The 57,994-nt window shown below is 39.2% G+C and overlaps 3 protein-coding genes and 1 long non-coding RNA gene across 4 annotated transcripts; 2 read left to right on the forward strand and 2 right to left on the reverse strand.

The window, feature by feature from the left end:
* Positions 1–2,565: 2,565 nt before the first annotated feature.
* On the reverse strand, positions 2,566–27,219 carry LOC140241899 (aqualysin-1-like; the record flags this gene model as incomplete). Its single annotated transcript, XM_072321647.1, has 8 exons — positions 27,103–27,219; positions 25,321–25,464; positions 22,158–22,284; positions 21,693–21,802; positions 20,755–20,902; positions 17,777–17,964; positions 16,923–17,094; positions 2,566–2,689 (listed from the first exon to the last, which is right to left on the reverse strand). Coding segments are annotated over exons 1-8 (1,130 nt in total), but the record flags the coding sequence as incomplete, so codon positions are not given.
* LOC140241492 (uncharacterized) lies at positions 5,411–10,739 on the forward strand. The gene is made up of 4 exons (XR_011902084.1): positions 5,411–5,497; positions 8,036–8,159; positions 8,616–8,736; positions 9,060–10,739. It is a non-coding gene; the product is annotated as an uncharacterized lncRNA (long non-coding RNA).
* Positions 27,220–27,654: 435 nt separating the features above from the next.
* On the reverse strand, positions 27,655–30,350 carry LOC140241900 (uncharacterized). Its single transcript, XM_072321649.1, has 2 exons — positions 29,733–30,350; positions 27,655–27,663 (listed from the first exon to the last, which is right to left on the reverse strand). Exons 1-2 carry the CDS (start codon positions 30,348–30,350, stop codon positions 27,655–27,657), a joined length of 627 nt encoding a protein of 208 aa, XP_072177750.1.
* An 11,810-nt stretch (positions 30,351–42,160) lies between these two features.
* Positions 42,161–51,729, forward strand: LOC140241903 (uncharacterized). The gene is made up of 8 exons (XM_072321651.1): positions 42,161–42,165; positions 42,525–42,633; positions 44,140–44,226; positions 46,395–46,676; positions 48,667–48,741; positions 49,450–49,523; positions 49,938–50,003; positions 50,822–51,729. Exons 1-8 carry the CDS (start codon positions 42,161–42,163, stop codon positions 51,705–51,707), a joined length of 1,584 nt encoding a protein of 527 aa, XP_072177752.1. The 3' UTR covers positions 51,708–51,729.
* Positions 51,730–57,994: the final 6,265 nt, after the last annotated feature.

The following is a 57,994-nucleotide window of genomic DNA, read 5'->3' on the forward strand; positions in this document are numbered from 1 at the left end:
ATTGAGCCCTAACTCTAACCCTAACCCTAAACCATAACCCTAACCCTATCCCTAACTTAACCCTAAGCCTACCGGTCAATCCGGGGTAGTGGCACACACAGCTGACAGTTCATCATTGATCCTCCAGGACTTAACAGTTCAATCAGGACCATTATCATGTATCGGTTAGGCTAATTAATCACTTGGACACATCAGAACCAGGTAATACCTCATGTTCATTGTAATTACCTGAACTCTTCATTCAGGTATGCTTTATTGAGACTGTTGAAATTTTTCTGGCATTTGACATTTCCTTATGTTTAGTGCTACAGTCAGGTCTTGTGGATTGTTCGTTTATCTGAATATTTGTTGCACTATTTTGAAGGTCCGTTCGCCGAAAATAAATTACAGGATTCGTTTTTCCGAAGGTTTTTTTTTATATTTTTTATTAAATAAGGTTCATTAGTCCGAAAGTGAAATGAGGTTCTTCTTCACTAAACTAAGCTTTGGATTGACATTGATTGAACCGTGTCCATACTAGACACTCTAGACATCATGATAGCAATGTTCATTGCTTTTTATGATTCTTGTTAACAGGAAAGTGAGTGGAATTCACGATTTCTAGCTCATTACAAATCAGAATTTAAAGACTTAAGAACGTATAGATTTATTGAATACCATAACTCTGCACCAGACCATTCTCTTTCATTACATATCATGTGACGTCATTGCCACGCTCTTCGTACCGTTCAGTTTCACACATTCGACTTTATGCGATGTGACTTCGACTTCTTGCCAGTTGACTGCATATTTTGAATGTCATTGAATAAAACATTGAGAATGTAACAGATAAACATAATATTTTACTGGTTACTCATTTGTCTTGATGAGAACAATTTATTGAAGAAGCCTTTATTTCTACAATTTTACAATAGGATTTTCAAACAAACTACGTGTGTTGTACATGAAATAAGCATCTATCGAAAAAAAAGTGCCATCGTCTTTGTGTACCAAGCAACGTAAAATCCAAAGAAACAAAAAGAATCTTGAACTTTGTCTAACCTGTAACAATTGAAAAACAATAAGGGAAAGGATACATGGGAGTATTTTATACACCATATCATAAAAGTGTGACTGCATTAAGTTTGATCATAATTATGCTACACCCATGTAAAGTGTCGTTCGCAGAATGATGGAATTGACTATTGATATTTTTTGTAAATCTTAAACCTTTAAAATTCTACTTTTCAAAAAACAATTCTTCAGTTTATTCATAAAGTTGTTAGTGATAAATAATTCTCACAACCTTTTTTTTTAAATAAACACAATTTATTAATGAAATATTGGTGGGTATTACCCCAAGCAATTATACCGTAACTAGTTCAAATATGGAAATATGAGACTATGACGTAAAATGTGAGTGGGAGAGAAATACTTCAACTTATTAAGACAATGTAATACCAATATTCCGAGATATAATCTTACAGCAATCGTTGATATGAAATTTTCGTGACATCCTATCATCTGTATAAATACCAAGAAAATCAATTGATGAAACGCTTTCAATAGGAGTGTCATCAAGTATGACGTTGCCAGGCAGCTTTTCAAGTGAATTCCTAAAAACAAAAACTTAGTCTTTTGCAAATTAACTCTTTATGTGCCACGTTGGCACGCCTAACGGCATGCCAAGTTCGCATATTCTGCTCAAACGCAAAGTCCCGCCCAAACCGATCGATAAATCGCCAACAATATTCCATGAAAGCGTTTCTCGCAGTTCCATCTCTTTCACATGTAATTTGCATTTTATGTGGTGATTGACATCGAGCAGAGTTTATTACTGGATTTGCTAGTAAATTGGCATTTTCTCTACAATTTTTGCTCATTACTTGCTCAGGGTAACAAAAATCTATTAAAGTTACACAAAATTAAATAAGAGGTTTTTCCAAAGAATGCCTACGTTGTTGTCTCAATAATGTGGCACACATGAGTTTTACACCATGGCACATAAAGAGTTAAGTGATAATTTGTTTGCCCGTATCCATTGTGTAACGTGTTTCAGGTCTTTACTGATAGTAACGGTTAAGTTGGATTATAATTATTGTAAGATGAAGTGAAAGATGAAATGGGAGGCTACGTCATATTTTGTCATGAAGTATATGACAGAAACTCTTTGATACCTACAAGAACACAATTATATTTTCCCGTCGAGATTCCCCGAGTGACTTTGAAGGAGTTTCCAAGTGAGCCTATTTGTTTGCTTTGTTTACTTTTGTGCTGTTTGGAATTAAATGCTTTTCTTTGAAAAGAATGAATGTAATCACAGACGCAGACATTAGTTGACTTCGGAAGCGTCAGCAAATCGAGACATCTGTTGTACATTGAACACAAAACTAAGGTAGTGAGTGCATGGAACAATGACTCTTTTTGCTTCTTTATTTTTGTAATTTAATTTCACTTTATGTCGGTAATTTCGGCTAACAGGTCACCTTATACTAGTGAGTTGGAGTCTTGACAAAAATACTCCTCCTAAGTGATATGCAGTACTCGTGCCTTTCACTTTCGCACTTGGAAGTAAATTACACGTACAGCAACAAGTTAGGGGTGCCCATTGTATCTTTGACCCTGTCCCTCGTAGCTGTATTGGCTAAGATGGTCCTTACTTCGAGCGGGGTTAAATCCGGGTTTTTAGCCAGGAACAAAGCCGCAGCTCCTGTGAAACCAGAAAAAGTAAGAATTTAAGTTTCTGTCTGCCCGAAATGTGTTCACATGACAGATAGTGCAGGATGCGGATAGTAAGACGACTCGGTAGGGACCGCGAAACGTGCTTTTCAAAATCATACCGGGTTGGGATTGATGTCATACTGCGCCTCGTAAGTGGCACCAGGTTTTTAGCTACAGAAAAATAAGGGTTAATTTGGTATATTAACGGTTAACAGGCACAATGTGGGATTGACATGCCCTAATCCTAATACTATCCTAACCTTGTTCCTAATGTCGTAAGACCTATAATTCCTATCAATTACTGCATCCTATTCCTAGCTGATTGTCATGAATGTGCATTTGTGTAACTATACACAGCCCAGTCGCAGTATAAAATAGCGTGCTTCGCGCGGCGTCTGGTCGGGCTGGCATTTGTGTGAAGTGGGTGTGGCCTGTTCGGCCCACGTATGATCAGAGGATGGATCGAGACTGGGGACGATGGCGCTCGAGGCGAGGGGAGGAATAAAGTTTTGTTTTTACTTAAGTCTTTTATGGTAACAGCGATTTGTTCGTTGTCAGATAAAATACGTGTGACAAGTTGTTGTGCCGCCAATATTTTCCTCCCTTCCGTGATAATGTATCATTCTTTTGTATAATGACAAAAGTTTTGTAATGCGTGAAGACGTGGTTGATAGAATTTGGTCAAATATACCTTCATTAAGCTTATCTAAATACGACGATAATTCTTGAGATAATTGTGAATAACTCAATAACGTAAGTAAAAAAAATTAGCAGAGTTAAAACGTTTGAACCCAGCCTAAATACTTTAGATTGTTAATTTTAGATTTTCTCATTTGAATATTCATAAATATGCATGCGATTTCTTGATATATGCCCTTATTTGTCTTAAGTCGGGACCAATATGTCCCAACATGATTTAACTGGTATCAAATTTTCCAGTTTGATTAATGATGGAAGTCTACGGGTTTAAGTACAATCATGTACCAACCAACTGTTTACACACACACACACACTCACACACACGCTCACACGCATACATTTTAAGAAAATTGCAGGACTATACGAAAACCCATCATGCTCCCTGCTTGCCCATCTGTGCCCATGCGAAACCCTAGTGGCAAGCCCATAGGAAGCCCATATCAGTTTTCCCATGTCTGCCTTTGGTTAGCACCCAAGGGCCCCTTGAACACTGAAGGATGACCCACAAATAACCCTTGCCCATCTCCAACCCGGCTTACCCACATTTAACCATGTTTACCCATGTGGACCCCACATGGGTAGGCTTGTGCCGAAAGGGTGGGTTGGGTGGTGGCGCGTCGCGTTAATGGGAACACCACCCTTCGTCCAAAGCCCCCCCCCCCCCCCCGGTTTTGCCGAAAGGGTGCGTTGGGAGCGTTGGGTCGCGTCGCGTTGACTGGAACCCCACCCTTCGTCCAAAGCCCCCCCCCCCCCCGGTTTTGCCGAAAGGGTGCGTTGGTACTTTTTTCTCATGTAATATTAAAAGACGAGTTTTGAATTTATATTTAACCTTCAAACAACCATTTCAAAGAGGCTATCGTCCGGATCTGTTTATACACTCTATTACCACCTGGTCTACAGCCAGTTGGTCTAATAGACTGTTTAATATCAGTTGGTCTAATAACCAGTTGGTCTAGTCATCATTTCGTCCAATTACTGTTTGGTCTAATTGTTATTTGGTTTAATTACTATTTTGTCTACAGTCAATTCGTCTATTATGAGTTGGTCTAATTCCATTTCGTCTAATCATCAAATTGTCTAAAATAAAACCAAATTTGTCCAATATAAATTTGGTGTACACATCAATAAAAAGCCCCCCCCCCCCCCACCAAAAAAAAAAAAAAAAAAAAACAGCCCAGTTGGTCATATAGACGAAACGATGATTGGACCAAATGGTACCTGATTAGACCAGGAGGCTGGCTATTAGACCAAATGACAATAAGATCAATGGTTATTAGACTAAATGGGTGTACACTAAATGATGATAGACAGAGGCTAGACCAACTGGGCAATGGACCAAAATTAATGATGTGTACACCAAATTTATAATGGACAAAATAATTTGGTTTTATTTTAGACCATTTGATGATTAGACGAAATGGAATTAGACCAACTCATAATAGACCAAATCGGTATCTGATGATATAAATTGGTGTTAGACCAAAAAGAGACCAAATGGCTATTGTTAGACGAATTGACTGTAGACCAAATAGTAATTAAACTAAATAACAATTAGACCAAACAGTAATTGGACGAAATGATGACTAGACCAACTGGTTATTAGACCAACTCGACGGGTTTACCACGAACTGTCCTATCTCAATTTTTGGGGAATTTGAGTTTTTTGCATAATTGTTACATATAGACTCTCCTCTTTGTCGTGTTAAAGTTTCTAAGCAAAAAACGCATTTTTTACAAATATAGGGTGGTCTATCTCAAACCCTCTGATGAGAAATGTAACAAACCCTTTACCACGAATCGTCCTATGTCAGATAGGTCACTTTGTGGTAAAACTTGACTCGGTTGCGAATTGCACCCGCCGCGGACGCCCCCGGCCGCCGGCCCGTACGCAAGAACTTACGTGCAGGTACGTGCGCATGTACAAATTCGGGCTTTCGTGCGTGTGCGTGCAGAAATCTGCAGGCCTGCGCCTACGTGCTGTGTACTTTGTAAGTTAGTTGGGGATAAATACGCGCTCCTTGGTGTAGTTGTATACTGTCATCAAAGATCAGTCATGGACGGCTTTCCTCTCACCGGAAATCAATTCCAAGGATTACAGGTGAATTTCTGTTTTTTATAAGACTACTCTGGGTATAAGGACAAGAATCGTTAGATATTTGTGAAGACAATTCATGAATTCATGAAAAGCTTATAAAATAACAAACAGTAAAATGTTTTGAGTTAGTTCGTCAAGACTAACGTTACATTGTCACTGTAGTGTAGTGTATTAAACCTTTACTTCTAAGCCAAACCGTTACTAGTCGCTGTAATGTTAACGTTGTCGATGATGGTTTGGGGTGATTGATATCATCTAACTTGGTTAGGCCTAACGTCAGAAAAAAAAAAAATCCGAGTTGTTCTTAACATGTCAGAATTGTAAAAAGAGCCCATACCATTATCTGATAACTTCTAACAGTAACATTGTTACTCAAGGTTACTTCGAACGTTACGACGTTAACTACAACAATAGGGTAATACTATCCAACAGCATGGTAAGTTAGTATTTAAGTTAACACTAATAGACAGTCTAACTAGTTCTAGTTTCTAGACCCTACAGTACTAACGAGCAGTAAACCGTAATAATAGAGGTAGGCTACTGACACTAACATTAAATTAACTGGTCAGTTCTAACGTTACGGGAGTAACAATGTTACTACCGTTAGGCCTAAAAATGTTAACGTTAGAACTTGAAGATCTCAGTTGGACCCTTACTCAGTTGTTAAACGATCTCTTTGGTCTTAAACGCTAGACAACTTGTGTCTAGAATCTAGCTAACGTCCAGTTAGATAGGCCAAGCCTTTTAGATCTAGACTAGGCCTAACCATTACTAACGTTAGTGTAGAGTTTCTAGTAGAACTCAACCTATATCCAGGGCTGCAAACATTGGAAACTAGTTGAGAGTGAGACTCCAGGCCAATGCTATAATTTAGGAGTCAAAATGAGTGAGATCAATAACAAATGCATGCAAATGAAATAAAAAGTTTTAGAAGTGAGAAAGGACCCAAATGAGTCAGAGTGAATCTCACTCTCAATGAGTGAGAGGTGGCAGCCCTGTATATCACTAACCTTGCTTACGCTAGTGCTGTAACGTTAAATAGGGACACAGGATCTGACCTGTTTATAGAGTCTAGAAGTAGAACAAGTAATATAGACCAATTATCTTAGCGTTATTCTAAAAACTAACAGTTAGGGCGTAGATAGACATTCTACTACAAACGTTAGGCCTAATGTTCTACCGCCGTACCGGTACTTCCCTATGGTATTAGAAAAAAAAATCCAGATTGTAGTATGTCTATGTATATTTAACGTTACACATCAAAATTGAATACAACTGTACAGTCTAACGTTAGGGCCTAGCTGCTAAGTGGGATCTACATGAACTAACGTTAATGTTAGACTCGAGCCTATAAAAGTCAACTTGACCAAACTGTGGTCTAGATCTCTCTTCATCTAGACTCAGTGTCTATCAAGACTAGGCCCTACTGGCGCTGCAAAAGGAGGTGCTTCAAATTAAAGTTTAATCTCATTTGTTTTTTCTAGACCCTTATCTGGATTTGAGCTAGCCCTTGGCCTAGATCGATTATGCCTAACATAGATATTAATCTGTTTCTGTTTCGGTTTCCCCGTACTCGAAGGACGACTGGACTGCTCCAGACAACGTCACTTAACCGAGTTAGACATAGAAGTTGGAACTCAAGTCTAACAGTTACTGCTGATATAATGATTCTAGAATAGACCCTATCTAGACGTAGTGTCAAACGTCAGAGTCTATTGAATTATCTGACTGATGTCTAACAAGGCTTTGTTATGTAGCTCTACCTCTACTAGATCTCTATCACTAGTCTGGCAGATCATATGTACATGTACAACTAAATAGATGGGTCTATTTTCTACTTAAAAATTAAATGGGGTTTTCTGCAAAATGGAGTTAAAATGTTATCCCATGGTACTGTAAAACCTGAAGTAGCATGTAGATGGTTTAATCATATTGAGGGTTATCAGTGCGAAAATCCGATCTTTTTTTTTTTTCGGGGGGGGGGATACTGTATAATGCACCGTATATATGGTATTTTCAAGTTCAGCAAAATGAAATGAGTAATTTGCATGAATCAGCCTCTACTATGTAAAACAAAATTGTGGTAATTATAGTAAGATGAATAATAATTGTGGTAAGTGGAATATTAAGGAATCTATTAATAGCAATGCTTACAAAATTTGGCATACCTTTCCTTCAATTTTTTCACGTTCCTTTATTTCTGATTTTCTTGTCTTTTGTGTACGTGTTTGGTGGATTGGCATTCAATACATACATAGAAGTCGAAAAACTGCTGGTGAAACGTCGGCTTTAATACAGAATCTGCGAACTTTTATTTCTTGAGAATTTATCCCTTGGGATTTGCTTATATACATGACAAAATTATAAAATTAAAAATGCAAGTATTTGAGTTGATATGAATTTTCAATCATATGAATATAAGTATTAGAAAAAAAATGAATTGAAGGACAGATCATTGAATGAATGGGTCAATGATGTTGATGTTCAAAATCGTCACAATATGAGTATTGGCATTAACCTTGAAAAGCTGTTTGTTTTCAGATGAAGACCAAAAATCAAGTTCACCACTGGAGATGGCAGAAATGTTGGACCCAGAGGATGACATCCCTTTAGTTGCACTTCAAAGAACTACGAAATCGGGGGCAGATGACAAAAAAAAAAGCAGGTATTGTGTATTTTCACCTATTTATAACTTGACACAACACAATTTACACGTTATTTGTTTTTAAAGTAGAGTTCGTAATGAATATTGCGTATGAGAAAACTATGTAAGGGAAACAAGAGAAAAAAATAGGAGAAATAGGGGCAGTATAGATAATAGACTTACTTGAATAATGTAAATTCAATTATAACAGACAGTTAGGTTGAAGGAAATAACATTATATAAATGTTTCAATGGCGGTGATGTTCAAAATCTGTCACTACATTAATTGTGAGTATTGATATTGACTCTGGAAGGTTCTTCAATTTTAGATAAAGAGCAACAAATCAAGTTCATTGCGTATGAGAAAAAAATTGAATTGAAGGACAGATCATTGAATGAATGGGTCAATGATGTTGATGTTCAAAATCGTCACAATGTGAGTATTGGCATTAACCTTGAAAAACTGTTCGTTTTCAGATGAAGACCAAAAATCAAGTTCACCACTGGAGATGGCAAAAATGTTGGATCCAGAGAATGACATCCCTTTAGCTGCACTTCAAAGAACTACGGAATCGGTGCAGAGAACAAAAAACAGCAGGTATTTCATATTTTTCACCTATGTATAACTTGACACAACACAATTGTACATTTTATTTCTTTTTAAAGTAGAGAATAAATAACGTGTACATGTATAAGAAAACTATAGTTGTGGAACAAGAGAAAGGAAAAAGTAGGAGAAATAGGGGCGCTATAGAAAATAGCTTACATGAATAAAGTAAATTCCCCTTTATGACAAAGAGTTAGGTTGAAGGAAAGAACCTGAAATGAATGGATCAGTGATGATGATGTTAAAAATCTGTTGATGCATTGATTTGGAGTATTCATATTAGCACTGGGATTGTTCTTCGTTTTCAAATACAGATCAAAAATCAAGTTCAACAAACAACAATGGAGATGGCAGAAATGTTGGATCTAGAGGATGACATCACTTTAGCTGCACTTCAAAGAACTACGGAATCGGGGCGGAGGCGACACAGTGACACTCTCGACGACTAGCTAGTCTAGCCACGGACTGCAGGGTGCTGGAGTGGGGACTGGAAAGGAGGGCCGAAACAGGAGGGGGAGACGAATTCATGGATTTTCTTTCCAAATATTTGAAGATTATTGTCCTCAGACCTAGTCTAGTCTTATTATAAACTGAAAACCACCTGCATTCCTTGGAATTGATCTGCGGTGAAGTGTAAAGCCGTCCGTGACTGATCTTTGATAACAGTAGGAGCAGCTACGTAGCGTAGACCGTAGGCCTACCAGATTTCTGCACGAAGTTCGATTCATCCCGAAGATTTTGATGTAGAAGGTATCCAGAGGATGGAAGGGGTAGCCGCTTGTATGTAAAGAGAATACGCCCAAGAACTCGGTATAAAGTTGTCAAGAGAAAAGAAATGTTGCACTAAAGCACCACATTGAAAAGACAAACATGCTAATCCGTACGAGAAAGTTCATTCCGATAAATCTGTTTATCCACTTCATGTCGCCGTGTCAATCATGGTTGTCATAAATTCAGCACAGCAAACTGAAGAAATCCGGAAAACGTACCTCGACCTCGAGGACTTGGGAAGGAAAGGCAATGGATCGCTAATCACACGGAAACAAAAGTAAATGACGTGGCGCTAAGGAAGAAACGCGCTATTCATTATCTTCTACCTCTAGCGGGCAGTAAGCTAAAAGCGTGCAAAAGCTTATTTCTCAATACCTTAGGAAAAGCAACGTATTTGGGACATGAAGAATTTAGGAGCTTGTTATTGTTCAGCAATTTTGCAGCTACTGTGTAAACCATATGCTTCAGGTTGTACATAAATTTTTAAGGCCAATGGTAATATGGCCTTGTTTATCATGCATTCACACTTAGAGTAAACCATGCAATATCGTTTTTCATTTTTGAGAAAAATAAAGCTTTGCACATTAGTGATTTCTAACGATGCTTCAGTAAGCCCAGTTGCAAAGTGTTTTTCATACATGTATGTTTGATAGCCTAAATATTACAGCCTAGGAGATCAACATGTCTGACTTGTACACCATTACTGACTGCTGAATTATGATCCCTTCGGTGAGGATTTGTAGTTTTTATCTTAAGCTGGAAATGTAAATGTGTTATCACCAGAACATGCACTGCATGCAGTTATTTCATTTCATTGCATTGCAGGACTTCATGGTTTCAATGTTTTGCTGACAGCGTAACCGCAACTTCTGTTCACTAATGTTTAACTAGTATTTCAATGGGATCACATTAAAAGGGGGAAATTGAATATACTGTCGAATTTCGATAATGATAAACATGTTTCTTGATAAAAAAAAAATAATGACAGTCTTGCAGTGCAACAATTTAATAATACCCTCTTTTGTCAATGCTTTTACACTAACTGTTCATGCCATGTTATGTGATTCTCTACGACAATGCAACTTAAACAGGAATCGAAATATTATTGTTTTAAAGAACATGCAGTTCGTTAGATATGAATTCTGTTGTAAAAGTTTCCCATTTCATAATCTGCAATTATTTTCTCATTTCACGTTTAATGCATGGTAATTATTTTGTTTGATGACGTTATTGACTAATTACAATAAAATGTGTGAGTCAGTAAACACATAAAAAAAACAGTTGTGCTCTCAAATTATGTGTCATTCTCTGTCTCTCTGTACATCTCTCTATGCAAGATTAAAGATGTTTGTATGCGTATTTTGGTTAGGGGGGATTTTTCTTTCCCATTTAATATTTTTCGTCGTGCACTTTATGCACTTTGTGCGTTGTGTCTGTATGTGCGTTGGTTGTATGCATGTTGTTTGCTATCTAGATGTTATTGTGTATGTGTGTTTATTTTTGTTTGTGTGTGTGTGTATATATATATATATATATACACATATATATATGTGTGTGTGAGTGTGTGTGTGTGTGTGTGAGAGTAAGCGTGTGAGGGGTGTGTGTGTGTGTGTATGTGTGAAATTAAGTGTGTTTGCGGTTGTGCCCGCATGTGTGTTTATTCATGATTATCCAAGTTTTTGGTTAAGGGTCGTTAAATTTCTGAAGGTTGGTATTCAGTGAAATTAATTACAGAAAATGCTACAAGCATTGCTTAGTTGACTACTACTCGATAAGGACATTATTATAAAATATGTTTGAAAGGACAAGTTGAGAAGCCTCCCACCCCTTCCTTCAAGATTCCTTTAATACGGTGAAAGAAATAATCAGCATGAACAGTGTAGTTAACGTAGATGAAAAATCATTGCTAACTACGAATTTTCCCTCCAGTAGAGGCCTATCACAAACCGTGAGAACCTGGTTGGTATATTGGCCTATTTGATTATATTTGTATTTAAAAAGTGCGAGTCCATATCCTAAGTTATAATGGTCAAGTGGGGCATCAAGATTACAAATAAAAAAGTGCATCTCTGGTTCCGCCCCATGCATATTATACGGTCCGTGAACATGGGACAGTTCGTGGTAAAGCATCGACACTCGATTCTCCGGTGATTTCGAGATAGGTCACATCGTGGTAAAGTTCGAAGACTCGCTACTGCAGTGCGCGCAAGATAGGACAGATCGTGCAAAGAATCTTCGCATAAATACGGCTCAATACTGCTTTTCTATGAAACCGTAAACTAATATGTAAGTTTACAAGTTTCTTGCTAATAACTTTGTCGGCACTGTGACATGTTCTTTGGCACAAACTATCCCTAGGTACTGTTCTCTCTTATGGCCTGCGTTTTATAGATAAGCAATAAGCCATTTCTGGAAAAGTAAGGCATAAAGAGAGATACAATGTTTAGAAGCGATTTTCTCAAAACGTCATTATTTGAGATAGGACAGTTCGTGGTAAACCCGTCGAACTGATATTAAACAGTCTATTAGACCAACTGGCTGTAGACCAAGTGGTAATAGAGTGTAAACCGATAATAATGATAATAATGATAATAATAATAATAATAATAATAATACATTACATTTGTAATGCGCTTCATACAAAATGGAATTAGACCAACTTTCGTCTCTTCCCTGTGCGCTTAGAAACCGATCCGGACGATAGCCTCTTTGAAATGGTTGTTTGAGGGTTAGATATGAATTCAAAACTCGTCTTTTAATATTACATGAGAAAAAGTACCAACGCACCCTTTCGGCAAAACCGGGGGGGCTTTGGACGAAGAGTGGGGTTCCAGTCAACGCGACGCGACCCAACGCTCCCAACGCACCCTTTCGGCAAAACCGGGGGGGCTTTGGACGAAGGGTGGTGTTCCCATTAACGCGACGCGCCACCACCCAACCCACCCTTTCGGCACAAGCCCATGGGTATGTTCGTCGGGGAAACCACCATTCAAAAATAATGAAAAATCGGAGGTAACCGTGAAATACTTTCTCCATACTCGTTTCTTTCTCTCTCTCTCTTTCTCTCTCTCTCTTCTTTCTCATTGACATTTTCAAAGAGCTGCACACCTGTCTTAGTAATAAAATGGCATGCAAATGATAAACATCCCACCACCAAAGGTTAGAACCGCAATATTTTACTATTCCTTTTTTAGTCTTAATCATACAGTTCCCATAAAACTTGTGTGACATATTATACATGATTATTAATGGTAATGAGTAAAAGACTACATAAAATACGTCCATAATCAGTCACATTTAGCATATTTTGCAACATTTCCAGTCAAACTAGTTTAGACAGCAACGCTGGAAAACGTAATTCTGTAAAAATGCTACTTATAAGTCATGTGCTATGATAAGCATAAAATGTTACATTTTTGTTCAGTCAAAAACTGGTAATTTTGGTCAATTGGTTCAATCAAAAAAGTTGGAAAAGAATATTAGTTTCTGTATTAAAATCAAGTAACGTCGAAGTATCATAAACCTACATCATGTCATTTAAGAAATCTTCGACTGAATGAAAATTTCTGTAAAAATAAAGTAAGTTAAATTACATCAAAGCTATACATTGATTATATTTTGCCTTAAAATCCCAAGTTTCTCATGTTACTCAGGTTTACAAATAAAAATGAAGTGTTTTTGCTGGGTAAGTGAAAAAAACATATCAGAATTGCTGTAATTACTTAAACTGAGCAAATCTGTATATTCCTGTAGAAATACAGAAATCTTTTACAGTGTGTGTGCATGTGTGTGTCTGTGTGCGTGTGTGTGTGTGTGTGTGTTTGTAAAGGGGAACACATCCTTTCCGTTGTTGCCCATAGTCCTATTGGTTATAATTTTAGTTGAGTTAGACTTGATTTTGTTTGGAGTATAGCTACGTCACGTCAAATCCTCATTAAATATGATTATTTCCAGACAAGACAACATGAATTTTTAGAATATCCATGAAACTCATTTTCTGCTCTTACACTAATTTACAAATCTGACGGCCGTCTTTGTCGTCACAGAATAAGATCAAACAGAGAGCCTTGATATGTTAGCCCAACAACTGTCATTATGAAGGTCTCAAACAAAGATACGTGGAATTGCCAACAATCGCGGATAAGTATCAACAAAATGAGGTAGAATCAGTATAAGGGGGGGCACGGGGGGCACGTGCCCCCCCCCCCCCCCAATCCGCTGAAAAAAAAAAAAAAAAAAAAAAAACCTTACCAAAATGGTAAATGAAGGGTTAGTAAACTGCTTTTGAAATCGACATGAAAGGGTGATCAAGAAATGGGTGGGGTTTTTTTCTAAGATTTCTTTTATCCATAATTAAGGAGGCATATAGTGTGAAACATTGTTCAAAAAGCCCGGAGCCGACAAAAGATTGTGATTCAGCGTAATTCCTGATTGGCATTCTGAATATACGCAAGGAGGTTTGAGAAATGGAGTACTCGTTTTTACATGACTTTACATTAACCTAACATATAAATGAATAAAGAACTATACTCGAAAATTATACAATATCAGTTTCATTTGTCGGAAGCGATCGGAAAGATGATAAAATCGACTTTGTATTGAGAGTACAGTTTCAAATATTTTCACGACATACAGCTCAGGTTTACATTTTTGCACATAATCTTGGACGGGATTTACTTTTGTTTCATATGCTTTATCATTAATAGAACATTCATTCTATTTGACAAATAAACAAGCAGAATATAAACGATATAATGTTAGAGTTTAAAATGAATCTACAGATTGCTCATAAAGACGGCGGCATGGAACCCTGATCATCAAAGGCACAAGTGCACCTGTGGAATTCTTTTGTGCATCAATAGAAAAATGGCAGCTGTTTGAATAATTACAGCCAGTTGGAACTCCATCTCTTAAACCTCCTTGATATAAGCAGGATGTGCGCAGTGTACTCAGAACATCAGAACGGCAAAGTTGCGCAATGTGATGTAGAATGTGACCTTTGTACCTTACGCGTCGTTATATCAAAGCTATAGATCATTGATTTTGCAGTGTTGCTGTACATACTAGTATATATCAAAATGCCTTGCATTGCCAATAATAACACTTGACCTGGGCTATTTTCTAACTTTTCCATGTATATAAAACAGACACACACACACAAACACAACAATTAGTGGATGCTCTAAAGTGCAGATTTTTGGACATCCTTCCCCCGGTTGGTCACTTCGACGGCCCCTCGCTGGTCATACCTCCCCCAATCAGTGAAACATAAACAGACACCCTTGACTACCAGTGGCAAATCCAGGGGGGTGCACTGGGCGCCCCCCCCCCCCTTAATTTCCAAAGTGTAAAAAATATAGCTACAAATGGCAGTTTTTGGACTGTAAAATGTCAAAATTTTCAAGCTCGCTCGCATTTAATCGTTATGCCAATCTCCTGATGTTTCTGCAAGTAATTGCCAGCAGTTGGGCCGGTGCGCCCCCCCCCCTTAATTTCCAAAGCGAAAAATATAGCTACAAACGGCAGTTTTGGGATTATAAAAATGACAAAATTTTCAAGCTCGCTCGCTTCGCTCGCTCGCATTTAATCGTTATGCCAATCTCCTGATGTTGCTACCAGTAATTGCCAGCAGTTGCGCCCGGTGCGCCCCCCCCCCCCCTCATTAATTTCCAAAGCGAACAAATATAGCTACAAACGGCAGTTTGGGGACTATAAAACGTCAAAATTTTCAAGCTCACTCGCTTCGCTCGCTCGCATTTAATCGTTATGCCACTCACCTGATGTTGCTGCCACTAATTGCCAGCAGTGTTGGTGCGCCCCCCTTAATTTCCAAAGCGAACAAATATAGCTACAAACGGCAGTTTTGGGGCTGTAAAATGTCAAAATTTTCAAGCTTGCTCGCTTCGCTCGCTCGCATTTTATCGTTATGCCATTCTCCTGATGGTGCTGCCAGTAATTGCCAGCAGTGTTGCGCTCGGTGCGCCCCCCCCCCCCCCTTTATTTCCAAAGCGAACAAATATAGCTGCAAACGGCAGTTTTGGGACTGTAAAATGTCAAAATTTTCAAGCTCGCTCGCATTTATAATCGTTATCATGCCATTCTCCTGATGTTGCTGCCAGTAATTGCCAGCAGTTGCGCCCGGTGCTTCCCCTTAATTTCCAAAGCGAACAAAATAGCTATAAACAGCCCCAGGGACTGTAAAATGTCAAAATTTGATGTTGTTGAACCAGTAATTTGTTGTTTCACACCGTCATTTCATAATCCATGTAAAGGAAAACTTGCAATGTTGCTCAATGACTGCGCTGTGGAATGTATCACATTCCGTTATGTATTGTAGTCCCCATTAAAGGGGAAATCCAGTCCAAATACAAGTTAGTCTGATAAGAAAGAGTAAAATATTAAGAGTTCATTGGTAAAATTTTGATCGAAATCGGATGTAAAATAAGGAAGTTATGACATTTTGAAGTTTCGCTAATTTTATGAGGAAAAAGTTCTTGAATGGTTGATATGAATATGCAAATGGCAACGTGGGCATGTCATTCCCTCACAACTTACCATATAGTTTGTACATAAAATTGTGAAATTTCCAGTTTTTCATTCAAACGCAATTATGCCCGAGGCTCAAGTCCTGATATATCTAACTGATCACTATTCTGAAGTTATTCAACCAGCAATACCATAATGTTTCACACTTCATTAACAGAAACATTGAATTTCATCATTTTTTTGGTACACGATCAATGGGAAATTGTGAGGTTATGACATGGTCAACTCACTCATTTGCATATTCATATCCACTTTACAAGAACTGCTTTGCAGAAATTAGCAAAACTTCAAAATTTCATAACTTCCTTATTTTTTATCCGATTTCATTCAAATTTTCACTGTTAAACTTGTAAGATTTTACTCTTTTTTATCAGACTATCTTATTTTTGGACTCGATTTCCCCTTTAAGTTTGCAGACTGACAGCGCACGCACACACACGTACGCACGCACGCACGCACAAGCATACACACCCTCAAAATTACTTTTCCACGAGGAACCCCCCCCCCCCCCCAATGTCTTGACCCACGGTATGCCACTGGGTAGAAAGGTACACACGTTCCCAAGCGCCCAGTACTCGCCGGTGTCTGGTAGTTTGCAGGCACAAACCCTTGTTGGTCGTATAGGAGTCTGCATGCGCCAAGACTAATACACGCACCACTACACTGCAGCCTCTCCCAACTGCAGTGCAGTGGTGCGTGTATTAGTCTTGGGAGAAGCTTCAACACAGGGCCTATGGGACAGTGCCAAAGTGGTGCATGTAGTAGTCTTGGCGCAGACTCCTTTACGACCAACAAGGGTTTGTGCCTGCAAACTTTTAGGTGTCTGGTGGAATATCATGGTAAATAGTACACATACACACCTGCCACGTGAGGCGTGGACATACTGGTACCACTCTTTACTGTGTATTCAGAGTCATAGCCGATACCAGCACTTGTTATGTGAAGACCAGGAGCGAAGATGTTAACACATCCGCCGAAGTTTGAGAAGTAAGCTCGCGAGTCATCGCTTCCCGTGGCGCCCACTGTGATAGCCTGAAAGCACATTTCAGAAGAGCGTAATCGCAATACATTTGTAATTCAAGCATTTATTGAAACCCGATAAAGAACTCGTAATAGTAAGGATAGTGCATGGGCACATAGCAATGACGTAGAGTCACGACTATGAATATTGCAATACACTGTACTTGTCTTTGTTTGCTTTTCTCCTCTTTTTTGCCATATTCTCATTTTCGTTTGTGTTCATTTCAGGCTTCTAATCATATTTACGTGCAAACAGTAGTAATCTTTAAATGTCTTCAAATACAAAACATTGGATTTCTCTCAGCTCCATCCAAATGAAAAATCGCTGCTTCAAACACGTTTTACAAAGGAAGAATGCGATGTATACCCTGGTTTCTCTTTGTTGTAGTTGATTGGGTTTGGGACTCCTGTTGTATTTTTCGTTTAAATGATTTTGACTTATAACTAAGTGATGTCCAAAAGAAAAATCGTAGCCAGCTGACGTTTTCCAGTATTTGCCGTAAAAGTAGTTACTTGTTTTGCTTTGTATTTTGCACAGTTTGAACCTCTTTCTATTTTCAAAGGAAAATTCTCTGCTTTGTTGGGATCACTCAGTTTTTTGGATTTTACTCAGGCATGGGGCTTATTGTAATAATTTTGTTGATTTATTTGTTTGATTGCACAATGTGTATTAACAGTATATGTAAGTACGCACGTCTTGGGCTCTGGCAGGTACGCGGTAGCAGGCATCGTAGTCGTTGTTGCCAGCAGAAACGGTTAGTGTGACTCCAGATTGGACCAAAGCCTCTACGGCCTCGTCCACCGCTGAAAATGTCGCCGTCCCGCTGAGCGACATAGAGGCAACGGCAGGCCGTTTGCCGTTCGTGGCAACCCAGTCCATTCCTGATGTTACAAAAAGGAAAGTGACAAGAATACCTCAGAGGAAATGTGTGTTTCTAAGATAATCCTTTCCGCGCCAATGAGTCAAAAGTAATATGCGCAAATTTTAACGAATTCGAAGATAATGCAATGTGATACGCAGAGGATTAAAGTGAACACAGCGGATATTGCGATGATATGAGGTTAATAAACGACTTTGACTCCGTGTGCTTAATTAAATCCAAAATGAGTGCACGTGACGAGCTTGACACCCATGAGTCATACAGCCCTTGAGTCATACAGCCCCCGAGGTAGGCACAAAGTGAACACTGCCATTGAGCTCGACATCAAGTAAAATAGGCCTACGAACTATACGGTCCACCATCTCGACACTATAGGCAAATAAGACCCGTGAGCTCGACACTAGGCAAACATAGCAAGTCCCAGAGTCCGATACACTGTACTAGGCAAAAACGGCCACTGAGACCGACATTACGTCAAGCGACTTAATGTATGCATCAGACTCGGTCTCATGGGCCTATTTTGCCAGAGTCTTGATGGGCTCATGGGCCTTATTTGTCTAATGTCGAGCTGGCGGGCCTATTTGCTAAGTATTGTTTGGTGTCGAGCTCGTGGACTGTAATACTCGTGGGTTGTATGACTCGTGGGTGTCGAGCTAGTGGGATGACCTCCATCTCCTCCCCAGACTGAAGTGTGAATAAAAATTAGATTAAAACATAAATCGTTCTATCCGGACAATTCGGAGCTGGATTCTCTTCGTGGATTAAGTATTTTACTTGTAATTCAGATAGGCATTAATATTCGGTTACTTCTTTGTATTAAGATTGTCAGTCGTACTTCGACGCTATTTTCATTGTCTCAAATGATTCATTTCAATGCTTTATCATTATCCCCAAAGTCAACACTTCTCTTCTTTATATTACGCCCCATATTATTAGCGGATATGTTTGATCCAATATTAACGAAATATTCATTAAAATGTTCAGCAATATCAGCGGTATCATGAATATCAGTTCCATTGTGCGATAAAGTTTGTTTTTTTATTGGTAATAATCTTTTCTTTCCCTAAAATTGTATTAATGAATTTCCATGTCTCTTTTGAATTGTTTTTGATTAAATCAAACTTTTTCGAATAATAACCCTTCTTTGCTCTGCGTAAGCAAAGAGTAACTTTATTACGAATTTTCTTATACCTTTCATAATTTGATTCAAGGGGAGAGTTAATATATTTCTTGTAACATTTATTTTTAATTTTGATAAGTTTTAAAAGTTCACTTGTAACCCACGGTTTTCTGATTTCTTGTTTTCTCTTATTCTTGATTCCTCTCTTAGGTAAATGCACATCATACAGATTAATGAATATTTCGTAAAACACATTATACGCCCCCTCGGGGTCATTTTGTTCATACACTCTTGACCAATCCGTGTCTGCTAGGTCAGCACAAAGGGTAGCGAGATTTTCTTCAGTAATCTTCCTGAATATTTTTGGCTTCTTACTGTTACGTCTGTCCTCTGGATGTAATGATATATGAAATATTGGTAGGTGATCAGAAATATCTGTCATCAGGATGCCTGACAGAGTGGAGATGGTGTTATCATTTGTGAATATATTGTCGATAGTTGTGGCTGACGTAGCACTGACGCGAGTTGGTCTATCTACCAAGGGGTGAAATCCGGAAGAAGCAGTTACATTTACAATCTCCAGTATTGATGGACTTATATCTTTTTTAGTCAAATCGATGTTATAATCTCCCATCAAGTATACAAAATTCTGTTTTATATTGAATTCACTGATCAGTTTTTCAAAGAAAGGAGTGAATGTAGAAATGGAATATTTTGGTTGGCGATATATCACTCCGACTATGATATTTCGTAATGATTTACAATTAATTTTGATGAATAACTGATCAACTCCTTCACATTGCTCCTTACACTCATAGGCCCGAATTCACGAAGGTGGTACAAAAGAAACCATGGTTTAAACCATGGACAAAAACCATGGAGCGCCAAGTGTCACATGGAATATTTCGTTACGAAATCAGTTATTTCGCCGATGAAATGATTATTTTGTAACGAAATGACAACATTTTGTAACTAAATGAACATTTCGTCCGCGAAATTATAATTTCGTTAACGAAACGGTCATTTTGTCGATGAATAATGACCAATTTCGTAACGAAATATTCCGTGCGACACTTGGCGTTCCATGGTTTTTGTCCATGGTTTAAACCATGGTTTCATTTGTACCACCTTCGTGAATTCGGGCCTTTATGTGTAAAGCTTAGCTCTTCTCGGATGAAGAGGCCAACTCCACCCCCACGACCAGTTGGTCGGTCAACATGGATAAATTTGTAACCGTCAAGTGCAAAAGGAACATAATACTGATAGCTGAATTTATCCACGTTTCAGATATAGCTATCACTGAAAACTTAAATTCAATGCATGAAAGGTAAGTATGAATTCTTTCAAAATTTTGGCACATGCTCCTTGCATTGAAATGAATCATGCTGAAGTTTTTTGTCACTGAGCAATTTTGTATGGCATCATTCAGTTCAGAAGTCAAAAAAATATTTAGTTGGGATGGGATTAAAGATCTTATCTATTTCATGCTCAACTTGATAATCATCAGGATCTATATTGGGAGAATTCACAAAATTGCCTGTGGATTTTTTCATCGGCGTTTTTTGATCAACTAATCCACTCCAATCCATATTTCATATAAATCATATTTCAAAAGTTTTGAAGCAAAATTCTGGTAAAAAAAAAAAAAAAAAATCAAACGCAGTAACGAACCATCAATAATGCCAGACCATGAGCCGGAGCCAGTACATCCGAGAACTTTAACGCCATAAACCTTGGCTCGCGGCGCCACGCCGTACTGTGCCCCAGCGGCTGTTCCGGCACAGTGTGTTCCATGGCCGTTACAGTCGGTGCCATTCCCCTGAACCCACGACGCAGGTATGAGTATACAAAGGGAGAGGTGTTATTAAGAAAGTTAATTGGATCTTTCATCTACTTATAGTTTTCCCCACTATATAGGTCAAACAAACAAAAAACATATACTTGACAACACCGATGAATTGTGTTTTGAACTATACTGTCATCTTGCTCTTCGGTAAAGCTGAAGGAAAACGTGATGTATGCGATTCACTATGTGAATGCAAATTGAGTTAACATTATTACGTCATCTAATCTTGAGGACATGTTTCTGCTTAAGGGATTCCATGCGGTCAATATTTTTCAAACGTAACAAAAGATTTGTACATCATTTTCAATGCGGTCATGCTCAATGACAGCGTATATAGCATGTAATACTATTCATTTTTATAACCACAATAGATAGCAGCTTATCAGAGTACCCGATGTTCAAATTGGAGGCTCGTAATGCAGACTATCTAATCAGATTATTTGACCGATGTGAGAAATCGACAGACGGTGCAGCTGATTAGATTATACATCTACCATTAACACAGGAGAATACCACTCGAAATCCTTGAAGTCAACATAAGTGACTGACTAAACTGGACTGCTGCGTGTCATAACGATGTGAGCAATACCACCTGTCATATCATGGCTTTTATAATTTGCACTCGAAAAAAAAATCAATCAGTTACGATACAGTATTACTATATCCACTTAAATTACCTTAATTCTGATTAGATTTCCAAGCCATAATCATACTTGATCGAGTCAAGGATGTTCTAGAGGATACCAAAATGACGAATTTATACCATTTCGCTGCCTGTGGCGTCATAGGCAAAGGTGGCCCTGTCCTCAAACTCCTGATGGGTAGTCCTCAGTCCCGTGTCTAGGATGTACACATGGGCTCCATCCCCGTCACCTAAATAGCATTATTATCCATTTTTTTATGTGTAGAATATGACAGAGGCACATTTTCCATGTCGTGATAAAATCTTAAATAGGTATAAAGAAACAGAACTTTCACCTATGTAGATGGAAACAGGCAGACGGGCATACGTAAAGAGGAAAAAAACAACAACTTAGTAGTTGGTATAACTGGACAAAATCCGAACCCACATCCTGAAATATAAAACAATAGTGCATAGCCGTGTATTTTGATAGAATGCAGTTACTCAAAATAAAAGGGTACGCTCAATTCATGCTTCCTGGTCGTCAGGTAAATGAAGTTTACCTTACTCATTATCGGTAAAAATAAAACCAAAGAGAAGAGTTACCGCTTGGCTGGAAAGTGCCATCTAAGGGCAAATCACGCTGGTCGATTCGATCCAAGCCCCAAGTTACATCATCCGCATATGCCATGCCATCTTCCTCCACGTAACGCACAGCGTCATGTGACCGGATCTGAAGAATATAAGATGTGGAAGAGAGAGGTGGGTAAAGACTGACTTGAGACATGGGTGCAAATTAAAGAAAATAAAACCAAAAAAAAAAAAACTAAATGTGTACATGTATAGCAGGGTTCCGATTTGACATTCAATGCATTTGAAATACAATGGCATGTATAAAGAGCACTTTGCTGCGTGTAACACCGACAGAGTTACTATACATTCTCCGAAACACGTTATGCTGGAGTAATTAAACCAACATTACGGCTGAAATAATAGAGTAATAAGAATTTTTTTTTATTAAAATGATAATGCATGGAAAATGCATCTTATAGGGAATAGTTCTGTTCCCTGTGTCTGCATGTCATATAACTTCGTACAAGACTGGTAGTGGTGCACAAAGAAAGATAAACATATACGTCGAGATGTTTATAATGCAACTGATTGACAAATTGCCCTAAGGATATCGAAGAATTTGAACAGTAAATATGCAATACCCACTGCTATGAGAGATAGGAACCATCAACTGGCTATCAGATGGAAGCTCGGCAGTCTAGTGGATATGGCACCTGTCTAATAGCAATCAGGAGATATTGAGTTCGTGTTCCATCAGAGTATGTATGCCCATCATTTCTATCATGGCTACATAATACCTCAGACACGTAATAGTACATTAGATGGTCTCATAGACTATGTATACATGACCTGGGAAAGTTGTAAGTACGAGTTTTTTTGTTGATTTGTGTTCCAAAATGTTATTAAGGAAATCTTAGCTTGGCTGCTACCTCGGTAACCTTGAGAAACCTTTTTATCAGCCTTATCAGCATAATCATATAATTAGCATAATTATGTACAATATATTATGTAATAAATTGCTAGTTTTTAAATCAGGAAGCCAAAACAGATACTACAAGTTTCAAGGGTTTTCTATGATGAGAAATACATTTGTAGCAACACTTTCTATTTTGAAAGGATGAAAGGTGTCTTAAACATGCAAATTACCATAATGCGTTAATGTGCATATGTACAATAGTCTAGAACATGGTATGATACTATGTATATGCCATGGAAAAGTTTATGGTAGAGGGTTTTCATAAACTTGTCCATGGCATATACATAGTATTATACCATAGTGCAATAAGCATATTCAGCTAATTTGCATAATGTAATAATTATGTAATAATTATATGTAATAATTTGCTAATTTTAACCAGGAAGTTATGAGGAATCCATTTATTGCAACGATTTCCATTTTGAAATAAGGTGTCTAAAATATAAGTTGCATAATAGGTTCATTTGCATATATACAATTATCTGGTAGATGGTAAAATACTATGTACATTACGTGGAAAAATGTTTAGTGAAAGTTTCTTGTTCTTGTTGCTGTTGTTGTGGTTATTGTTCTTGATTCGTGCTGTAGATGGGTACTGAAGCAACTCAAGGTTGATTGCCACCTTGGCAACCTTGGACCATTATCTTTAAGAACGTAATTTAGCATAATCAACTTATAACCATAATTTGTATTGTGTTGCTATATCAAATCCAGAAAGCCTTATAACAAGGATAATTCAGCTTTTCAAGGATTTACTATGAAGAAGAGTCCATTTATGATAACATGCATCGCAGTTTCTGAAATGATGCGAGTGTCTTACATAATTATCAGAAGTAACAGAATGAGCTAATTTGCATATGTACAATAGTCCGATGGATGGTACAATATGTGCCCTGTAGATGAGTATTGAAGAAAATTATGCTTGGTTACCACCTTTGCAACCTGGGGCAACTATCTCTACTAACCTAATTAGCATAGTTTATAATTAGAATGATATGTGACATGTGCCTGAAAGGAGGGATAATATGACTTTCCGAGTTTTCAAGGACGAGAAATCAATTTATAGCACCAATCTCAATTTGTTAATGATGCAAGTATCTGAAATGCATAATAAGCATAATTAGCTAATTTGCATTAATGTTCAATAACCAGTAGATGGTAGCATATAATATGGCACGTGCATGATCTGGAAATTTGTTCAGTACACTTTTCTTGTTCGTTTGTTTGTTTGATTGTTTGTTTGTTTGTTTTTGCTGCTTCGAGTTTTAGAAAATTCAAGCTTTGAGAATGAATTTAGATTTCAACAATATACAAAAAGCTCCCTCTCTCTGCCTTTTCGTGCTATTGGATATTACAGTTTCAAATAGTTTGAATTAAACAGTGATGTTACAATTCCAGAATTTGATTGATTGGTCCAGGTTCAGGTCAGGGGAGGGGATATCTTCCTAAAACTCCCTCCCCCCCTTTTTTTTTCAGATAAAAATCAAAGATTAGCTCATAACACGTCATGCTATATCATTTGCACGTTTAAGACACTTTAAACGTTCAAAATGGAAACTGTCGTTATAAATAGATTCCTCGTCATGGAAATCGCCCTCGTCATAATTTGCTAAATATGCTAATTAGACTACTGAAGATAATTGCCTTGGTTGCCACCTTGGCAGCAAAGCTTAAATTTACTTCAAGACCATCTACAACACCATTCAACTAAAATCCTTCCCCTAAACAACCTGTCCACATCATATACATAGTATATGGTACTACCTACTAGACAATGTAGTTCATTATGTTCATTTGCATTTTTAAGACACTATCTGACACATCATGTCAAAATGGTGATTTTTGCTATTAATGGATTCTTTATCGTAGAAAACCATTGACAAGTTGTATTATCCATGTTTTCTGGCGTCCTGGTTGGAAACGAGCAATTTATCACAAATTGCACATCACCTATGCTAATACATGATAAGGCTCATACATTTAAGGCTAATGGCCAAAAAAAAAAAAGTGAACTTCAATATCCTAAAATACGAAAAGAAAAAAACACTTGCACACTTAACAACTTCTTCGTTTCTAAAGAAAAAAAAATGTCTACCCTACTAAACGAATAATCGGCGTTTATACACACGTCAATGAAGGCCTTTTTGTCCAGTTGCAATAGAATACTGCATGTAATAGCACAGTGCTATATGAAGGGAACACTAGAGAAATTCTACTCACAATGTCTAAAGCTCTGCTATCGCCTAGGGTAACAGAAAATCCATTAAGAACTGTCAGGAATTTATGCGTGATGTCAAAGACGGCTCCGGCCTCAGACGAGATCGATGACATTGATGAAGTCACTTCCGAGAGATCGACGTCATTCTGTATAGCATAAAATGGATTGCAGTGATGATTTTTACAGCCTTACACACGCTGAATTTTGTCTTTATTACTTCAAATCATACTGTAAGCAGAACTATACAAATAGAAGTATTTAAGTGCGACATAGTATCCCAGCTAACATTTGGACGCCTTCTGAACGTTCTTAAAACGCTCCAAGTTCGTTATTTGGACGTTTTGTCAAAACATTTTCAGAACTTCTTTTCGTGGAAGGTTTTCGACGTATATAAAACGTTTCAAATGGACGTTATAAAAACGTTTTTTAAACGTTTAAAAATCCAATAAAAAACATTTCAGAATTTTTAAGGACCCGCAGAAAACCTTTTGGACGTTATATATATCAGAAAACCTTTAGAGAATATTCAAAACGTTCTGTGGACGTTCTGCGGACGTCCAGAAAACCTTTGAAAACCGTCTAGAATGTCCAAGAAACGTTTTAAGAACGTCTAAAAAGTCTTGTGACCTTTAGAGAACCTTTCATATCCGTCTAAAACGTCCAGAAAACCTTTTAAGAACGTCTAATATTTGTTTTTATGGGGCATTAAAAAGACACAGTTATGAGATTATGCAGGCATAATCTGGGATTTATGTACCCTGATCCTAAATATTCCTATCCTAACTTGTTCCTAATGTCCTATCACCTATACCAACTACATCCTATTCCCAGTTGATGAATCTGTATCACATTGTTTTATAAACCGGCAAAATGTTGTAATGCATGAAGACATGGTTACTGAAATTAAATCACATATTTCTTAATTAGGCCAATTAACATATGAAAATACCTCTTCATAACACAATTTGAAATTGTGAATAACTGAACAATAACGTAGGCACAATTCTTAACACAGAAAGTTTGAACCCAGCATAAATACTTTGGATTGCAATATCTTTTCAATGTCTTCTAGTTTTCCGATTTTAGATTTTCTTATTTTAATATTCATAAATATGCATATTTATGATCAAGGAACCAATGACGAAGACATGACATGACGGACCAAATAGAAACATTTTTTTAAACGTTCATCAAAGACGAAGTCGACGTAACAGACCTAATAAAAACGTTTTGTGGACGTTTATAAATGACGAAGACGTAGCAGACATGATAAAAACGTTTTGTAACGTCCATTGACGTTTTGAAAACATTTTCCAAAAAAAAAACTGTGCTTTGCGATAAATTCTAAGTCCCAACTTTGACGTTATATATATACGTTTTAAAAACGTCCATTTTATACGTCAGGAACCTCAAAAAACATTTAGTGTTCGCTGGGAGAGTGATTACCAAAAAAAAAAAAAAAAATGTTATTTCACTTTAATTGGATAGAACATGTACTTGCAAGAAGTCCAGGAATGGCAATGCGGTCTATAATAGAGTAAGCCCAAAATTCAAGTAATAACCCCCAAACAAAGAATGGTTTGTCTGTGGTGTTGAGAAAGATAAACTCACACATTTACGATGGAGCATCATAAGCACTTTAATAAGGGGAAGATAATGCTGCCTCAAAAGTGATTTTAAGATAGATTTTTATTTTTATTTCTTTTATATTAATTGAGGAACGAAATGTGGAAATAACGAACATTTACATCATTACAATAACATCAAAGTCAACGATGACTTACCTTCAGGACAACAATGTAACTTCCTGGAACTTTTCCTGGGGAACGGTAGAGTGGCGCCCAAGCCGATAGGCTCGGCGTAGCCAGCAATAGCAGCATTACCGTTCCAGTAAACCACATGACGATACAATGTCTTTCTTTTTATTACCACAGTATTTCAAAACTCAAAATACTCCTATTCCACAGATGTGTCGGCGTGTTTGTATCCTGTACAATGACGACTGCGAAAATTTGCAAATCTTGTTCAGTTAAAACGATATCAACGTCCTTTGCGCTCGTTCATATCGTGTAAACGATAACTTCATTGTGCGTGGGCGGGTGCTTGTGTAAACATGTCAACAAATGTGAATAATTATGTGTAAGTTTGTGTGTGTGTATATATATACCTCTCTGTATCTGCGTGTAACATATTAGTTGCGTATTGTCTTGTGTGTGGCAAAATTACTTATCTAACAATGTGTCTCTTTCACACGGTCATTTCTATCCCAAGAAGGGGGGGTGCAGTTGGTGACTTTATAAAATCACTGCCGTTTATTGGTGGTAGTTTCATGACGGTCAGGGCAGCTGCAAATTGTTCGGGAGACATTGCAATAGAACGGATTAAGAAGAATCAACTAGATACTGATTTCATTACACGACGAAAGGTTAACTGTGTGAAAGCTATAACTTTCTGATTTGTCGAAAAATTTAGTGATTTTGTTATCAAGCATGCGTTGAATTTGCATTTGCGTCAGTACAGGTCACTGGGCGCCCGGTATTCCTTGCAGGTGGAGTGTAAGATTGACTTTTGCCCCATATGGAAGCAGCGCTTTTGACGTGCAAGGACTCAATCTTTTTTTTATATATATTTCAGGGTGAAATGTGTCAATCTTATTACACAGAGCATCTATGTCCTCATGCAAATTTAGTTAGGATTGTTATTTTCTGTTTCATAGCCACTGATTTGATTAGCAATGTCGTCTTCGATGCTGAATATACCATAGAAGATGTACTTCTCTGAAAAAAAAATACCAGCCAGGTGTGACATGTGTGATTTCTAAAAAAATCCCAAATTTCACCAAAAGTGTGCGCCAGATCGCTGAATTTCAGGTCTGAAAATGCCAAATTTTCCTCGTTTGGGAGGGGGGTCCCCCTCCCACACCCTCACCCCGCTAGGCCGCTCCGCTCCCTCGCACAGATATTCAAACTCCAAGTTCCTCCCCTACCCCCCCCCCCATCATTAAAACGGAACGATGCCCCTGGGATGATTGCTTTACTGACTTAAATCAAGAAAATTGAAGAATACAATTAATAGCTACATGAAAATATCTACTACGTTATTCAAGAAATGGATATCCTTATTAGCATTTCATTGAATTTGTTTGGGCATTATTCAGGGCTGCGCTACGTTTTTGAAAGGGGGGTGACAAAATCGCCTGTCAGTCAAGAAGAAAGAACATCAAAAGACAAGAGAAACAGCAACAAAAAAGTCTTCATACTTTTAAGGTCTGATTTTCCGCCGAAAGTCGGCTGACAAGAAAAAAAAAACAAACAAAGAAACAAAAACAAGAACAAAAAGTCTTCATATTTTTGCTGCCACTTCCCTCCCACTTTGCATGGAAAAGAGTGGGGACATTTATGATCCCTGTCGGGGGGGGGGGGTGTGTGTGGGGGGGGGGGCAAGCTTCCCCCCCCCCCCCCCCCCGGGCTGCACCGGTCTGGTTATGGGCTTGTAATCGTGGTGATGGTGACTATCGCCAATCATCCCCCCACTCCTCAGTACGGATTTACGCCGTTGGCGATGACCATTAACATTTGTGTTAAGTATGAAAGTATGTTTCGTTGGGGGGGGGGGTTCAATAAAGAGACATAGTTGTATTAATTTTGTATTCTTACTTCGTATTACCGTCAATTATTTTATAATTTCATTTAGAAAGTGAAAGTATGAAATAAATTGAAATAAAAATGACCAATTAATGAGTGAGGGGCAGGGTGTCATCTTTCTTAGTCCGAAAAGTTAAGTTTTAGTTTAGTTGAGTTTAGTTTAGTTTAGTTTAGTTTAGTTTAGTTTAGTTTCCATCTTAGAAGATGGATGGATAGCCCATATTCAGCTGCAATAGCTGGTCATCCATGGGGTCCACTTGATGCTTGGGGTCCACTTCACTGTGTTAAACATCCTGCTCTTTGCGATGAATGAATGAAGTGGAATCATTTACGTGCATGAGTTGTGACTCTCTCACACACGGGACCTCTATTTTATGTCCTATCCGAGGGACAGCTAGAGTGTTTTGCCTCTTACTACCGAGAACCGAGGCCCTTTGGATCGTGAGGCAGACGCGCTACCGACTAAGCTAACTCACTGCTAAAGTATGGGAGATCGCGCCGGCATTGCACGACGAATAAAGTGATTATGATGATGATGATCCACAGCATTTGTATGGCGCCATATATCTGTTATAGAAACATTCAAAGGCGCAGACTCCTCCAAGACAGTTAGCAATTGAATGCCCAGTGAAAATGTGAGTTTTGAGTGAGGTTTTGAAGTGATCCAGTTTGTCAATTTCACGGAGAAATGATGAGAGGGAGTTCCATAGGCGAGGAGAGATAGAGGAAAACGCCCGGTCTCCGTATCCCTTGAGATGTGTGATGGGCACCTGGAGAGTAAGGCCAGATGAACGACGGCAAGGGCGAGGCTGCCATCGTTCGATTAGAGAAGACAGGCATCCTGGGGCCAGACCATGAATGGCCTTAAAAGTGAGCAGTAAGATCTTGAAATCAATTCTGTTCTTGATGGGAAGCCAATGCAGCTCAGCCACGACAGTGGTGATGTGATCATACTTCCTCAGCCCGGTGAGCAAGCGTGCTGCTGCATTCTGTACTGCTTCAAGTCTGTTCAAGGTTGCAGATGGAAGGCCAGCTAGAATACTGTTACAAAAATCCAGTCTTGATGTTATGAGTGAATGGATGATGCTTTCTGCTGCCGTCCTTGTAAGCAGAGGTCTAATAGCTGCGATGCTACGAAGCTGGAAGTAAGCAGTCTGGCATACCTGCGAAACATGCCTATCCATCCTCATAGACTGGTCAAAGTAGACCCCAAGGTTACGGACGCTATCTGCAGGAGAGACGGACACATCGCCGACCTGAAAATCCATGGAGACAATCTTGTTTCTCATTTGTGGAGAATAAATGATGAGGTATTCAGTCTTGTCGTCACTGAGCTTCATGAAGTTCTTCACCATCCATTGTCGGATATCTGACAGGCATTCGGTCATCCTCGTAGATTGATTCGAGTCAAATATGTATGAAATAGTCTTGACGAAAGAGTATAGAAGCGCTTGGAGTGCGCATGACCGCGTAGGGGAAATAAATTTAGATAAAAATTCCACAAAGTTCGCCCCTTCTACAATATACAAAAACTACATCTACATCCGAGTTTTGTTCCAGGTTAAGACATATATGTCGCCTTATCTCGTGTTCGTGTGCGTTTCGCGGGCGACAACAGGACTTAGGTTTAGCGTAGACTTTGCACGTATTTTATACTGATAAAAACAATGATAACCAACAGTGTTTTGCAAATTGCGCATTTCCAATCGGATTGATAAACGCGCTGTATACAGTGATGGCAAAATCGTCTCAGTGATCATGGTTATGAGGTCAACAAGAATACATATGAACTTTTATAGATTCTTTTGAAAATTGACACTGGGAGTCTGGGAGTGTTGAGTGGAGTTCCCTTACCAAGAAGGCTATTTCCATGCTGATATTCCACAAAATTGAGACTTAGACTAAATGGTAATTAGTTGAAATATATATAAATAATGTACACAGCTCCCTTAAAGGATGTAATTGACAAGTGTGGCATAAGTAAAATTACATAATTATGTTGATGATACTCAGATTATCTTTCATTGTCAAAAAGCACCAATTCTGATGTAGCAGTTGGTCAGATTGATCAAAATTCAAGACTGGTCTCTGCAAAATGGTTTGAAATTGAATCTTGAGAAAACTGAAGCTGTGCATGTAAGATCTCGTAACAAGTCATCAACAACTTTGTCCGTCAATGTTTGCGATATTCCTGTGCTGCCAACTTCTAAGGCACGTGACTTTGGTGTCATTATCCAAGATGATCTTAGTATGAAAACTCACATCAATAACATATGCAAATCTGCAGCCATAGGTATACACAGGATTGGAAAATTGAGACACGTTCTCGATAAAGCAACGACAGAAAAACTGGTTCATGCGTTTATTTTTAGTCGTATGGATAATAATAATGGTTTGCTCATTGGAGTTCCAGACTCTCAGCTGAAAGGACTCCAACGGATACAAAATTCAGCCGCAAGGCTTGTAACACGCAAAAAGGAAATTTGATCATATAACTCCCATTCTTCGTAGTCTTCATTGGTTGCCCATAAGAGCTCGGCTCGTATCAGGTTTACGGTTTTGACCCTTGTATTCAAATGTTTTCATGGAAATGCCCCTGCATATCTCGGTGAACTCATCAAGCCATATCATCCTGGTCGTAATCTGCGCTCAAAATCAAAAAATCTCCTCTCTGAAATAAGTGTCAAATCTAAGACATTTGGTGATAGGGCTTTTGGAAAAATGGCACCCTCATTATGGTCTATAATGTTTGTTTTATGTTATAAGTGCTGTCTGGGGCAAATTATTTGTATAGGGCCCCATTTCTCTCTCTCTCTCTTCTTTCGATCTTTAAAATAACAACAACAACCTCATTATGGAATAATCTCCCTCTCAGTGTTAGATGCATTACAGATTTTGATAAATTCAAATCTGTGTTAAAAACTCACCTTTTTGATAATTGTTGATTATAGGTTTGAATAGAGAAATATGTGATAGATTTTGTTTTCATTAATTTTGTACACGCATAGAGACTATCTCATGGTATTATGCGTTCTAACAACTATTATTATTATTATTATTGTCATTATTATTATCATATTTAGACGAAATGACAATTTCACGAGTTGGCTTGTAAAACAGATGGAAATTAGACCTATTGCAATTAGAAGAGATGGAAATAGACCAATTGAATGTTGGACGTAGTGAAATAATAAACCAAATGGGTAGTATAGACCAACCACTTTTGACGAGCTAATTTTATGATATGCCAAGTGGTATTAAACGAAAATGGAAAAAAAAAAAAAGTAGACGAGATGGCAATCAGACCATCTGCTCACTAGACGAAAAGATGATTAGCCAAACTGGGCATCGGACCATATATATTTAGGACCAAACGGACATTATAGACAAAATTGATAGTAGAAGACATCAGACAAAATTTTACAAATTAAACAAAATTTGCAATCTCCGGTGAGCACAATATTCAGCCCTTACCTTTTATGCACCAACACCTTCGACGTGTCCACCTCCCCTGCCGACACAAAGCTGTGAACGACGCTGCATGTTTCGCAATGCTCTTTTAACCATGATCATGACCGTTGCGGGATCATGACGAAAAACATCGATCTCATGCCGAATATGCTACTGCAAATCATCCAGGTCACGTGGTGGGGGTATATGATGAAGTATCCCCAGAGGAAAAAGTCAAAGGGTGTCAAGTCAGGAGATCGTGGATGCCATTCCACCTCATGATTGAGGGCTATTATGCGTTGGTCAAATAGTTCTACCAGCCTCTCACGGACAGCTCGAAGACAGTGAGCTGGGGCACAGTCGTGTAGCCACCAAAGGTGCCGGAACACTCATCGATCCTGTCTGTCAAAGTGTTTATGTTTGTTTGTTTGTTTGTTTTTCCAGCTGGGGCATAATGTCGTTATTGATAATGTGTAAGTAAGTGTCACCATTCATGTTTCTGTTGAAGAAAAATGGCCCAATTATTTGGCCACTGCCACACAGACCAGCCCGCACACTCCATTTTTGTCTGCTCATGTTTACGTCGTAATTGAACTCCGTATCAGGGCACTTACCCCTTCTAAACACTAGTTAGTGAAAAGGTTAGAGTAAAGATTATGGTTAGGGTTGGGTTTTAGGGTCAAAGTTTGAGTTAGGGTTAGGATTTAGACTAGGGTTAGGATCAGGGGAAGAGTCCGGGGGTAATTGTCCTCGACCCTTGAACTCAGGTGGATGTCTTGCAGCCGCGTGCTCTATGGCATTGTGGGTGTTCACTTTCCCGTCCATGCTAAATGCTGTTTCGTCGCCAACAAGGATTCACAGGAAATTGGCATCGCCCTCAGTCTTGCCCAGGAGCCACCTCGAAAAGTTGAGCTACCTCTGGGAAGCCCTGAACTCTCTAGCAGTTGATGACCCTCATGCACTTTGTAAGGATACATAATAAGATCTAATCGTGCAATACGATGGAAAGTTGGCCTTACCCCTAAACCATTACGGCGTACAGTGTGGTCATTGTATCCTTGTATGGGCCTCCAGTTGTCTCCTGACATCCTCAATGTTTTCTGCATGGGCATCTCCCACTCAGTTTCGTCTGCAAGAATTACCCTTGTTTCTGTTAAGGCTTGGTATTTGCGCACATTCGCCCAGATAGTCTTTCTGGATGGAGGATCTCTGTCTGGGAGGCGCTAACAGAATGCTTCCCTTGTATCATAGTATTAAGCTACCGGTACGGTGAAACATTGTCACCACAAAATAATACCCTTTGCTCAACTTTGAGCTGCACCATGATCAGATATCATTTGCTATCTCCTGTTTCATTTTAGATTGCGCTTGTCCCAGTAGAATACTCACAACTAAGTGATGTGTATACTTACCTGACCTTGATGCAAGAGCAATGGGTTGTTACATGACAATGTAGCAAATCAATACCATTCTTTAAGAAGAATGTGGGCCTGTGCTCTCCTGACATTGCGGCTGGAAATTTTCCCATTACATGACAATGAAACAATTTCAAACAATAAGAAGAATGTAGGGTTATTATTACCTGACATTGCAAGAATTATGCATAGGCCTACCTGACATTGCAGCAGGGTAATTACCCATCAGCTGGATGAATATATAGCAATCAATGCCACTCAATGAAATGAATGTAGGAAAGGGTGTGCTAAATTATAGCCATGTTCAGACGTATTTTCTAGTCGGAGTAAAATCTTATGGCGCAGCAATTAGAATTCAAATTTATGCTTATCTTACCACGACCCTGTGTCCACACGACGGTCGTGGGAAGAAACTCCGACCAATTTACCACGGCCTTCGTGGGGATCACCGTGGAGGGTCGGTGTAACTTCCGAAAATGGTAGCACCGCGCAAGTTGACCATACCATTGTTTTGTTTTGTTTTGGGTTTTGTGGGGTTTGTTTGTTTGTTTGTTTGTTTTGTTTTTTTTTTTTTGTTTTTTTTTGTTTTTTTTAAATAGCGGCATTTACCTTTTCCATTCTTGTTGATGAGAATTTATGAGCGCTATGAGCTTCTACGTCGCGATCGACTATAGGTTAGAATTGTGCTGCACGCGCACGTGTACTCGCATTTGAATCCGGAAGTTTTACCTAGGTCGTATAATCGGTAAGGTCATAGATACTCCGAGGGCTTGTCCGCACGGGCAATATGCGACCGGCTAGTCGAGGTAGCGAGATACTCCTGAGAAAACTCAGGAGTATCTTGGTCGGAGGAAGAGGTCGTGGTAAGTTCCTCCGACCGGAGGAAGTCACCACGACCTTGTTCAGACGGGCACTACTCCGACTTTTCCTCCGAAGTTACTCCGACCAAGCTTCCTCCGACCCTTCCTCCGAAGTTACTCCGACCAAAACTGCCCTCGTCTGAACACAGCTAGAAAGAGCAGTAGACACTGCTTATGTAACAATACATTCACTTGCAAAAAAAATGAACGAGGGGATATCATTTCTGGCGTGTAAGAAAACAACAAATAAACGATAAAACAAAACAAAGAAGCTTTCAGAAAATACTAATGTTAGTTTCGTACTTTACAAACCAAACTTGGAAGAGGGTACTTTTTGTGCCCCTCACCTTCGGAGAACCCTAACTCTGTGATCCGTGATAATGTTGACGCAAGCAAGGTGTCAAATTAAAGATGATGAGTTACTTCGTATTGTGGTAAGCATTTCACAAGAGTAATTCATGTATTATTGAAAGAGCTGACTTTTGAATTTCGGTTACTTTTTTAGGAACACACTGTATAAGCCTGAGGGAAATAGAACTTTTTCAGAGAACCCGGCGTTAATAACAAAATCACGGAATCTCAGCTCTTATTCCGCGTGTGCATCATTACTGTGTACAAGGCATGGGCGTAAATCCCGGGGGGGATGGGGGATATATCCCCCCTGAAATGGAGGGGGGGATGGCCTGTGCAATCATCCTCCCCCCCCCCCCCCCCCGAATTTTGAGGGGAAAAAATGGAGGAAGCAGAAATGTGATTGTATCAATTTTGGCATATTGCATGACGTTTGTACGCCGGCCTTCAGACAGGTAACAGAGCTGAACAGTATTCTATCTTGTAGGAAAATGTATAATTTTCTCAAGCGCTCGCTCGCTTCGCTCGCTCGCGAAGAAAGTAACATCGACATACACTGTAAGGTATGGCTCAGGCGTTGACAACGTCAAATAGTATAGGTCTACATGTAAACATGCTATGACGCGAGTAACTGGGGACCATCTGCAAAATATGTACGAAAACATACAAACAAACAATAACAACAACTTTATCGCCATAATTATTGAATCCCCTCCATTTCCTGAATCATTCCTGAGAAACGACAGTGACTGATGACTCAGTCAGGATACATCTGTGGTCATACCAAGGGAAGATCAGGGACGTCGAATCTATGGGGGGCAAAGGGGCATTTGCCCCGCCCCAAAGGAAGTGTTTAGACAGACAAATCATTTATCCCCAAAGCAATTCCCGAGATGAGGACAAATCTCGAACTTTCTTAATGGAAAATTGTCCAAATATCGCCAGAACTATGCACCAGATAGTTGTATTGCAATCATGAACATGCAAAAGGTCCGCTATACAGGATAAGGGATAAACTTTGTACACTTTTGACATAGACGTATATTCCCTAATTTATCAAAGAGTGTGCAGCAGATCTTTCACTTAACAAAAGCAACCTAATATGTATAGAGGCGTCGATGGGGGGGGGGTGGTTCTCAAATAAAAGAGGGACAACAAAAGCGAAAAATATAGCTACAAACGGCAGTTTTTGGAGTGTAAAATTTTAAAATTTTAAAGCTCGCTCGCTCCGCTCGCTCGCATTCAACCGCTATGCATTTTTCTCCTGATGTTGCTGCCAGTGATTGACAGCAGGTACACCCGGTGCGCCCCCATTAATTTCCAAAGGGAAATATAGCTACAAACGACAGTCTTTAGGACTGGAAAATGTCAAAATTTTCAAGCTCACTCGCTTCGCTCGCTAGCATTTAATCAGTATGCCATTCTTCTGATGTTGCTGCCAGTAATTGCCGGCAGTTGCGCCCGGTGTGCCCCCTTAATATCCAAAGCGAAAAAATACATCCACAAACGGCAGTCTTTGGACTGTCAAATGTCAAAATTTTCAAGCTCGCTCGCTCCGCTCGCTCGCATTTAACCGCTACGCCATTCTCCTGATGTTGCTGCCAGTAATTGCCGGCAGTTGCACTCGGTGTGCCCCCTAAATTTCCAAAGCGAAAAAGTATAGCTACAAACGGCAGTTTTTGGACTGTAAAATGTCAAAATTTTCAAGCTCGCTCGCATTTAATCGCTATGCCATTCTCCTGATGTTGCTGCCAGTGATTGTGAGCAGGTGCGCCCCCTTAATTTCCAAAGCGAAAAATATAGCTACAAACGGCAGTTTGGGGACTGTAAAAATAAAAATGTCAAATTTTTGAAGCTCGCTCGCTTTGCTCGCTCGCATTTAATTATTATTCCATTCTCCTGATGTTGCTGCCAGTAACTGCCAGCAGTTTTCGCCCGGTGCGCCCCCTTCATTTCCAAAGCGAAAAATATAGCTACAAACGGCAGTTTTTGGACTGTCAAATGTCAAAATTTTGAAGCTCGCTCGCTTCGCTCGCTCGCATTTAATAATTATGCCATTCTCCTGATGTTGCTGCCAGTACTTGCCAACAGTTTTTGCCCGGTGCGCCCCCTTAATTTCCAAAGCGAAAAAATACAGCCACAAACGACAGTTTTTGGGACTGGAAAATGTCAAAATTTTCAAGCTCACTCGCTTCGCTCGCTAGCATTTAATCATTATGCCATTCTCCTGATGTTGCTGCCAGTAATTGCCGGCAGTTGCGCCCGGTGTGCCCCCTTAATTTCCAAAGCGAAAAAATACAGCCACAAACGGCAGTCTTTGGACTGTAAAATGTCAAAATTTTCAAGCTCGCTCGCTCCGCTCGCTCGCATTTAACCGCTATGCCATTCTCCTGATGTTGCTGCCAGTAATTGCCGGCAGTTGCACTCGGTGTGCCCCCTAAATTTCCAAAGCGAAAAAGTATAGCTACAAACGGCAGTGTTTAGACTGTAAAATGTCAAAATTTTCAAGCTCGCTCGCTCCGCTAGCTCGCATTTAATCGCTATGCCATTCTCCTGATGTTGCTGCCAGTGATTGTGAGCAGGAGTTTGGTGCGCCCCCCTTAATTTCCAAAGCGAAAAATATAGCTACAAACGGCAGTTTGGGGACTGTAAAATGTCAAACTTTTGAAGCTCGCTCGCTTCGCTCGCTCGCATTTAATTATTATTCCATTCTCCTGATGTTGCTGCCAGTAATTGCCAGCAGTTTTCGCCCGGTGCGCCCCCTTCATTTCCAAAGCGAAAAATATAGCTACAAACGGCAGTTTTTGGACTGTCAAATGTCAAAATTTTGAAGCTCACTCGCTTCGCTCGCTCGCATTTAATCATTATGCCATTCTCCTGATGTTGCTGCCAGTACTTGCCAACAGTTTTTGTGAGCAGGTGCGCCCCCTTAATTTCCAAAGCGAAAAAATACAGCCACAAACGACAGTTTTTGGGACTGGAAAATGTCAAAATTTTCAAGCTCATTCGCTTCGCTCGCTCGCATTTAATCATTATGCCATTCTCCTGATGTTGCTGCCAGTAATTGCCAGCAGTTTTCGCCCGGTGCGCCCCCCTTAATTTCCAAAGGGAAAAAATACTAGTACAGCCACAAAGGACATGTGGGACAGTAAAATATCAAAATTCTCAAGCTCACTTGCTTCGCTCGCTCGCATTTAATCGTTATGCCATTCTGATGTTGCTGCCCGATTGCCGGCAGTTGCGCCCGGTGTGCTCCCATAATTTCCAAAGCGAAAAAATACAGCCACAAACGGCAGTCTTTGGACTGTAAAGTGTCAAAATTTTCAAGCTCGCTCGCCCCGCTCGCTCGCATTTAACTGCTATGCCATTCTCCTGATGTTGCTGCCAGTAATTGCCAGCAGTTGCGCCTGATGCGGCACCCCTTAATTTCCAAAGCGAAAAAGTATAGCTACAAACGGCAGTTTTTAGACTGTAAAATGTTAAAATTTTCATGCTCGCTCTCTCCGCTCGCTCGCATTTAATCGCTATGCCATTCTCCTGATGTTGCTGCCAGTGATTGACAGCAGTTGCGCCTGGTGTGCCCCCCTTAATTTCCAAAGCGAAGAATATAGCTACAAACGGCAGTTTTTGGACTGAGAAAACAAAATTTTCAACGCAAAGAGATTTCACCCTAGGAGGGGGAAACCCCCCTACCATACCCTCCCCCCTCGCTTGATTCGTTCCCTCACATAACCGCTCCTCCTAAGATCAAATCCTGTCTACGCCGATGATAGGCCCCATTATTTAGTAGGCCTTCACAGTGATGTCGCACAGCAAGAGCTGAAATACCACGATTTTGTCATTCAATAATATATTGTGAATATTTCATTTTCTTATTGTTTTTTTAAAGAAAAGAAAAGAAAATTTTCACCACAAGTGAGCACTAGATCGCTGAATTTCAGGTCTGAAAATGCAAAATCTTCCTCGTGTGGGACAGGGATACCCCCCCCCCCCCATACACACCCTTCCCCCGTTCGGTCGTTCCGCTCCCTCTCACAGATATTTCAAAAAAAAAAAAGTGTTTTCATACTTTTAAGGTCTGATTTTCCGCCGAAAGTCGTCTGACAAGCAAAAAAAAAAAAAAAAAAAAAAGCAACAAGAACAAAAAGTCTTTATGTTGTTGCTGCCACTTTTCTCCCACTTTATATTTCATGCAAAAGAGTGGGGCATCCGATCCCTGTAAAGTGTGTGTGTGGGGGGGGGGAGGGGGGCACAAAGCTTCTCCCCCCCCCCCACCCCCCCCCCCCCCAAAAAAAAAAAAAAGGCTGCGCCGGTCCGGTTATGGGCTTGTAATCGTGGTGATGGTGACCATCCCCCCCCCCCCCCCACTCCTCAGTATGGATTTACGCCGTTGGTACAAGGTCTAATGAGAAGGTGTGGGAAGGGGATACCCCCTCCCGCTCAACACAGCTTTTGTGTTTTTAAAATTAAAGTAAAGCGATCTGAAGCACACCTTTTGTCGAAAATTCGGAAACTGTCATTCCTCAAAGTGCAGTAGGTCTATAGAGGAGACCAAGCAATGGGAGATGGCAAGACACCTCTCCCATATTCCAGGGAGCTTTTTTTATTTTTTAGAGCTGAAATTCGACGGTCTGGCTCACATCTTTGTTGGAATAAATGGGAATTTGTCAATCAGAGAAGTGTAGAAGTCTGTGGGAGGAAACAAAGCAGGAGGATGTGGGAGGGGATAAGTCCTGTCCCCCCCCCCCCCCTTCCCTACAAGAGGGAGATTTGGTAATCTTATGATTGCAGTTAAGCGATCTGGTGCACACATTTTCTGGCATATTTAGAAAAATGTCGATGTTCAAAGTGTAGCCATAGCCTACAGATGCATGGGGGCGGGATTGCAGGGAGAAGTCGTGGGAGAGTGCTTTCCCCGCCCTTTCCAAAAGAGGAAGTTTTTGCCTTTTTAAAGTTGAAATTGAGACATCTCGTATATGCATAATGGAATAACTTGGAAATTGTCAAAAATTGTACTAAATCTGACCTGTAGGAACTGAGCGAGGAAAGGGTTTCTCAAAAGGTCACATTCCCATTGTAGGCCTACACGAGAGAACTTTTGAGTTTGTTTGTTGTTGTTTTTTTTTGCAAGTAAAATGATAAGTCGTGTGCATTCAGAATTATTAAGAATTTTTTTCTGTACTGAGGCTATAGGGAAAGGGGCACAGAGGGGGAGGTGTGGGAGGGGTTATTCCCCCTCCCAAAGCAAGAGATATTTTTCCATTTCAGAATTGAAATTCAACGGTCTGGTGCACACTTTGAGCAGTGTTGAGTGAACTATTGGAACAATATAATCTTACTTAAAAAAAAAAAAAAAAAGTTGAAAGGGAGAGGCTTCACATGCATAAATATACATGCAATTTTCCATCTTTTTTTTTTTCGCCTTCCAAATCCCAGGTCCAAATCTAGGGAGGCGATCGCTCCCTCCCCCTCCCTCCCCCTTGGCTACGCCGGGGACAACTTCCTCCCACAAGACAGAGATTTGGCATTTTTAGAATTGAAATAAAACGGTCTGATGCACACTTTTTGTTAAAAATATTCGGAAATTTGTCAATTTCAAATGTATTAAGTCTATAGAGGGAGCCGAGGAAGGGGATGGTGGGGGCGGGTATCCCCCTCCCATTCGAGGGAACTTTTGCATATTTAGAATTGAAATTCAGCAACCTGGCGCATCTTTTTGACGGAATATTTAGGAAAAATGTCAATCCACAAAAGTTAGACAATCATTCATAATCTGATATGTATACCCAAACCCTTCCAACACGAGGGAGCTTTTGCATTAACTTTGTAGAATTGAAATGAAAACATGTCTTTGGTTGCAAATTTGGGAAATTATCAATCATGGGGATATCACCCTCCCACAAGAGTGATTTTTTTTTTTTTTTTTTTTTTTTTTTGCATTTAGCGAGTGACAGATCTAGTGCACACTTTTTGATGAAATATTTGGCATTTATTTGTCAGATATTGTGCTAAGTCTATGGAAAGGGACAGAGTGGGGGAAGGTGTGGGAGGGGATATCCCTTCCAACGGGAGGGAACTTTGATATCTTTATCAGTGCAATTCAACAATCTGATGCACACTTTTGTTTGAATATTTGGACAAATTTCCATCAAAAAAGTCGGAAATTTTTTTCTCATCTCGGGAGTATTTTGGGGGAATGATTAAATCTGCCCCGTCAACATTTAGATGTATCCTGACTATGTCATCATCGTTTGCGGAATCTTTCCGGAAATGAGGGGAGGGGTGTACGTGTAGATCAGTGCGTGCACGGAGGACGGGGGCAAATTCTGGATTTTTTTTTTTGGGGGGGGGATTTATAGCAAGTTGTATAACAATAAATATCATTCATGTTTTCGTAATACTCAGGTGACAGCATGAATCAAAAGATGATTTGAAATAATTAGTATTGGTTTGCATGCAATATCAATGTCACGTTCTCATATAGACTCATTTAGGATCCTAAATTTCCTTTGTGTCATGAGATATATTTAATGTCTCGATGTGCTGAATTCAAAAATATACATGTTACTTTTCATTGGTCTTTGAATGTATGTTACAAATACAACAGTGTATAATTTGTGTGAAAAACTTGATAAATGACATGAAACTAATAGAAATAAAATGAAATGAATCATTGCAGTCTGATGTGATTTGATCTAATTAAAGAAATGCTAGGAGAATGAGCACTTTAAGAGTGGTATTTTATGGTATCGTTTCAGGTTTACGTAACCATTTTTGGGAACATTCACTGTAACTTACAATAAAGATAACTTCATTGAAGAAAAAAAAAGTAAAACGAAAGGTTCAGTATAACTCCTGCAACACTGGCTACGTTACAGCCAATGGATTTTGCGGTGCTAATCTCTTGCTATGACACCCTACGACGCTGTGCGCATGCCCGGTTGAGATCTTCGTCATATTAGAAGGGCATCGTGTGCACCAGTTTCCTGGACTATTTGCGATTGTTTCTATACACTGAACAAGCATCAAACTGTATGTATTCCACTCGAAAACATTGGCGTTATATACGTGCGTTTGGTTAAATCACCGCCCCATCTAAAACGCACAATAAGCCTTCTCGTCATGAGGTAAGATTGTTCGTCTTACTTATTGATTTGAAAACGATTGAGGGAAAAGGTTTTTTTTTTTTTCAAAGATCAACTAGATAGTAAATTTCTGTGCTGGATATTTCCTATGCATTCTGGTGGTGTTAGACTGACCTGCTGACACGGGTGGCAGCCTCCACAGTAAGTACAGGACTGCGGTCCCGGAACTCAAACAGACAACGAACCAGACTTCCAAAACTTTTAAAGCTTCTCTGTTCACGCTTTAAAGACTGAAATTCCCTTCAAAACAATAGTTTGGCTATCAGGATATCACACACAAGTCCTTCCCTATTTTTCTCTAGCTTGTTTCAAGACTTTTTGGACATACTCTTGCCTACAAGTGACTTCAGGACTCTTACTAGGTTCCAGGACAAGCCATGTCTATTCACAGACTGGAAGAGATATCTGAGTGATAATACTCGTTCATGTGGCTACCAAACTCGCAAGCAGGTGAGTCACTCTTCCTGTTTTGAAATCTTTCAAATCTAGCATTCAGTAGTGATATCAGTCATAATCCTTGCTTGGTTTTTTTACTGTTTTCCTTTCTTATTTATTGTAATGTATGGAAACGAAAGTATCGCCAACAGAAGCACTGTTACACATTATCGTTTCTGATGAAATAACCATAGCAAGAAAGCCTTCTTTACAATTAATGGCTATTGCGCAGAAAGAAAAAAAAAAATCTCAACAAGGACAAAACCCCTTTTATTGCAAGTGACAGTGGATTCCCGATGATCGAATACTCAAATACTTGTGGGACTGCAACAGATCGTGAGAAATGTTATGCCTATTTCGTATAGTCATTTGTGGCAAAAGTTTTTCTTGTTCAAAGTATGCGTTTGGGATAATCTTTTTACGTCATAAAAAGATAACAAGCTGTTGTACTGTAATAATCGTAATTAATTTGTGTTTGTTTCTTTGCTTTTGTGAACACAGAGTGCAAATAAATTAAAGTCAATCAATCAATAAATCCCCTTACAATCATGATGTGAGTATAAGCAATCAATGAGTGATGTCGGTGAGCCTAATTATATTCATGCATTATGCCTTGCCTCTTCTCGTTAACTTTGTGACTATACTCTCTTCTACCACTGCATGCTATTTGTAAATTCAGCTGAGCCGATCAATGAGGAAGGAAATGGCGGAAGTCAATTACCTTTTGTGCTTGTTTTTTTTAGTGACTAGTAAACATCGCAACCCTGCATTTTATGTGGCTGCAAAATGCATAATAGATAGACTGCATACTTTCATTCCTACAATCTTTCTGTAAATCTCCTCAACTGGGTAAATTCATTCGTGAAACGATCTTTACATAGTGGTCTATGTCTTTGCCATTAGTCCATGGGATATTTCCGTTCGAAAAACAACAGACCAACGTCAAGAAACATTTCAGCATGACTGTTTTTTCTTAGCGAAAATTACAATATATACTTTCAAATTTATTACACTGCTGTGCTTTTTCGGGTTCCTTAAGGCGCCTTTTATATGAGCCTACATTAATCGTCATATTCATTGACAAATATAATCAGTGTTGTGGGAAGTACTTGTCATGACTTGTTAGTTGTATAACCTTGTATGAGGTTTACAAAGAGTATTCTGTCGAGTAAATTACTGGCATTGTGCATCAGCTTCCTGGATAGAGAAATTGTTAAGTGCCAAGAAATCGCTCTCTTAATAGTATATAGGAATTTATGGTATTATGTAAAGAGGTGAGGATTAAGACATTGTGGGTTGTTCTTTCTGACAGCCTAGAAGATCGTATCAATGCTTTTCACCTGAGCACTTATTGGTATGATTTTAAACATCCATTATCACCGAGCGACAGGTGCAATCTTAAACTTGAGTGAGAACTCGTTTTGATACAAAAGTGCGCCGTGATAAGTTATTATCTTTATATACCTTGTTGTCCTCAAGGTCAAAAGTATTGTTTGTTTTTATATGTCTTGTGTCTGTTAGGAATATTTTCGGCAATTTGTCGAGATTGGCGGTAGCAGCAAGCCTGAGGCCACAGCGGACTCAGACGGTAATCTTTTATACACAAAGGTAGGACATCATGGACAACCTTGGGCATTGTTCATGCACTACACAATCTTCACAGATAATCGCCAGTAAATATAAGGGTTATGTTATCATTATCGTACATAAACCTGACAGGTTAATAATGCTTAAAGATCTCCGGTCATTGCCTTGTAGATGTTAGCTCCCTTTTCCTTGTTTTCGCTGTTGTTGTTGTTGTTGTTGTTGTTGTTGTTGGGGTTGAGGATTTTTTGCCTGTGGTTCTAATACATGAGAGAGATGATTTGATTACAATAATGTATAAAATACGTTGTTATATGGTGCGTTTACATGTTCCTGGCTCCCACAGCAGCCCCGTTTGCCTGAAACGTAATACAATGTAGTGCGCAGTGGGATGGAGGGATATTCTCCTGCTTTTTCCCCTGCATATTTTAGTCTTGATCGTTCCAGTCTTGCTCCAGTGAACGCGTAGTCGGCAAACGCCATTCTCATCACGGCGTCAGATCAGGCTAGACTACACACATTTCCCTTTGTATCCCACAAAGTGCCTCCAAGTTTTGTCTATTTACGTGCTGTTGCATTTTCTTTCTTTTTTCTTTTCTTTTCTTTTTTTTTTCTTTTGCATTGCCTTGGCAGATTTGTTGACAGTTGAAAAATCTGACAAGGCATGCATCCGCAGCAATCAAAGGCGGTGATTTTACCCAGTCGGTAGCGCGTCTGCCCCCAGATCCAAAGGACCCGGGTTCGATTCCGGAGTCTAACTGAGCAATCTCTGTCTGTAATCACATCGTCCTAGTGCAGCTGAATAGGCTATGGCCGGCCAGCCTTCTTCCACGATGGAAAATGACACAAACTTCGGAATTATTATGTCCTATCAAAGGGACAGTGTTTTGCCTCTCCGCATAGAGGGGACGGTATGACTCAACCATGGAGCTGCTAGTAGTTCCTTGATTCAGCACAACATTGCTCAGTGAGACCATGGAGGAACCATAGTTCCATGGTTAGACTCGGGATCGAACTCGGGATCGAACTCGGGATCGAACCCGAGTCCATTCGATCTGGGAGGCAGCCGCGATACCGACTTAGCCAAATCACCGCCAAGGCATGTCGCTACAAACGGTGATGGTGCAACTTAAGTTCAACGTCAGAACATCGGCGACAAAATTTGATACTAAGCAAACAGCAGGCGAAGATTTTGAGCGCACTTAAACAAAAACAAAAACAAAAAATCTGCCGCGGCAATATGACTATTATAACGACAGTACAACGGAGTCCTGACTTCGTCCATCAGCTAGGATACCGAAGGGTTCGGGTTTGCCTTCTCAGGGGGTCCCTTCTGCTTGGGTAGCATGGTTGGTATGTCCGTGTATACACTGTTGTCAACTCTGCGTCTATGACAGGAATGGTGAGGTTATCCATAGAGGGACGACACATTGTCCCATAGTCAAGAGTCGTGCCTTCGGCTATACACGTTGATATCACATCGGTATTACATCGGTAGTGCATCGGTAGTACAACGGCAGCGCAACGATGTCACTCTGTTGAAATTTGGGTCGACGGTTGCATCTCAGTAGAACAACAACGGCTAATCGGTAACAATAAGATAAAAAGTGCATGGTACAGCACATCAGCTATTACATCAGCAGGACAACAGTAGCACAACGGTATCACAATAGGAAAGCCGGTACTAGTTGCTACGGCCAATTTTCCGTCTTTGTTGATATTATTTTTTTTTTTTTTTTGTTCTCTGGTTTAGTACGGAATACTACTTGTGAGCGACAATCGGAAGTGTGTGACAGAGCCTTTACAAAAATCAGAGGGATAAACAAGTCTATATACCAAGGAAATACAAAAAGAGATGGAAAATCAGTTCATATTGTCGTTTACTGTTGGCATGGTAAACCACCTCACACCAGAACACATTCTCTACATTCTCTGCTTGAAATACTATAGGTCTGGTAATGCATATAGAATCTATAGATGTTTGGTTGAGACAGAGTGAGTTAACCTGACAATGGATGTACTGTCCCTGATGAGCCTTCTTGCGTCCGACTCAAAAACTGACTCAATATGAAATTTAACACTGCAATTTGACATTAGATTATGATGTTTCGGAGAAGTACCATTAAGTGTATATCCAGGCCTGGTATATCAGATCATTATGTCTTACGATAGATTTCGTGTTTGATCCACAGGTTCATGCGGAAGTGTGGAAAAACAAAGCATGCAAGAAAAAGTCTTGTAAAATCGATGAGTTGGAAAGGGCGAAGCAGTTTCTCAGAGGACGCAGACGAGAGCGGAACATAGTGAAAGAGTCCCATGCGGAAGGAGCCATACAGTATTGCGAACTCTTCGCTGTAAGACGACAGATAACAAAACTAAGGCACCAGCTCCGTGAGGAGAGGAAGAGGACTGGTAGTGTTAAAAGGAAATGGGAAAGGGAGTTTCACAGGGCAAACCGGATAACAAACGAGAAGGTATTATATCACTTGATCTAATTCTTTTAGCGTTCTTTCCTGGATTGTTAGGGATAAAGGAATAGATCCCTTAAAATTACATCTTTGACACGATTGCCAGAGACAGGAATGTAAGCCAGAATGCAGGAGAAATGCAAATTAAACATTTCTTTTTTTTATTATTCCAATCTAAATCTTGGTAATCGGCGACTCGGTCTAACCACCCTTAAATTGCAATACCTGCAGTTGATCCCTATTTCATAGATTGAAAGGAACACTGTTTCTCTTTTCCTATATCTGTCTGAATCGTCTGGAAAGAAATTAAGTAAGACAATAACTGCCGGTACTGAGTGGATCGGTATAGTATGTCATTTAGGTCGTTTGTTCCATAATTGTGTATGTGTAAGTGTGTGCGAGTGTGTTGTTTTTTTCTAACATTGTATAGTCATTTCTTAGATTAGATTTATACAAACACAATATCCATTTTCTTGATATTCAATAGGACTTGAGGCAAGATAAATACATTTGTCCATTGCAAGGAACAATGACTTATTCAAAAGATTGTCCACTAAGTTATGTCATTTAAAAGGGAGATATGAAAGATTATGCAGTGTCCCTTTTTCCTATTTTTTTTTTTAATCTTTGTCATCATCTCGACGTCAAAGAAGTGTTGTACCTCGATCACACTCTTGTTTGGCAATATTGAGCATAAGCTTAGGAAATGTTTTTGGAGTTTAGAAAGACCTTTAACTCGGGACAGGATGTATAGTCCATCAGAAGTGCAGCAAATGTGGTGTAATCACACAAATGGGGACTCCCTTGGTATAGACGTGATTTTTCGATCAACATGAAGGCAATGATACTACACTACTCACCAAGAAAATCTCCTAAAGGTAATATTTAAAGTGCATTACTTTAAAAAAAGCAAGGATGTCAGACATGGGGAATATCCAATGATGCTTATAATATTTGCTTGTGTATTCAACTAAATGGACCTGCATAACTCTTATCACTTGGCAAGTCAAAAGAGATTTTTTGGGGGGAGGCTAGATCAAGATCATGATAGTATTAATCCAGTCTCGACGGGTAAGAAGGATTTCTGACACATTCCTCTGAACCGTGTGATTACAGATGTAATTCTGTGATCTAGAACTGCCGGGGGGGGGGGGGGTAGTTGATGCTTCGAACATGCCCAAGTGCACCGATGGCCGTTTAACCATCCGTGCTTCTTCTTATCATTGTTATTAAAGGGAACCCAAACCAAAAGAGCAATGTGGATTGAGTGAAAGTAGCAACATTAGTAGAACACATCAGGGAAAGTTTGAAGAAAACCGGACAATCGATGCAAAAGTTATGAATTTTTTGGTGTTGGAAGAGGAGACGAGGAGACTACAAGAGGTTATGACGTATGTGAGGACAATAATATAAAGAAAATATAAAGAAAATTCCACAAAAATTCACTTTTCTAGCATAATGAAAGAGCACTTGACTAACCGCCTTCAGAAAGCAGGAGGAATAATCATTACCCTTAACATATGTCAGTATCAAGTTGATGGAATGTGCAATTTTCATTAAAAATTAATTTTTGTGGAATTCCCTTTATATTTTCTTTATATTGTTGTCCACACATACGTCATAACCTCTGGTAGTCTCCTCATCCAACGGTTCCAACATCAAAACTTTTAAAATTCATAACTTTTGCATCGATTGTCTGATTTTCCTCAAACTTTCACTGATGTATTCTACTTATGTTGTTGCTTTCACTCAATTCACACTTCTCTTTGGGTTTGGGTTCCCTTTAATTATTATTATTATTATCAGCATCATCATCATCATTATTCTCTTTAGAATCTACAATAAGTGCCTGTTTGCATCCGTTTAACGTCTGCTTATATTGGGAGAAAGTAACTAGCGCAGGGTATGGGTTAAAGGCTTACATATTCATCACAAGGCATGAACAGGTCATAAATCATTTATTTTCTTACTCTGTTCTTGCGTAAAATGGACTTAGGGGGCAGAAGAACGAAAAGTCGGTAGACTGTCCAACATGGTGGTTAGAATGAGGCAGATGCTAATCAGTCTGGAGGTAAGAATCAGATTTCAGCACGTCAACGTAGTGTCACATCGTGATTGCTTGAATTACTATCTCTGTAAGATAGGTATAATATCCACGAGCACATTCTACTGTTGGTGACCTTTCTACTCACCGAACATTCACCAGAAAGAATACTCTCTTTGATCAGCCAACCCTTTATAGCATAAGCGTACCACATGTGAAAGTGCTTCTTAACTTTACGTGATTTGCTTTCACATGAGTAGCTCAAAATTGAAACGAGATTCGCGAAAGCGTTAATATAGTACAACGTGCGTATCAAAGGTTATGAGAGATTGAATTGAGGGTAAATTCTCTACAGGGATCAAGCGTCCATTTCGAGACCTTGAATACTGCCACGATAAAGGCCGTAGTGTCGATCACTTTTGTACTATAAGCCTTTCTGTAATACATAAGACTTAGAAGGTCATCAACTAAGAACTTGAAGGCATATCTCTTTTTTTTTTCTATCTCGGTCTATATATCAACCTAGAACTTGAAGGATAATTAGAGTTATTAACTTCAGAGTGGTTAATATACACTTTCGAGAAAATATAAACTATTTCCCAACCAAGATTGTTGCTAAATTTTGTCAGTTTTTTGTTAAATATCACTCAGCCGCCATACCATGAACAGTGGCACAAGTACGCCGCTATGCTCGCTGTAATCATATAAATTACCATCTACTTCTTTCAATCCCAGGAGGAGAACAGAACTCTAAAGCAAGATCTTGGCCTAGCTCTTGAAGGCATTGATGAGAGAAAAGAAGACATTGAGTGAGTTCTCTGCATCCACCAACATGTTGCTTCATGCATGCAGTAATTCCTCCAGCCCCGTATAACATTGTCATATTTGCATATTTTATTCATTTCGTTTATTCACTCATTCATTTTTTCAGCAACAACAAAATATAAACGTACAAATGATATCATACTGATTGATACACATCATTATATACACTATGTGTCAAAATATAGTATCATCACAATATTGTAGGTTTACTTAATGATGTTGAAAATCTGCCTGTATGTCTGCTGTGAAGGGCATATCTCTTATTTTGTCTATCTGGGTCTATATATCAATCCTTTATCCACGTATATCTTTCTTTCAGTCTGGTTCAGTAGACAAGTATGATGACCTATGGCAATCGCTTTTTTCCTTCTCTCTCTCTCTATTTACTTTAATTTCAGTTTTTTGGAAGTCTCGTTGCACCAAGAACAGAAAATGAGAAGAAAACTCGAAAAAGAATTCAGCAGGTATTGTAACTCAGAAGATGATATTTGAATTCATTTATGTAGACACTAGAAAGAGTTCAGATTACACTTTATTTTCATCATTTCTTCATGACTTAGCAATTACCAAAATAGTTATGAACATTCAAACTACGTTGATGATCCATTGCTTGTTTTATAGATGCTTGCATCTGATGATGCCAACGTCTCGATCATGAGTTCGACTATTTTGTGTAATCTTAAAACTGGTCCTGAAAAAGCATATCAAAATAATATGCAGAATGTGCATCACACCATACGTAGTAACGGTAACATTAATGTATTTCCAATCCTTGAAAGTTGTTTGATTTTCGACGATTGATTACACTCTAGGTTCTGAACTTAAACGAAATTTAGTGAGCAGTTTATAGTGTTGATCCCCTCGACATGCGACAAAGATAGTCAGTAGATTCTCTTGAGCAAAGCGATAGAATATTTGATACGAGTGAAGCTAAGAAAAAACAGTCGTCTCCAACTGTGATTCTTTTAAGTGCTTGATCTACAAAACATTCGATCTGTTTGCTTGTGTGTTTGTTTTCATTTTTCAATCTGTACAAGATGGCAGGATAGCTCATATTCAGCTACAGTAGCTGATAGGATCTTCCATGCGGTCCTTTGTAATGTATATACTTGGGAGGACCATCCTTGAGGTGAATGAATGAATCTAACTATAAAGTTAATCCACAATTTTTCTCTGTGCAATTATCATAGGACTGGGTATCCACATGAAACGTTACTTTGATTGAAAATGACTGGGTACCGTGAATCTCAAACCCTCATTTCTTACTCTTATCTCCTATTAGTCTGTTGAAGGACACAGCTGACAGCAGTTTTCAAGACCTAAACGAGCTCCACTTTGCACTGCTTCGCAAGGCACCTCCTTGTGCTCAGGTTGACATCGCCGAAAAGTACGAACCTTTGACTGATTCAAACAGTTCTGTAATCACGCTGGGAGATGGCGCATTCGGGCGGGTGTTCGCATATCGCCAAAGATGCAGCCGTCATGGTCATGGCAAGGTGGTGGCCATGAAAATTCTCCACGCCACTGACGACGACTATAACGTCAAACGACAAGAAATTCTTCTCGAAGCTCGACTTCTGAAGCTCGTCGAGGACTCTGGAGTATTTCCACTAATGTTTGGTGTAGGTAGTCTGGAGAATGACACTGCAATCGCCATGGAATTCCTTGGTGACGAGACTACTCATGACGTGATGACGTTGGGCTCGTGGACCCGCAAAGCGAATCTGGGAGTTAGTCATGCAAAGACAGTTCTCTCTGACCTACTCTCAGCGCTTAAAGCCCTTCACACGAATGACATCCTCCATAACGACATCAAGGATGATAACGTGGTGATAAAACAATCTGATTATGACATGTACAGTGCATACCTCATCGATTTAGGGAACGCATCAACCACTTTTCTACCCGCTTCCTATGATTTCGGCGCCTTCGAGAGAGAGTGTTACGAGCAAGATCCGCTCACCGTTCACTACGCACCAGAACTGCTCTTTGACGGTGCTTGTACCACTACAGCATCGGATATCTATCAAGTTGGGCAGCTCATTTATTTCTTGGCGGAGGACATAGGTAATGCACACCTGAGGGACATTGCAGAGGAATGTCTATACAGAGAACCATTGTCTCGTGTTAAGCTTTCCCAGCTCATCGAACTGGTGTCAAAATTATGATATGAAATGGATTTGAGGAAGAAGTGTAGGTCTGAATGTTCGTTATATGTTTATTGCGTGTATGAATCTCATGTTTTCAGTATGTACCTTTATCCTGTTCAGTGTTTCAAAAGGTCAACAGTGTTAAACTAGCTTCATTTTTGCTGTTTTGTAATCACTTCCTCCAACGATAGATTGACAGTTATTATGGCTTGCGCTAAACCATGTGCTCATGAGTTATAGAACTTTCAGAGTATGTGATCTTTGATGTTCACTGGAGTAATCAATGATTTCGTGCTAAAATTTTGAGCCCTTGGTATAGCTTAACAAATATTCATTGCGGGAAGAAAACTAACTTCTTAAGAACAAGGAAAGCGATACAAGATGTTTGTCAGAAAACCTCGGTAAGAGGACTTGTGGTTAGGGCATCATGATTATCGCTTGTGACTATACAAAAATTTAATGTAGGCCTACTCGACAATGTAAATTATAGCAAAACTTTACATTAACTTTGGACATCTCTTTACTAAAGGCAAATTTTAAGTGGCTTTGAACAATCATGCACGTATTTGAGCCAAATAAACTCTGTCAAAAAAGAATAAAATATCAGAAAAGTGAGTATATCAGTCGACTTTTGCCGAGGCGTCTAACACATAAAAAAAAACTGTTTACGATCTGAACTGTAGAATGATAAGGTTCTTCAGCTGATATAATCACAATTCATCAATTTAGACAAGAACTGAAACTGTTTAAGCCACATAGAGAATCACAACGCAGAAAAAGCATGGAGACTTTCGTGTATGAAACCTGAATTGAAGTGTAAAATACATACGGTCTTTCAATGCGATATTAAATACATGTATTGCTTGACCTCATCGGGATCTTGTGCGTGGATGTGAAAGACATTATAATCGATGTTCACCATAATATTCATGATTGTATTGTATGTTTGGGGGAGGAAAGAACTGTGTTCAACATAAGATCTTGTGTGTGCATGTCTTTGAAAGGCTACTATAAGAACTATATTCATCATAGAATTTTGAGTGTGTTTGTAGGAGGCCTTAGGCATTAATACATTCCAGGTGAATTTTATTTCATCTAGCTGATAAATTGCAAATGATCGACAAACAATTAATATATACTATATATATATATATATATATATATATATACATATACGTGTATATCAATTGCAACAAAACAACTCAGCGCAATCAAAAATAAAAAGTTTGAATAAATTCGCAATACCCACTGATATAAGGGATCAGAACCACCACCATCAGCGGAAGATTGCTATTGTATGGCGGATATGGATGCCTGTCTAGCAATCAGTAGATAGTGGGTTCGAATCCCACCAGGAGTACGTATGCTCATTACGTTTTGATCATTGCTATCTATTGCTTAACATGCACACTCACTCTGAACAATCGATGTTTGATTACGTCGCTGAAAGTCAATTTGTCAATCAGTTGCATTAAAAACAATTCGAATCATTAATTTGAATATAATATGCAGCATACCCACTGTTATTATAAGGGATCAATGGTTATCTGGCGGAAGCTCGATAAGTCTTGTGGATATCACGCATGTCCAGCGTTCAGTAGCAATAAAAACAAACTTGACGTAAGTGTCATTAATGTGAATGACAAATCGCTCTTCATCGACGTACCAAACATCGATTATTTCGTGTTTGAATATACTAGCCATGATAAAGAGCATACTCGGGTGGGATGAACATCACCCGATTACGTAGACCATGCGATGATTGTTGTCATGGCTACTACTCAAATACTCAAATATCAATGAAGGGCAAATTGTGAATTCTTTGTTGCAAAAACAACATGAGGCAAGAATCATTAATTTTGATAAATGTCAAATTGTTCTAGATACGAATATCTTTCCAGAAGATTCAGTGCTTTACATGCTGAAGGGACGCGATGTCAGTCATCTATACCAATTCTCCGTATACTACCTTATGTGCGTATGTGTATGTGTGTGTGTATTTGTTTGTGTGTGGGTGGGTGTGTGTATGAATGTAGGTATTTCAATCATTAGGTTTGTTACTGTATGTATATGCAATATTAACAAAGTGTTTATATGTACAGATATGTACCACCATATGCACTATAGTTTAAGGCCTAAATTTCTTCCATGTACATGAGTTGTTCATTGGATAGATGCATCGAGGAGTCAGAAAACAAAAACAAACTTCCATATAGGTTTGTGACGTGTCCAACATTTTATTCATTTGGATATCAGAGCATGGCACTGCTCAGACAGCGAAAGAGGTGAGCTGAAATCAAGTTGGTCACAGTAATGACAGCCGGGTCGCCTATTATAGCAGGATAACGCAAGAGATATAGCATATATAAGATGGAACTTTTATATTTGTTTTGTTTGTTTGTTGTTTGTCTTCTTTCTCACAAAACAACACTCACGAACATCTTACTCAAACATTGGTAGTTTTTCCTTCTTCAAAAGTTTTTTAAAAATTGTAGGTCCTTAAAAAAAACTTAAAGATTTTTTTGTCCTTCATATTAAACGTCGTCTTCATACACTAGTTTACTGTTTCAGAGAACGGTTGATAAGTACAAAGCAGATTTCCAACAACAATTTAAAGGTGCCATAAAATGCATAGATACATAGATGGGGGTCGAAAGTGGAATGGTGAACCTTTTGAGGAAATGAAGCTAGCGGGGAAGGATAGGGAGAAGGGGCATGGCCGTACGCAGGAATATATATATATATATATATATATATATATATATATATATATATATGTATACATTATATATATGCATTTTTTTTTTTGGGGGGGGGGGGGTATGTTCACTCTTTGGAGAAACGCGCAAAGGAAGATCGTATCCACAGAACTTGGGGAGGATTTGGGATGAGGTGGTCCGTCTACCTCAATGGGGCACTGCTGAATTTAATTGAATTTCTTGTGCATACTTTTGGTGGCATATTTTAAAAATGTTAATTCAAAAGAATGACACTTATTTGTTGGTTATCTATCTTTAAATGCAAACACACCCACACATCATACCAACTAAATCATGTTAATTTTTGCATGATTTTCATGGGGTGTAGGCCTAATATCTAAAATATTAACACAGCAAACGACTTTTGCATTTTCAGAATTGAACTTCAACGACTTACTTTGGGTTGTTCTTCAGGTAAAAGACTAAGACGACTTGTTGGATATTTATCAATATTAGAAAACACCAAAGAAAATGAATTCTCTCTTTCATCGTTCATTGTTAAATGACATCTCATTTACTGTTCAAATTACTTGAGAATTTGGTTATCTACCAACAGGATACTTAAGCGCAGCGACGGGGCGGGGTGTCTGAAGGGTTATTCCCCTCCACACGACGGAGAGTTTGCAATTCTAGAATTGAAATTCAACAATTTGGTGCATACTTTTGGTGAAATATTTGTAAACCTTTCAATGAAAAGAATAACATGAAACATTTTATTTCCTGAAACTGCAAAGAAAACAAAAACTAAAATCAATTTGTCTTCGTCGTTGCTCGATTTTCTCATTTATACTGTTCAAATCAGCGATCGAGTGTGGAAGGGGATGTCCCATCCACACGAGGGGGCTTTTACGTTTTCAGAATTGAAATTCAAAGGTCTGGTGCACTCCCTTGATGACATAATTTGGAAATTTTCGACCAGAAGAATAAAATGAAAAGAAAAATAGATTTTTCTTTTTTCATTGTTGGGTTAGACACACACACACACACAAAAAAAAAACAGTTTTGATCGAACGAATACTCCTCGCCCCCCTCCCCCCCCCCCCAAGTTTCGGGCCTGCATAATGTCATGAAAAGAAGAAAGTTCAGAGCAAAACTGCAAGTGTGCATATAGAGTGTACATGGAAGTCATTTGCCTTACAGTAAAAAGAACGTGATGGTGATATCGATCGCTAAGCAGTTATTTAATCGAAAAGCGAGCCTGGCCCTGTTCTTTGTACGGTAACAAAACGGCAAGGCGTTCTTACAATAGCACGATCAATACATAGGGGCAGAAGAGGTCCCCTGGCCTGTCTCCACTGCATGATGGGACACCAGTTGAAAGCCTGTTAACCCACGTACATGTAACAAGAGTATAGAGAACAAGCTTTCGCCATGGTGCAAAGCGCGAAAATAAGAAAGAGTGTCGTACATCAGGAATTCGTTTACTCTGACGTTCAGGGCAAGGGATTTTACTGCAACGGTGAGTTGTCCAATGTGCACTGATTGTGACACTGTCAATAAATATAGCATATGTATTTACATTATTGGAGCAAATTTGCCAGTGAAATAATAACCAACTCATTTCGATCTTTGAGTTTTACCTCGTGGTTGAGTTGGTAGCGAAGTCGTTGTTTGTCAGTGAAATCCATATAATTTGTTTTTTGTTTCCATGCTCACGTGAATTGACCATGTTCGGATAATAGTTTGTCGGACTCGTGATTATTGTATTAATGAATCTAGATAATCATGTTTTCTATTTGTTGATGAAGGATAAGATTATTTTAGCATTAATTGCAACTGCGAGGCAAACGAAAGAGTATGTGTTTGTGAGTTTTTGTTCTCGTCTGTCACGGTTTTCAGACGGATGTTCTCTTCCTCTGCATGTCGCTGTTACTTAAGGGTTGTGTCGACCAGATACCCAGCTGGTATAAGTTATTACTTACAGTATCTATACATCATAAATCAAAGTATATTTGTCATTATTTATATCATATTCAGCCAGCCATGATAATGTACCGCCCTTTTTTCATCTCTCATAATTGGTGTTGGGAGATGTTGTTTTAGGACGCTTTTGTGTGTGTGTGTGTGTGTCATGGGCGTAAATCCCATGGGGGATGGGGGGATATATCCCCCCCCCCCCTGAAATGGAGGAGGGGGGATGGCCTGTACAATCATCCCCCCCCCCCCCCTTGAATTTTGAAAAAAAAAATGGAGGAAGCAGAAATGTGATTGTATCAATTTTGGCATATTGCATGACGTTTGTACGCCGGCCTTCAGACAGGTAACAGAGCTGAACAGTATTCTATCTTGTAGGAAAATGTATACATAATTTTCTCAAGCGCTCGCTCGCGAAGAAAGTAACATCGACATACACTGTAAGGTATGGCTCAGACGTTGACAACGTCAAATAGTATAGGCCTATATGTAAACATGCTATGACGCGAGTAACTGGGGACCATCTGCAAGATATGTACGAAAACAAACAAACAAACAAACAATAACAAAAACTATATTGCCATAATTAAACCCCCTCCATTTCCTGAATCATTCCTGAGAAACGACAGTGACTGGTGACTCAGTCAGGATACATCTATGAGCATACCCAGGGAAGATCAGGGGCGTCGAATCTATCTCGGCGGGGGGGGGGGGGGGAAGGGGCATTTGCCCCGCCCCTACGGAAGTGTTTAGGCAGACAAATCATTTATCCCCCAAGCAATTCCCGAGATGAGGACAAATCTCGAACTTTCTTAATGGAAAATTGTCCAAATATCGCCAGAACTACGCACCAGATCGTTGTATTGCAATCATAAACATGCAAAAGCTCCGCTATACATTATCCCTTTCGATAGACTTTGTACACTTTTGAGATTGACGTATATTTCCCTAATTTATCAGAGAGTGTGCAGCAGATCTTTCACTTAACAAAAGCACCCTCATATGCAGAGGCGTCGATGGGGGGGGGGGATGGTTCCCCCATAAAAGTGGGACAAACAAAAGCGAAAAATATAGCTACAAACGGCAGTGTTTGGAGTGTAAAATGTCAAAATTTTAAAGCTCGCTCGCTCCGCTCGCTCGCATTAATCGCTATGCCATTCTCCTGATGCAAGCATGCTACCAGTGAATGGCAGCAGTTGTGCCCGGTGCGCCCCGGCCCCTTAATTTCCAAAGCGAAAAATATAGCTACAAACGGCAGTTTTTGGACTGTAAAATGTCAAAATTTTGAAGCTCGCTCGCTTCGCTCGCTCGCATTTAATCATTATACCATTCTCCTGATGTTGCATATGTAATTGCTAGCTGTTTTCGCCCGATGCGCCCCCTTAATTTCCAAAGCGAAAAATATAGCTACAAACGGCAGTTTTGGGACTGTAAAATGTCAAAATTTTGTAGCTCGCTCGCTTCGCTCGCTCGCATTTAATCATTATGCCATTCTCCTGATGTTGCTGCTAGTAATTGCCAGTAGTTTTCGCCCGGTGCGCCTCCTTAATTTCCAAAGCGAAAAAATACAGCCACAAACGACAGTTTGGGGGACTGTAAAATGTCAAAATTTTCAAGCTCACTCGCTTCGCT

The sequence above is a fragment of the Diadema setosum genome, chromosome 18 (genome assembly GCF_964275005.1).
Source record: "Diadema setosum chromosome 18, eeDiaSeto1, whole genome shotgun sequence".
In the NCBI taxonomy this organism is placed as follows: Eukaryota; Metazoa; Echinodermata; class Echinoidea; order Diadematoida; family Diadematidae; genus Diadema; species Diadema setosum.

Bases quoted from the DNA above. Each gene is read 5' to 3' on its own strand.
- LOC140241900 (XM_072321649.1), bottom strand. From the start codon at position 30,350: ATGACCGAATGCCTGTCAGATATCCGACAATGGATGGTGAAGAACTTC.
- LOC140241903 (XM_072321651.1), top strand. The intron at 46,677-48,666 runs GTATTATATCAC...AAATGGACTTAG, and splicing joins ACCGGATAACAAACGAGAAG to GGGGCAGAAGAACGAAAAGT. The intron at 48,742-49,449 runs GTAAGAATCAGA...TTTCAATCCCAG, and splicing joins AGATGCTAATCAGTCTGGAG to GAGGAGAACAGAACTCTAAA.